Source organism: Sardina pilchardus, chromosome 13, assembly GCF_963854185.1.
Source record: "Sardina pilchardus chromosome 13, fSarPil1.1, whole genome shotgun sequence".
NCBI lineage: Eukaryota > Metazoa > Chordata > Actinopteri > Clupeiformes > Clupeidae > Sardina > Sardina pilchardus.
Window position 1 is genome coordinate 32,993,715 of NC_085006.1, and position 72,089 is coordinate 33,065,803.

At 43.6% G+C, this 72,089-nt stretch overlaps 1 long non-coding RNA gene across 1 annotated transcript; it reads left to right on the forward strand.

The window, feature by feature from the left end:
• Positions 1-31,779: 31,779 nt before the first annotated feature.
• Positions 31,780-39,456, forward strand: LOC134100209 (uncharacterized). The gene is made up of 3 exons (XR_009941231.1): positions 31,780-31,921; positions 36,695-36,792; positions 39,176-39,456. It is a non-coding gene; the product is annotated as an uncharacterized LOC134100209 (long non-coding RNA).
• The last annotated feature ends 32,633 nt before the right edge of the window (positions 39,457-72,089 follow it).

Sequence of the window (72,089 nt, forward strand, 5' to 3'; positions counted from 1 at the left end):
TGAAGCATATTCTAGTTAGCTACGCACATGTTAACAGAATGAACGGAAGTTGAAAACAGTATCGGAACGATACATATTTCCGGAATAAGAAATAAGGTAGATTGACTGACATGTTATGTTATGATATATTGACTTATACACATTTTATGTTGTGATGGTATGACTGACATGTTTTGTTGTGATGGTATTGACTGATACGCATGTTATGTTGCGATGGTGTTGATGAAATGTTATGTTGTGATGGTATTGACTGACCCATGTTAGAATAGAACATATACTTTTTTGATCCTGTGAGGGAAATTCGTTTCTCTGCATTTAACCCAATTTAACCGAATTAGTGAACATACAGCACACACACAGTGAGGTGAATCACACACTAACACAGAGCAGTGAGCTGCCTGCCCAACCAGAGGCGCTTGGGGAGCAGTGAGGGGTTAGCTGCCTTGCTCAAGGGCACTTCAGCCGTGGTGGACTGGTCGGGGATCGAAACCCTCCAGTTCCAAGCCCGAAGCCCTAACCAGTACACCACGGCTGCCCCATGTTATGTTGTGATGGTGTTACTGACACGTGTTATGTTGTGATGGTGTTGACTGACACGTGTTATGTTGTGATGGTGTTGACTAACACGTGTTATGTTGTGATGGTGTTACTGATTGTGACTGTTGCATTTTGTCCACAGTAACTGCACTCTAATGACCAGAGACTCCGCCCAGCACTTCTCTGCTATCGCCTCAACAGGAACAACATCAGGGTTCTCCTTGAGGAACTGTTCTGGTACAGGTAAGAACAGGGTTCTCCCTGAGGAAATGTGCTGGTACAGGTAAGAACAGGGTTCTCCTTGAGGAACTGTTATGGTACAGGTAAGAACAGGGTTCTCTCTGAGGAACTGTTATGGTACAGGTAAGAACAGGGTTCTCCCTGAGGAACTGTTCTGGTACAGGTAAGAACAGGGTTCTCCCTGAGGAAATGTGCTGGTACAGGTGAGAACAGCTTGCTGTAAAATGAAATTGACCCAAAGGCACCATAGTTTTATTCGCCTGGACAAAACACATCAGTACAAATACAGTGAAACCTCTGAAGCTCCCCCGTTTCAATGCTGATCCTCGTGCATTCCGCTCCAGTGGTGTGCAAGGACACAGCATCATAATTTATATACGTCATGTGTGCTGCGTTCCGCTCCAGCGGTGTGCACAGCGTCATATAGAATAGAATATATACTTTTTTGATCCCGTGAGGGACATTCCTTTCTCTGCATTTAACCCAATTTAACCGAATTAGTGAACACACACAGCACACAGTGAGGTGAATCACACATTAACCCGGAGCCTGCCCAACCAGCGGCGCTCGGGGAGCAGTGAGGGGTTAGGTGCCTTGCTCAAGGGCACTTCAGCCGTGGACTAGTCGGAGATCGAACCGGCAACCCTCCGGTCACAAGCCCGAAACCCTAACCAGTAGGCCACGGCTGCCCCTCGTATATAAGTATATACGTCTATACGTCTATACGTCTATACGCCATGTGTGCTGCGACAAGTGGTGCACCGCCAGTGTGTGTGGCTTTGCCTGTGTGTGTGATTGACCGCTTACATGTGTGTGTGTGTGTGTGTGTGTGTGTGTGTGTGTGTGTGTGTGTGTGTGTCTGTTTGTGTGTCTGTTTGTGTGTGTGTGTGTGTGTGTGTGTGTGTGTGTGTGTAGTCATTTCCCCCAGTAGGACCTACACCCTGGTGCAGGAGTCTGTTTGCTGGGAGGAAGCTCAGCGTCGCTGCAGTCTGATCCACTCTGACCTCGCCGTCATCCAGTCCAGAGAGCAGCTGCAGAACGCCCTACAGGCACTGGGGGGCGCCACAGAGAGCCCATGGATCGGACTTCACCGAGAGGACCCACACAACGCCTGGAGATGGGTCAACATGTTTTATAACTGGATTCATGAAGGACATGGTGAAGAATCCGGGTGTGTCTTCTACTATTCGGGAGAGTGGTTCACAACAACAAAATGCGCTTACACAACTTCCTCCATGTGCCAGCATGGTGAGTGAGGCGCTGCCACTTCTGCTGTTTGTGTTGTGTGGACACAGTAGAGATCTAGTGAAGGTGTGACATTAAGTACATACATGAGTGTGTGTGTGTGTACAGTATGTGTGTGTGTGTGTGTGTGTGTACAGTATGTGAGTGTGTGTGAGTGTGTACAGTATGTGTGTGTGTACAGTATGTGAGTGTGTGTGTGGACAGTATGTGAGTGAGTACAGTATGTGTGTGTGTGTGAGTGTGTACAGTATGTGTGTGTGTACAGTATGTGAGTGTGTACAGTATGTAAGTATGAACATGTTAGAGAATTTCACAATATAAAACTGTAGACTGTCAAATTATGCGAAAACGTGAAGTTCAACATTTTAACACAGAAGTTTGTTCATTGTGGATTTTCTCAAACTAACATTGCGCGCAAAGCGACTGATTTCGCCTTGCAGTGTCACATATGGTCCTCACGTGTCCATAAAAAAATTACTAAACTTATTTTATTAGCACACCACGCACGGAACTAGTCGCTCCACAGATCTACTGTAAGTCTAGATGCTGCACAGATCTACTGTAAGTCCAGTTGCTGCACAGATCTACTGTAAGTCCAGTTGCTGCACAGATCTACTGTAAGTCCAGTTGCTGCACAGATCTACTGTAAGTCTAGATGCTGCACAGATCTACTGTAAGTCTAGATGCTGCACAGATCTACTGTAAGTCTAGATGCTGCACAGATCTACTGTAAGTCCAGTTGCTCCACAGATCTACTGTAAGTCTAGTTGCTGCACAGATCTACTGTAAGTCTAGATGCTGCACAGATCTACTGTAAGTCCAGTTGCTCCACAGATTTGCTGTAAGTCTAGTTGCTGCACAGATCTACTGTAAGTCCAGTTGCTCCACAGATCTACTGTAAGTCTAGTTGCTGCACAGATCTACTGTAAGTCTAGTTGCTGCACAGATCTACTGTAAGTCTAGATGCTGCACAGATCTACTGTAAGTCTAGATGCTGCACAGATCTACTGTAAGTCCAGTTGCTCCACAGATCTACTGTAAGTCCAGTTGCTGCACAGATCTACTGTAAGTCCAGTTGCTCCACAGATCTAAGTCCATGTTCATTTGGGAGAGTACAGCCTGATAGCTCACGCTAACTTGAGAGGTTGAGAAATGGGCTATAGCCCATAGGCCTATACTTAGCATTTTGAATGGCTGCTTTAGAGTATGTTGTTAAGGAAGGATTTAAGTTACAATGAACAGGAGTACTGGAAAAAACATGGAGAGTGTCAGCTGGGTTTGAACTACACAAAACTCGTAATTCCGTGGAAACATGCAATGTTGAAAGATGTTTGTGTACGTTTGAATTAGGCAGGATCACATTTGTTTCTTTAATTTTTTCCTAGTTTGATATGAACAGGCAGGTCACGCAGGGTACAATACCATCTCCTGGATGCCCCTGTGCTAAAATGTTGGTATAGTGCAGCAGATTAGTGAAAAAATCGTTCACTTTGGTATAGAAGCATGAAATTTGGCACAGATACTCTCTAAGGGCCATTATTCTGGAAAAGGGCGCTGGCCACTCAAAAATTCAATATGGCGGCCATTTTTCAAGATGGCCGCTATTTCTGTCAAATGCTCATTATGTTGATCGTTCAAACTGTGATGAAGGCATAACATTTTGTGAAAATAGTCTCTTAAGAATGTTTTTTGGAGAATGGTGCATGTCTAAAAAAAAAAATCAAGATGGCCACCACCATTTTTCAAGATGGCCGCCATTTCTCTTAAATCCGCCATTGCTATTCAGTGGTTATTATAAATCATTCATCAGTGATCCAAGCATAACATTTGATGAAAATACTCTCTAAAGGACATGATAATGGATGGGAAAAGATGCTTGTCCCAAATTCAAGATGGCTGCCATTTTTAAAGATGGCCACCGTTCCTGTACAATATTAATTATTTCAATTTTTCATATGGTGATGCAAGCATAAAATTAGGCAGAAATACTCATCAAAGAAAACTTTTTGGGGGAAAAGGTATGTGCCACTCAAGAATTCAGGATGGCAACCATTTTCAAGATGGCCACCATTTCTGTCAAATAGCCATAATGTCTGCTTTGTCTGCCTCCTCTCCTTTGACCTATCCGGCTTAGTTAAACTTGCCAGGGATATAAAATTCATGCCGGCATAGCTCTCAGGTTCATTAGAGTACACAAGCCTCTCCACCATGACAAGGTGCAGTCCACAGAGAGGAGGGACCACTGTTAGAAAAAGGAAATGTCTTTAGACCTTTTTTGAAACAGTCAGTGGATTGTGATGCCCTGAAGGTGTCAGGGAGAGCATTCCACAGATGTCGGGCAGGAGCACAGAAGGCCCAATCTCCCATGGTCCTGAGTCTGGTTCTGGGTATGAGGAGGTGTGAGTTAGTGGAGCGGAGGGAGTGTGTTGTGTTTTGTGGGTTGATTTTTGGGACGAGATTTGGATGTACTCTCTCTACTTTTGGATGTAAGTCTCTGCAGACTCTTGCTAGGGATCCTAATGAGAAGTATGTTACAGTAGTCCAGTCTGGAGGAGACAAAGGCATGAGACAGCTTTTCGGCATCTGAGAGAGAATGGGGTGGAGTTTGGAAATGTTACGGAGGTGGTAGAAGGTCTTGCAGAGGTGATTTATATGGGCTTCAAAGGTGAGCTGGGAGTCCATTTTTACACCAAGAGTTGTGACTGTTGATGAGAGGGGGATGTTTGAGCCAGAAAAGGTGATGCTGGTTATGGATGATGATTTGGTTTGCTAAGGGGTGGCAACCAGGATGGCTGTTTAGTTGGAGGAAGGTGTGCTCCATCCATACCTTTATCTCCTCCAGACAGGAGATGAGTTGTTTTGATGGGGATGACTGTGAGGATGGGGTTGCAGCTGTGGCATTTACATAGAGCTGTGTCTCATCAGCATAGCAGCAGAATGATTTTTTTTGCTGACTGATGATTTGGCCAAGGGTGAAATAGAGGATGAAGAGATTGGGGCCAAGGGCTGAACCCTGGGGGACGCCACAGGTGACTGTGTGTGGATTTGATCTGGACTGACCCAGGGACCCAGTATTCTGTCCGGTTTGTGAGGTATGTTTGGAACCAACTGAGAGCAGTGTCATTGAGTCCAGTCGTACGGTGGAGCCAGTTTAAAACGATGTCATGGTCAAAAGTATCAAATGCAACAGAAAGGTCCAGGAGGATGAGAAGGAAGGGAGAGCCACCATCAGATGAGATGAGGAGGTCATTTTTGATTCTAATGAGGGCAGTCTGTGCTGTGGGCAGAGCAGAAACCAGACTGAAGTTAAAAGAGTTGGTGGTCTTGAAGGTGGGTGGCAACTGCTTTCTCAAGCACTTTCGATATGAAGGGAAGATTGGAGGTGGGCCAGTACTTGGACAGGTCTTCTGGATCAAGAGTGGGTTTGTTGAGCAATGGTGATTATGGCATATTTTTAAGGCAGGAGGAACATGACCAGTTTGGAGGGAATGATTTATAATAGCGGTGGTCAGGTGGGTAAGGACAGTGATATGGGTTTTCACCAGGGAGGTTGGGAGAGGGTCCAGGGGACAGGTGGAGGATTTCATCTTCCTGATGATGTTCTGCACCTCTTCAGATGAAACCTCAGGAAAACAGTTTAGGGGTTGGGAGATGTAGGAGGAACAGATAGGGTGGGAGGACCCAGAAAGGGCAGAGTGAATATGTGCAATTTTTTTAAAAATCCATGAATTTATTTTACTGCTCTTCTGTAGTGGCAGTAAGCGTGTGTGTGTGTGTGGGAGGGGGGGGGGGGTGGTTTCAGAAGGTGATTGACAGTGGAGTAAAGCTGCTTGGAATTTCCTGGACTGTTTCTGATGCCATCGGAGTAAAACTGTGATCATACATCTTCGAGGGACTATGAATATTTGAGTTGTTGCTCCCGGTAGTTTGTGGACAGTGCGGCCAGGGGCTTTGAAATGCCGCTTCAAGGACCCGTCCTGCTGCCTTCATTTTACAAAGCTCATTTGTGAACCATGGAGCTGGGCAGGTGAAGGTGACTATTCTGATTTTAACAGGGGCATGGAGGTCCAGGAGGCTGCTCAGATGGCTGATGTTGAATGTCTGCTGCCAAGAGTTCTGGGTTTATGTTTGTTAGGTTTCTGAAACATATATTCTGCTTAGGCTTGGAGAGGCTGGATGGGGATTGCAGATCCATAGAAATGACCTTTCAGATCATACACCTGCAGGTTGGTGAGAGTTTGTAATGACCAGGTCCAAGGTGTGTTCCCTGGTGTGTGTGTGGGGACATCAACAAATTGTTTAAAATTAAATTTTTAACCCCATGTTGAGTTCCACGGCACTGAAGTCACCAGTGTGCCCTGGTTGTGTAATGACGTTCACTTTATTAACCAAAACCTTCCTTTACACATTAAACTGAACTCTGACAGAAAAGGTGGCCATCTTGAAAATGGCATTTTTGAGTGGCATACACTTTTTTCCATGAGAATGTTCATTGAAGAAGGTTTGTACCAATCTTGATGATAGCATCATCCTATCATAAATTGATGTAAGGATTTTTAAGAGAAATGGCGGCCATCTTGAAAAATAGTCGCGGCCATCTTGATTTTTTTGAGGGACAAGCACCGTTCTCCATAAAACATCATTTTTCACAAAATGTTATGTGTTCATCACAGTTTGAACGATCGACATAATGAGCATTTGACAGAAATAGCGGCCATTTTGAAAAAAATGGCCGCCATTTTTAATTTTTGAGTGGCCAGCGCCTTTTTTCCAAAAAGTGACCCTTAGAGAGTATCTGTGCCAAATTTCATGCTTCTATACCAAAGTGAACGATTCTCTTGAAATATGCAATTAATCTGCTCCACTAGTACTCTTTTTGTTTGATCATGGGCTGCCCGACTATCTTGGCTCCAAGATCTAGTTAGTCTGATGAAAAAACAGCTTCAATTATAGTAACACGCCACATGTTTTGGCAGAAGTGGTAACAGCGTTATTAAATAGGAAGAGTAATCAATTAGACAGGTAGACTGAAAAAAGTAACTCAGTTACTAACGCTGTTATTTATATCGCTGTTATTCCCATCACTGGTTGTTACCTCAGTGTTTTCAGAGCTTCGTGTGTTTCCATACTAGACCGCAACCCAGGGTGTTCTCAGAGCTTGGTGTGTTTCCATAGTAACCCAGGGTGTTTTCAGAACTTGGTGTGTTTCCATAGTAACCCAGGGTGTTTTCAGAGCTTGGTGTGTTTCCATAGTAACCCAGGGTGTTTTCAAACTAACCAGCATTGTTTCCACAATGACTTGAGGGGTTCAAACACAGCAGAGTGATGGGGGTGACAGGAGGAATTGTAACAAGAGTTTTGTGTCTTCATATGAAAACGCAATGGTGTGTGTTCTTGTCTCCAGTGTACAGTGACTCTGGGTTGAGTGTGAAGGTGTTCCAGGACATGGAGGAGAAGATGAGCTGGGCTGATGCTGAAGAGATGTGCAGGAAGACGGGGGGAGATCTGGCCAGCATCCTGAACCAGGAGGAGCAGACGGCCTTCACTGCAGTGGCAGAGGCAGCAGGGGCGGGGCTGGCAACAGACATCTGGATTGGCCTGAGGAGGAGTGACCACACACACCCGTGGGCGTGGTCTAGTGGGGACCTCCTCATGAGCTCAGCTGGAGACGCAACACAGAACTGCGCTGTGCTGCAGAAGCCGGGGAACTGGACACCTGAGACCTGCACACACACACACACCTTCCTCTGTCACCGGGGTGAGAACCACACACACACACACACACACAAATACAGTACACACACATACACTCACACATACAGTAGAAACACACACACTCTTCCTCTGCTACTGCGGTGAGAACTGCTTGTTGTCTCTCTCACTCACGCACGCACACACACAGTTCCTCTGCTCCCAGGGTAAGAACTACTGACACACACACACACAAAGAGAGAGAGACACACACACACATAAACATTCTTCCTCTGCTTCTGTGGTAAGAACTGCTCTCTATCTCTCTAACTCACTCACACACACACACACACACGGACCTACACGTCTACATAGCCACACAGCTCTACTCTGTAATGTGATGTCCACTCTCTCACTCACACACACACACACACACAAACACGGACCTACACGTCCACATCTATAGCCACACAGCTGTGCTCACTAATGTGATGTCCACTCTCTCACTCACACACACACACACACACACACACACACACACGGACCTACACGTCTACACAGCTGTGCTCTCTAATGTGATGTCCACTCTGTGGGAAATGTGGATGTGTGTATTAGAAATGCCAGTGATGCTGCTCTGTTCATGTGTTGGCATGCTGTGTCTCTTCATGTCAGGGCTCATCCATATCATCTCTCTGCTATGCATTACTTGTTCATCTGAACCTTACATAGACTAGTTAATCTGAATATAGCAGAGTCTACTCAATCTGAATTTTAGAGGAACTAATGTATCTGAACTTCACAGAGACTAGCCTACAGTATCTGCATGTTACAGAGGGGTCATTCCACCTCAATTCAACAGATTTTAGAGAAACTTTCTGCTTGACCATCTCAGATTTGCCTCAAACTTTTACCACCTAAAGAGTAACCATGTAAACTAACTTAGTTGAAATATTAGCTTAATATACTGTACCTAATACATCCAGAGAAAAAATATTTTAAACATGGTACCCCCCTTCTGATTTTTGGCACATTTGCGTCCTCTTCTAAATCTGCAGCAAAGTTCAGATGTCATTATCTCAAAAAGTGTTCAAGCTAAAGACTTTTAGATTTCCCACTGACATTTGTAAGCCGTATGTGTTGATACTGACTGTGTAACAATCTTGTGAAATCAGAAGAAAAATTGCGGATTGCGGACAGTTTATAAAACATTTTTGACAAATGACTATGTCTATGTACAGATGTGTTTAAGCTGTCTTTGAAAAAAGTAATTAAGAGGTGTCTTTATTGTATTTGGATGATATTGGTAGATTGCCGTTGGCATTTCATCAATATAAATCCTCTTGTCATAAAAGACTGTGAGGGGAATCGTTGTGTTAGGAACAGATGCAGGTGTGAGGTAGGCCCAACTCAATCCTTACGTTATAAAAGGCTGTGAGGGGAATCCTTACGTTAGGAACAAATGCAGGTGTGAGGTAGGCCCAACTCAATCCTTACGTTAGGAACAAATGCAGGTGTGAGGTAGGCCCAACTCAATCCTTACGTTATAAAAGGCTGTGAGGGGAATCGTTGTGTTAGGAACAGATGCAGGTGTGAGGTAGGCCCAACTCAATCCTTACGTTAGGAACAAATGCAGGTGTGAGGTAGGCCCAACTCAATCCTTACGTTAGGAACAAATGCAGGTGTGAGGTAGGCCCAACTCAATCCTTACGTTAGGAACAAATGCAGGTGTGAGGTAGGCCCAACTCAAACCTTACGTTAGGAACAAATGCAGGTGTGAGGTAGGCCCAACTCAAACCTTACGTTAGGAACAAATGCAGGTGTGAGGTAGGCCCAACTCAATCCTTACGTTAGGAACAAATGCAGGTGTGAGGTAGGCCCAACTCAATCCTTACGTTAGGAACAAATGCAGGTGTGAGGTAGGCCCAACTCAATCCTTACGTTAGGAACAAATGCAGGTGTGAGGTAAGCCCAACTCAATCCTCACGTTAGGAACAAATGCAGGTGTGAGGTAGGCCCAACTCAATCCTCACGTTAGGAACAAATGCAGGTGTGAGGTAGGCCCAACTCAATCCTTACGTTAGGAACAAATGCAGGTGTAAGGTAGGCCCAACTCAATCCTTACGTTAGGAACAAATGCAGGTGTGAGGTAGGCCCAACTCAATCCTTACGTTAGGAACAAATGCAGGTGTGAGGTAGGCCCAACTCAATCCTTACGTTATTGACCATCGCTGCTGCAGTTGCAAACAGCCAGTCGTTGGACTGATGTTGCCGTGTCGGTGTTTCAACGTTGTAAATCCTCTAATATGATATATTCTTGGCTTTGTCACATGACTGTGAATGCCATTATTCTATATATATTCTATATGCAAATGCTTGAGGGGCTGCCGTTGTTGTAACATTGTGTCAACGTTGAAATGCCTTCTCCAACAAGTGCTCAACCCAACATGTGTGTGTGTGTGTGTGTGTGCTATCTGGGTAACAGCTCAGTGGCCAGATGCAGACTTATGATCTCTTGACATTTCTAATCATCAGATTGCTTTGTTGTCCTTTTAGATGGGGATCCAGTCAATATCACAGAGATAACAACAATGACCCCCACATCAGCACTAGAACCTGTTTCTACCACCAGCACCTCACACACACACACACCTGTCACAACAATGACCCCCACATCAACACCAGAATCTGTCTCTACCACCAGCACCTCACACACACACACACCTGTCACAACAATGACCCCCACATCAACACCAGAATCTGTCTCTACCACCAGCACCTCACACACACACACACCTGTCACAACAATGACCCCCACATCAACACCAGAATCTGTCTCTACAACCAGCACCTCACACACACACACACCTGTCCCCCTCTCTCACACTCCCTACACGTCTGTGAGTTCCTCCATAGTCACTTGCAATGGAACATCCTGCCGTCTAGGTGAGTGTTGGATGCGCACAAACACCACAAAACCTGGATAATATTTAACAATTAAATTCAATTCAGTTTATTTGCCAGACACATGTCCAAATTTACACAAGACAGACATTACAAATACATATTATAGAATTATTAAAATGTATACAGGCATTTTCTCCAGTGCGCTCTCAGTCTGGATGTGTACCTTGTGCTACTCATAAGTGGATTTGAAAGTGCCACCATGATATTGTTGGGCGACTCATCCAGGCGTAGTGAAAACTTATACATTAGGTTTCTTAAAAGTGCATGAAGTGTGCTTACTCCTACAGATACAAACATCTGGCTAGCACTCCCTCCTCTGGGAACCCTGAGTAGTATTCTTAAAGCATCATTATATGCAACTTGTAACTTTTGCATGCTGGCCTTTTTATAAGTGAACCAGAGGTGAGCAGTGAATAGTGGTGTGTAAGTAAGTAACTTTATTTGTCCCCCAATGGGGCAATTTGTTGTGCAGCAAGTACGGTACGGATCACATACAATCACACACACAAACAACAAACACACACAGTTTAAGAGGTTGCCTACATTGCAGCCATAGTTAAAAAACAATAAAAAATAAGATAAAATAAATAAATAAATAAATAAATAAAAGGCTCATCATATCCAAAAGTATGAGTGGGAGGGGGGGGGGGGGTTACCTATGTTTTTTTTTAGTTAAGAAGTATGCCTTGAACAGAGCCACTTTAACTTGATTGGAGCAAGATGTAAATTTACGGGCTATAGTGTTTGCCTGTGCATATAGTTTACAGCGCTGCCTGTATATGTCATCATCATCACTCATATCCTCTGTAATCCAGTGTCCAAGGTATTTTATCTTTTTGCAAACCTCAAGAGGATTATTTGACAGTCTAAACACAGGAAATTTGAGGCTTTTATCCTGCTTAGTTCTACATATTAGAATAGCGCTTTTGCTGGAATTATATTTTATGTCAAATTGTAAACCATATTCAGAACATACCTTAAAGAGGAATAATGCAGGATTGGCGATTTCATCTCTGGTTTCGTTATTTCGTTTTCGCTCATTTTATGCTTGCATATTTCTCTGCAGAGCTTCCCCGACAGCTTTAGCGTGTATATTTGTACATATGTGACCATTCGTAGCGAAATCAGTCGTTTTGCGCACAACGTTATTTTGAGAAAATCAACAATAACAATGTTGAATTTCACGTTTTCGCCTCATTCGACTGTATACAGTCTACAGTTTCATATCGTGAACGCATTTCACGGAAAAACATACATTTTGACTGTTAAACCCGGTGAAGATTCAACACATTTGCTGTCATTCCCGTTGTCCATGCTGCTTAAAAAGGTGATTTCTCCTCTTCTGGCATATCGTGACAGGAGAACCATGTCAACTTTGGATGCTGTTATCTTAGCGATAGTTTGTGTAATACCCTCGATATACATATCGTTGGAAAGCTTAGTTTATGGCCGTTCACGTGAGCACAATAACTTAATTTAATTAATTTTACCGAAACGACTGGTTCCGCTTTACAGGGTCACATATATAGGCTATATATATATATAAATTGCAAGCGTGGTTCTTCTTGTTCCTTTCGCGTCTCTGACTTCCAGATGTAAACAGCAAACGATCGTTTATCAGAAAGTTGCAAGGTTGTAATAGCGGAGAGGGACACTAGGGTCGGGAGGAAATGTGACTGTTTTCGATAAAACTGGTCAGTCAAGCAAAACAACGATTTCTAAGCGATTTTATGACTATGAAAAAGTTGCATAGGGTCTCTTTAAGTAGCTGTTGCAGCCCCGCACTGCTTGGACTTAATGTCACAAGGTCATCTGCATACATCAGATGCTTGACTAGTACACCACCAATCATACAGCCTGTGTTACATCCATTTAATCTTCTAGACAGCTCATCCATGTAAAGATAAAATAAAACAGGGGACAGAATGCCACCCTGCCTAACCCCATTGGTCACACTAAAAGGGTCCGAAATACTACCCCCCCATTTGATGTGCATTTTCTGGTGAGCGTACCAATAGGCAAGTACCCTCACAATGTAGCCAGGCACTCCTCCTTGTCTTAACTTAATAAAAAGTTTTTTGTGATTCACACGGTCAAACGCTTTAGAAGCATCTATAAAACACATTAAAACAGTAGAATTTTTGGATTTATAACATATAATTTGGATTTATAACATATAATACTACCAATATAATTACAGCAAGTACAAATATATAATACATACTACGCGTGTGTGTGTGTGTGTGTGTGTGTGTGTGTGTGTGTGTGTGTGTGTGTGCGTGTGTGTGTGTGTGTGTGTGTGCTAACCCTCCCTGTAGGTGACCTGCAGTTTGTTGATGTTAATCTATCTTGGCTGGAGGCCCTGCAGTACTGTGGGCAGAGGAGCTCCAGGCTGGTCCACATCCTGAACAGTACCATCCAGACCCGGGTCACCCAGCTGCTGAGCTCCCTGCCGGCCGAGATGCTGCCCGTGCCCACGGCCTGGGTGGGGCTGGTCCACTGCTTCCTGCGCCCGCAGGAGACCTGGCAGTGGCTGGACCGTCCGGTGGAGTACGAGCGTTGGCATGACGACTATCCCCGCTGGTTTTTCTTCTTTCACTGTGGCCAGGTGGTGCAGGAGCCTGCAGGGGACTACAGGTGGTGGGACGCCTGCTGCATGGAGCAACGCCCCTTCATCTGTCAGGTGAGCAGTAAGACACGCCCCTTTACCTGTCAGGTGAGCAGTAAGACACGCCCCTTTACCTTTCAGATGAGCTCTAAGACACGCCCCTTCATCTGTCAGGTGAGCAGTAAGACACGCCCCTTTACCTGCCAGGTGAGCAGTAAGACACGCCCCTTTACCTGCCAGGTGAGCTGTAAGACACACCCCTTCATCTGTCAGGTGAGCAGTAAGACACGCCCCTTCATCTGTCAGGTGAGCAGTAAGACACGCCCCTTTACCTGCCAGGTGAGCTGTAAGACACACCCCTTCATCTGTCAGGTGAGCAGTAAGACACGCCCCTTTACCGGTCAGGTGAGCAGTAAGACACCCCCATTTACCTGTCAGGTGAGCTGTAAGACACGCCCCTTCATATGTCGAGTGAGCAGTAAGACACGCCCCTTTACCTGTCCGGTGAGCAGTAAGACACGCCCCTTCATCTGTCAGGTGAGCAGTAAGACACGCCCCTTTACCTGTCAGGTGAGCTGTAAGACACGCCCCTTCATATGTCGGGTGAGCAGTAAGATACGCCCCTTTACCTGTCCGGTGAGCAGTAAGACACGCCCCTTCATCTGTCAGGTGAGCAGTAAGACACGCCCCTTTACCTGTCAGGTGAGCTGTAAGACACGCCCCTTCATATGTCGGGTGAGCAGTAAGATACGCCCCTTTACCTGTCAGGTGAGCAGTAAGACACTCCCCTTCATCTGTCATGTGAGGTGTAATTTAATCGTGTTTGTTGTGTTGTTGGTTCAGGACGAGACTAGTGACCCCACCACTCCAGCAGAGGGGGCTAGAGACTCAGAGGGCTGCTACCATCGCCTGCTGTGACCCCACCACTCCAGCAGAGGGGGCTAGAGTCTCAGAGGATGCTGCTACCATCGCCTGCTGTGACCCCACCACTCCAGCAGAGGGGGCTAGAGACTCAGAGGGCTGCTACCATCGCCTGCTGTGACCCCATCACTCCAGCAGAGGGGGCTAGAGTCTCAGAGGGCTGCTACCATCGCCTGCTGTGACCCCATCACTCCAGCAGAGGGGGCTAGAGTCTCAGAGGGCTGCTTTGGCCTCACCAGCTTGCAGCAGAAATGCACACATCACCAGCCTGCCAATCTAATTATTTTATAGCCTCAATCTCAATATCTAATAGTCTAAATCTCAACATTTTATAGCCTTAATCTCAATATCTAATAGTCTGAATATTAATATTGTATAGCCTTAATCTCAATATGTGATGGTCTTAATCTCAACATTGTATAGCCTTAATCTCAATATCTGATTTCTGTCTTAATTTCAACATCTTAAAGGAGAATTCCGGTGTGAAATTGACCTTAACTGTACTGAAACATGTTGAGGAGTACTTACGTTTGTTAAAGAGTCACCTTCGCTCACCCCCGTGCATTCCAAACTCCGCCGTTTTCAGCCGAGCTGAGTCAAAATTGTTTTTAATGTGTTTTTACTCTGCTAAGGACATGCAACAAATATTCAAAACATTTTTAAAAATATGAGTTTTTCAGGAAGTTACAAACATGTCCACTACAGTGGACTACATGCACCTCGGACCTCAAACATAAAAGTGAAAACCTAATGTAAAAATTAAACAAGTTTTTGAGTTTTTTGCAAATTAACCTCATTTCATGCTCATCAATCATCAGTTCATCAATCCTATCAACCTTTTGCATCCTGACTCTCTGCATCTCCTTCATCATCCTCATCGTCCATGCCTCTATTGTGTGTGTGTGTGTGTGTGTGTGTGTGTGTGTGTGTGTGTGTGTGTGTGTGTGTGTGTGTGTGGTCATATCCCATCATGCCTCTATTGTTCTCTGGCAGCCACTCATCATCATTTTCATCACTATACTGATCATCACTGGAGTCAGAGGGGTCTTACCTATTATTTGCTGCACTTGTGGTCTAAAAATATGATAAGATGATATTTTATAGAAACACAAACTACAACTAATATGCATACAAATCCACAATTATGCTTAAATTATGATTAATATGCATACAATATGCATACAATGTATAGACTAACATAATTATACCCAAAATGCACTGAATTGCAACCAAAATAGTCATTATAAGAGAAGAATCAACCACATGACCTGTGTTAGAAATATAGTCAGTAATGCATGATGTCCACTTTATTGGACACATGGTTAATCGCAATTTCCAGCTTATTTGAAATATTTTTTTAAAAAAAATATAGAGTAATATTGCTCCTTAGATATTCCTGCATATCATCATATTTGTTTTACCTCTTGGGTTCTCCTGTTATAGGAGGATTGACAGGATATTCCAGAAGTAGTCAACAGGTGTGGCTGTCTGTCAGCCATCTTTGATTTAGAGGAGGTTCACTTGTAGTTGCAACAACTAACCACTGAATACACCTCAATGGTCGGGGGCAGCAGAGAGCACTCTAATGGCTGATATGCAATTCCACGATAGAAACTATTGCATTTTAGCCTGGCTAGCGCCTACCACTTCTCAAATGAGACGTGGTCTGGCAACCAGACGTTCATTTTCTCGTATTTGAAAAAATGCCCAGATCCGGGTGCCACGGATGTCTATCAAATGCGTCTCTGCATACAGTAGCTCATCATGAGGCGAGTTCGTGATGGCGCAAAACTGTGCAGCACTGCGCAGCACAAGATGCACGTGGTTACAAATCTGTCCACGATGGTCTAGATGGGTGTGTTTACGACTCGGCAGTCGGTATCACATGGCCTCAACTTATCGCGGGAGCAAGGCGTGGCAAGGCGGCTGCTCAGCAGCGGAGCAGCAGCTCTCTAGGTACTGCGGAGCGCAGCGGAGCCTAGACCCTGCCTTCATGACGTCAGGTCTTTGCCCTAATTGGCTTTTACATCCCTGACGTATGTGCAGGTGTTTAGATGCCTCTTCATATCCACGAGTGGCGAGTAGCGAGTGGACCGTCTCTCCATAAATGGGCTCTGTCCATATTAATGCTAATCACCAGCTTACTACAGTAGCAGACATTAGCAGAGGAGCCCAATGTTAGCTCCATATAAATGCTAATCTTGTGTGAGCATTAATCAGTCCTTTGTAATATTAAATAATCATTCAATATAATCAAATATTTTATTGCCACCAGTAAATGTAGTCTATGGTGAAGAGTAGCTTGTCATTTCAGGAAAGAATCATCATTTGATGGACAAAAAGACGGTAACTCAAAATAGTTGGTTCCCATTCATCCAGGGGAAGCTCTTTTATGCAAGCATAAAACGAGCGTAAATGAAAAGCGAAACCGAAACCGGAGATGAAATCGCCAATCCTATATAGTTTCTCTTTAAATGATCAAATTGCTTAATATTTCAGGATTGCAATACGTCTATTTAATAGTTGGGTTTTAACTGTACGTCTGCAGTGTAAATGCCTGGTATGTTTGAGTGTGTGTGGTGTGTTTGTATACAGTATATGTGGTGTGTGTGTGTTTGAGAGAAAGTGTGTATACTGTATGTGACTTGTGTGTATATGGTGTGACAGAGAGACCCCCCACACACTCACACATGCACACTCCCCTCTATTACACTTGCACACACATACACTATATCCACACGGTTTCTCATTGCATGTACTGTACTTGAAAACAAGATTTGAAGAAATAAATCATTATGGCTACATTGACAAATTCTTAGCCATGAGCTGTATATCCTCCGATTTTAATATTTACACATATCGAGGCGATTCAAGTACAGCTCAGTTTTAAGAAACTTAAAGCCCAGAGCTGAAGATCATTTAGAAATGTGCTACCATTTCAAAAACCGCATGTGTACTTGCGTGCATGCATGGAAACTTCCTGGACAGTTGTTTTGGAAACTGAGAGCCGTGTGTTTGTGTTTACGTGTGTGTGTGTGTGTGTGTGTGTGTGTGTGTGTGTGTGTGTGTTGTGAGTGTGTACGTGCATAGACTCTTCCTGGACAGTTTTTTTTGGAAACTGAGCCGGTCCTCTCTGCTCCATCTTTGAATCCTCATTTGAATCCCTTGAGGGCACAACAGAATGACAAGCATGAAAAACAAAAAAGTGAAACCAAATGATTATGGCACGCTTGTACACACGTACACACACACACACACACACACACACACACCAGGACGTGCCTTCATTTTAGACTCCATCTTGACTTGGTCTTTTTATTTTTTTATTTTAAGATCCAGCACTCACCAGCCATTCAGAGGCCACATTTGTAGTGTGTTGGTAAGAAAGACATTTATACTGTGCTGCACAGTGTAGTGAAATTATACCTTGATATAGATGTCAGGCCATACAGCCGAGCCCCAATATGGTGCCTACAGATGCAACTTAGAATATATGGATCTCGTTATGCATGTTCATGTTGATTCAGAGATAGACATAGACTACCGTGGGCTACTGTGCGTCAATATAACAGCATTTTATCAGGTGGTGAATTAGCCTAATGACTAACGTCAGTTTAACATGTCAGAACTTTTGATCGGCGTTTCAAGTGCATGCCGCGAGTAAATGAACATGACTGACTGAATCCTTTATATTTCTTGGCTAAGTGCGAAGAGATTGACACTTGAACTGTGGCGTAACTGGTTGAAGCATCTTAATCATACGTCAGCGACCGGGGTTCAAAACTTACTCTACGCACCTCCGGAACCCATTAAGACAAGGGGCATTATTTTATTAAAAAGTTTTGCAATTTTTTTATGATTGCGATGTCTGCTGAAAAGAAAAGTTAATATGTGAATTCGTGGTTCAGCGCACGCACACACACACACACACACACACACACACACACACACACACACACACACACACACACACACACACACACACACACACACATTTTTACATTTACATAATAGGGCTCGGGCACACGCCTTGCATTCTAGGAATGTCGCCGCCATTTGGTAGCGCACTGAACGTAATATCCATTCATTCAGATGCACAAGACAAGAAGCAGAAATATAGTAGCGATTTATTCTTTTCCTCTTGCGATCGTGGGTTGCACTGTTACACCCCACTACACAGCAACATACTACCAAGAAGGCAAAAACTAAGTAACAGGAACACACTAAAAGGCGGGAGTAAATCCATAGTAATCCATAGTAAACTAAGGAGTGAAGCTGCCAATGTGGCTGTGCCCGCGAAGTTTTGATGTCATGATCCCGAGCCCTGTCGGGTGTCTGTCGAGAGAGAGGGGGGAGGGAGGCAATCGTCCTCAATGCCTAGGCTATAATGTCTAGTGAACTGGTTAGACAGGTGTGGGGGAGGGGGAATGATCGCACAAGACAATTGCTCTTCATGAAATGGGTAGTCTCACAGACGTTTGTCGATGTTTAAACGTAGCCTACTACATCACTTGCGAAATCGGACGTGGCACATAGAATTATTAGGCTACTGGATTTAATATAGCATAGACTTTGTTCATCCTATATTAGCCTATATTAAAATGTAATGTGCTGCGGGGAAGCATTGGGGAAGTCGTTGTCCTGTAACAATTTGCCTCTTATTATAATCAAGAGTAGGCTATGCAGCCACGCACATAATAGTCTAGGTTACGGGCGGATGCGAGCAACCCCATGCAAAAGAAGGCCTTAAGTTAACGGACTGAAGGCCTGTTTACATGTGAAACATGCATTAAATCTAAGAAACGAAAAACACAAATATCATGTATTGTGTCGTAAACAGTTAATGACTTCATGGCCACTATGCGCAACTGCATCGCGCAGTGAGCTGAAGGATAGGAGGACCGACACTTATTAACACAAAGCTTTGTAAAGCACTAACAACCACCCCTCAAAGTTCATTGTCCATAAGTCCAAACAATATAAAAATCCGACAATCCAAAACGATAACGAGATCTCCCAGAAACGAAAAACAAGTTTGTTGAGTAGCCTAGTCCTTCCAACAATCTCAGCTTTTGCGTTTGTTAGATAAAAGGCATTCTGCCCTGCTGTATTCCAATGAGAAAAAATCATCCACAAGGTAGGCTAAGGGTCACGGTAATGCAGCATGCAGGAATCTATATGAATGGGTTATATCGGCCAAAACGAATGAATGGGTTGGGAGAGTCGTCTGGCTGTGTCAGCAGACAGCAGTCGGTCTCGAGGGGTTAAATAGCGCACGTACTTGAATTTTAATCTGAAGAAGACCACACGAAAATAAAATCAAATCAAAAAAGAAGGATTTCAAGTGTGCGAACCTTTTTCCATTTTTGTATGATTTAGCCTACTCTTGTTCTGCACCTTGACCGGGGATGTGCACAAACTTTTTTACTACACTTGAATTTTAAACCAACTCTTCTCTAGCCTATATCCTATAGCCATACTTTAATAATCAGATGTTATGCTCATTTTTGTAGGCTACACCTCACCGGCAAGCACGCACGCAAATGCTGCTTTTGCACATCTACAATATTGGCCAGGCTATATAGAATAGGTTTTTAGGACTGTATTTTGCCTTCGTGCAACTTTAGTTGTGCTCAATCTAAATTATTGTCAGTAAGGATAGGTAATATTACCAAATGGCGAACCTCGAAAATTATTTAGGATATAGAGCCGTGTCCATTACGCATGCAGTTATTTTTTAGGCTATTGTTTTATTTTAGTGTTTTTGTCTACCATGGCAAACATAGTTGAAACGTTCGCTCTAAACTTATGTATTTCCAATCGGCTTTCACAAAACCGATGAGGTCCAGATCTCAGTGGCCTCATAGCTGCTTACAGCCATGCATAGTAAGCCTAATGATAGCCTAATAGTTATGACATTAATAGCCTATTAATGACCTCATGTCGCAATGGCACGTTGTTTGAAAAAAAAAAAGTTAAATAGGCCTAGGCCTACCGCCGAGTGGGGATATGTCGGAATGAACAGCGGATACCAGCTGGGTTGTAAAACATTACTGTATTCGTTGATCTTATCGATGCAGTCCTTGCGGCCACTTCTCCCCATCGAAGGAAACTTTCTGTTAAGTGTTGACAACACAAAGGCCTTCACGTTGTGTGGCAGTGCTTGCTTGCCCTTCGATCCATCCCAGTTGGTGGTTTTGCACCTGTCCCTGAGTTATAGTCTATATGAGTAAGCGCTTATGCTCTAACCGCATAATAAAAGAAGCACCTGCATTCCACAGCAGTGCTTATGGCAAGGCTATTAACACCTGTCACTGAGCTATGGACAAGCAGTTATGCTCGAAAATTATCATAATAACAGACACACCTAATTGTATGGCTCTATGTTTAAACACATCAAATTAGCAAGCATTTCCTCCCGATAGCAGCAACGTTTGCTTTCTTTTTCTGTCGGTCCGCGGTTGCTTGGTCAATTGCGCAGCAAATTATCAGATCACCGGACCTAATTTCACTCCATGTCTCGCGGACCAGCAGCAGTCTCCACGTTTCGCGGCCCATAGTTTGAGAAACGCTGCATTAAAGTGTCATTTGGTTGTAGGCTATATGTTTAGCGATTTCTTTGTGTGTTTTTCATTGTATTGTGTGTGCATTGAGTAGTTCCTTAAAATACGGAACAAAGGGCGTCTGTTCAATACGGAAGAAGACTACTATTAGGCTACCTAGGCTATATATTTCTTGTAACGAAACGCGAAGAAAAAATACGAGGACTGACCGTCTCGTTTCTCCGCGTTTCCCCCAATACCATGGCGACAAAGAGAAATAAATATGATTTGACATTTAAGCTGATTGCTGACAAATTTGCCACACAATTCGGGAGAAGCAGCGGACAGGAGCGCCACCACAACCAAGCACTTCTAGCCCAAATTAACATGGCAACATTGCCTATGACTAAAGTGTCTAAGTAGGCTAGTCCTACTAATATTACATTTGATTGGTAACATGTTTGTAGCGCGCCAGTTTACCCATCCCCTACATCAAAACAGCTTAGAATCAATCAAAGAATCAGCTGTGTCGGCGTTAGGCTGTAGGCGATTTTCTATAACCACTTTCATTCATTTCAACAATGGTTCATTGAAACGTCGTTTGAATAATTTCGCCAGTCATCACCTTCATTGTAATGATTAAATGAGATTAAGGAGTCGACTATTGACGGATATGCGGTCTTCATAATTTTGAAATGCGTGATGAAACTTTCTGCCACCTGGTGGTTGTTTGGGTACATTGCCTACATTGCCAAAAAATCGGCTTGACGGCCTGCGGGATCTCTTCGGGAGTCCCGCGGGAGAAGGTGCATTCTCAACCCGTACCCACTGTATGTTCAACATTTCATAGTAAGTCATGTTATGTCATATAGACTCAAACATTAGTCTGTTCTGGTCAAACTTGGTCTCATTCTGCTGTGGTCTTGGTCTTGATACCCTCTGATCTACTGTAGGTAATGACGTGGTCTCAGTTGAGATGGTTTTGACTACACACTACACACAAATGAGGTTTTTGAATGTGTTTGTGTGTGTGTGTGTGTGTGTGTGTGTGTGTGTCACTTCCTGTCCTAGATGGTAAGTTGCAGGTGATGTGCAGGTGAATGCCAAAGTTGTTTGACACCCATTGTGATTGTTATTGTTAATGTAATACAGTAGGTGTAGATTCAATCAATTAAATAATAATAATAATAAACATTTATCTCCAAGGGTCAATTCCTCATGCAGGCATAGTGACATAAGACAGAAGACAACATATAAGACAAAAAAGAAAGACCAAGACAGACAGGAGTGTGTGTAAGTGTGGGACATACAGGAGTGGTGTGGGACATACAGGAGTGTGTGTAAGTGTGGGACATACAGGAGTGTGTGTAAGTGTGGGACATACAGGAGTGTGTGTAAGTGTGGGACAGACAGGAGTGTGTGTAAGTGTGGGACATACAGGAGTGTGTGTAAGTGTGGGACAGACAGGAGTGTGTGTAAGTGTGGGACATACAGGAGTGTGTGTAAGTGTGGGACATACAGGAGTGTGTGTAAGTGTGGGACAGACAGGAGTGTGTGTAAGTGTTGGGGATGAGTCCCAGGAGAGGGAGGAGGGGGGGGGCTAATGGACGTGTAGAAATGGTGAGAATACTGACGCTTTTGACCTTTTCTTAACGTTTCTTTCTCACTTGTAGGAGCTAGTCAAATTGAGCTTTGAGTTGATTTTATGCTTCTTTCTTGTGAAAAGCAGTGTGGGGGTGTGGCGTGTGGTGTGTGGTGGTGTGGTGTGGCGTGTGGGGGTGTGGTGGTGTGGTGTGGCGTGTGGGTGTGTGGAGCCATAATGTGGCAAGGCATTTGCTACCACATCAGAGACTGCTTAAAAATGTGTGTGCAGGAAATGTATTACATGCAAATAACAGGTCTATGAAATTCTAAAGAAGACGATGTTTGTGTGTGTGTCTGTGTGTGTGAGAGAGAGAGAGCAAGAGAGAGCAAGAGAGAGAGAGAGAGAGAGAGATAAATATCTGTAGTCAAAGAGCTCTGGCATCATACTGCACCTGCACACAACAGAGAGAACTCGGAGAAGAGGACTCATACTGTACAGACGGACCGGAGAGAAGACACACACACACACGCACGCACACACACACACACGCACGCACACGCAGGCCACAGACGTCCAGCAGCCATGGGCAGGTGAGTGTTTAGTTTCTTCTGCTGGGATTTAGGAGTCTCTCTTTAACACACACACACACACACACACTTACACAAACTTATAGTAGACATGGCCGGTGTTCTTCTAGTCTGCTTTGTCTATTTGTCTATTGTCTATCTACAGTATTTTTCTCTCTCTCTCTAACACACACACACACACACACACACACACACACAGCTGGTATGTATTCAATCATCTGAGTTTCTCCAGTGTACTTGTGGCTCAGTCAGAAATTGTACTGTATACTTATACTAACACTTTATAAAAGCTACACACAATTCATCATTTATTAAGCATTTGTAAACTATTAGCCTTTTCATCATTTGTAGTCACACACTGATGTTGGATTCTATTAGGTTGGGGTCAGGACTCTGTGCAGGCCAGTCAAGTTCATCCACACCAAACTCTATCATAGTTATCTTAACCAAGAGATTATGGACAATTCCATGCCTCCAACTTTGTGGGAACAGTTTGGGTATGGTCCCTTCCCATTCCAACGTGACTGTGCACCAGTGCGCAAAGCAATGTCCATAAAAACAGGATGACAGAGTTTGATGTGGATGAACTTGACTGGCATGCACAGAGTCCTGACCTCAACCCAATAGAACACTTTTGGGATGAATTAGAGCAGAAACTGTGAGCCAGTGTCTTCATCCGACATAAGAGTGTAACCTCACAAATGTACTTATGAAAGAACCTTGTTATGTCATGTAGACTCAAACATTAGTCTGTTCTGGTCTTGTTACAGTATGTCATGTAGACTCAAACATTAGTCTGTTCTGGTCTTGTTATGTCATGTAGACTCAAACATTAGTCTGTTCTGGTCTTGCTATGTCATGTAGACTCAAACATTAGTCTGTTCTGGTCTTGTTATGTCATGTAGACTCAAACATTAGTCTGTTCTGGTCTTGTTATGTCATGTAGACTCAAACGTTAGTCTGTTCTGGTCTTGTTATGTCATGTAGACTCAAACATTAGTCTGTTCTGGTCTTGTTATGTCATGTAGACTCAAACATTAGTCTGTTCTGGTCTTGTTATGTCATGTAGACTCAAACATTAGTCTGTTCTGGTCTTGTTACAGTATGTCATGTAGACTCAAACATTAGTCTGTTCTGGTCTTGTTATGTCATGTAGACTCAAACATTAGTCTGTTCTGGTCTTGTTACAGTATGTCATGTAGACTCAAACATTAGTCTGTTCTGGTCTTGTTATGTCATGTAGACTCAAACATTAGTCTGTTCTGGTCTTGTTATGTCATGTAGACTCAAACATTAGTCTGTTCTGGTCTTGTTATGTCATGTAGACTCAAACATTAGTCTGTTCTGGTCTTGTTATGTCATGTAGACTCAAACATGAGTCTGTTCTGGTCTTGTTATGTCATGTAGACTCAAACATGAGTCTGTTCTGGTCTTGTTATGTCATGTAGACTCAAACATAAGTCTGTTCTGGTCTTGGTCTCGTCCTGCTTTGGTCTGGGACTTGACTTGGTCTCGTCCGCTTTAATTTGGTCTTGGTCTGTCTCGATACCCTCTGGTAATGACGTGGTCTTGGTTTAGGTGATCTTATCTACATACTGAGGGCCAGATGTACGTAGATTTGCGAACATACTGTAGCGTTAACTGTGCCATAGCCAACACACAGAAAGTGCACGCCGTGATACTTCAGCGTATGTCTTGTTTACCAATCCTGAAATTCATTTGGTAATCTGTGCCTTTCTCCTAACGCAATTAACGAAGATTAACAACTGAATCACACTTCAATCAGAAACACAGTTGAATGAAGTTAACTGATGATAACATTAAAAGGAATCAAACGTTTAGCGATCATGAAATAATACAATGCATAATGTCAACAAACAGGAAAATAATGAAGAGCAATAGTTCTACTCAAACTAGGCTTACTTGTGCACTTAGGCTATAGATTGATCAAATCTAGCAAGTAGGAAAGTTTAAGTGGATGGTGTGAAAGTCAAAGTAAGATGTTCGAAAGGCCAACGAAAGTTAAAGGGACATTCCACCATTTGGGGAATTAAGCTAATTTTCCACCTCCCCTCAAGCAAAAGAATTGATAGCGAGATACTAATGGTCTAAACCGATTCAATGATCTATGCTAGGCTGGAGGTAGAAGTTGCATCGCCAGACTCACAGAACAGCTGGATGAACGGGGAAAAGGTCAATATCAATCATTTTGCTCGAGGAGAGGTGGAGAATGAGCTTAATTCCCCAAATGGTGGAATAGCTCTTTATGGTTACTTTTGTTACAAAGACGCAAAACTGATGGTCTAGCGATTCTGTTGTCTTGGAAAGATTCTCTTATAGATGCATTTAACAGCAAACTGCATTCATGCATATGCATGAGACGGAAAAGCGCAATTTGACATTCTCAGCTCCTGTGATAGGCAGTCTTCGTCTTCACCTCATTGCAGCCTGTTTGTAACTCGCCATCTTTTTATGCACACGTTGTGAAACAAATACGCCTGAAGTGGGCGCAAAAGCATTAGTACATCTGCCCCTGAATGTTTAGAGGTGTTTGAATGTCTGTGTTTGTCTCTCTCTCTCTCTCTCTCTCTTTCTCATGTAGGAAGCAGGAATGCAAATGCAAATAATATGGTATAATGCTAATGATGTATGATACAATACTGTGTTAGGACTGTGTGTGTGTGAGAGAGAGAGAGAGAGGGAGGGAGGGAGAGAAAGAGAGAGATATCAAAAAAGATAGAGAGAGTTAAAAATCTGTCGCCAAAAGATTCTGGCATCACACTGGAACTGTACAGGTCACACACTTGCAGCAGTCATGGACAGGTGAGTGTTTGGTGTTCTTACACACACTTACAGCAGACATGGACAGGTGAGTGTTTGGTGTTCTATACACACACTTACAGCAGACATGGACAGGTGAGTGTTTAGTGTTCTTACACACACTTACAGCAGTCATGGACAGGTGAGTGTTTAGTGTTCTTACACACACTTACAGCAGTCATGGACAGGTGAGTGTTTAGTGTTCTTACACACACTTACAGCAGTCATGGAAAGGTGAGTGTTTGGTGTTCTTACACACACTTACAGCAGTCATGGACAGGTGAGTGTTTGGTGTTCTTACACACACTTGCAGCAGTCATGGACAGGTGAGTGTTTGGTGTTCTTACACACACTTACAGCAGTCATGGACAGGTGAGTGTTTGGTGTTCTTACACACACTTACAGCAGTCATGGACAGGTGAGTGTTTGGTGTTCTTGCACACACTTACAGCAGTCATGGACAGGTGTGTTTGATGACAGGTGAAAAATAATGGTGGAAAAATAATGCTATCTTATGAGAGAAGGGGAAAAGGGAAATGCACCATCTGAAAAATACTGTTCGATAATCAATTGTCACCAATACAGTCAGTTGCCTGAGATCCATTAGCCATTATATTAGCCTTTGCTAGGTGTTAGGTGTTGCATTAACTGTTATTTTATCTACCAGTATTTATTCATTTCCAGCGAGATGTGATGTATTATAACTTCATGCACTGTCTCACATTGCTGCTACTGTTTTTGATGCTGAGAAACATTTCTTCCTGATTTGTTAATATTTGTGTTCTGGAATGTCAGAACACATGCACAGTACTGTAGTGGTGTACCCTCATGTTCTCTCCAGAACCCTCATGTGTTCTGCATTTAAACGCACATGTTCTCTCCACAGAACCCAGAGCATCACTCTGTTGCTTGTGCTCCTGCTGGGTGAGAGAACAGTCCACTGCCAGGCTGGTAATTCAGGTACGATGACAAAGTCCATGACCACATGAGACTAGATTAGATTAATTTAGACTAGACTAGATTAATTTAGATTAGATTAGATTCAACTTTATTATTTACCAGTATTAGCTGATCAACAAAAACTAGACTGGGCAAAATAGGTCTACTGTGATATACAATTCTATTGGTTTGGCAGGTTATCATATGGATATGGATATATATACTGTATATCAAGCCCTTAAGTGCCATGCAATAGAAATTCATGTTTGTGATTGAAATGGGGACATATTCACTTTCACTTAGTTTATTAGCGCCTCTTATGATTATCGTTTGTATTTTCTTGAATTTCCCCTTGGGGATCAATAAAGTATCTATCTATCTATCTATCTATCTATCTACAGTATATAGTGTTGTTTTGTCTTGATTAGGCCATTGATTAAATTATGCATTTAAAATGCCATGGCTATTGTTATTATATGATTGATTGAATGCCTTTATTGTTTATTTACTATTCTCCCACATTCATTGTTTTTTGATCAGGTTTGCTTGAATTGATATTGTTTATTGTAAAATTGCTATTCTCCCTACTTAGTTTGACCAGTTTTTTTTAATGTGTTCACATTAAATTAATTATAGTATTGTTTAATTTGTATGTCGCTTTGGGCAAAGGCATCTGCCAAACAGCATAGCCATAACCGGTAACACTTTATAATAACTACACACAATTCGTCATCTATTAAGCATTTGTTAACTATTAGTTAATGGTTTGTTCATCATTAGTAATTAATTGTTCATGCATAATTTATCATCACTTAAGCATTTGTTCACAAAGTTATGATTGGTTTGTTCATAGTGAATAAGCCTATTTCCAAAATATGTATACATTGTTGCTAATACTTAATATAACATGCAATAACATTTTGTTAATGAAATACTATTCATTATTTAACAGTTGTTACATATGCACTAATGATTAGTAAGGATGTGAATACATGTTTTATAAACCACTTCCTAATACTATAATTCATGATTAACTCAGGAGTTACAAGTGGTTAGTTAATGATTTTTGTGAGCTCATCTAAAGTGAGGACTTTTTATGCCTTGCTACACATTTGCAAATAAGTTGTAAATACTACATTCACATTCATTCATTAAGCTGACAATTTTATCCAGAGCGACATACACAATAATGTCAATTAAATTAAACACAACCGCAGAAGCTAGGATTCGAACCTTCAACTGAACAGGCAACAGAATGATAGCCCTGCTCCTTAACCACTACACTACCTCTGCTGCTATTCTGTCACAGATGGGATCTAGTTTTAGTTGTTTTCAGAGGACTACTTTCCTGTTAAGCGTATGACTACATTTCATGTAGCACTAAGCAGCGCATTGATACAATAGTTAGAGAGTTAAAGCATACAAGTAAATAATTGACTGACGTATACTGAAGTGAAGTTAACCAAGTAAAAACATTGTCACTTTACTCTGGTGTTTATTGATTGTTTGTTGTGAAGTGAAGAGCATAACATCCGCTCAGTTAAAAACACATAAAACTATGCAAGAGTGTCTTCTACTACACACTGTTAAGCATGTTATTAAATGCTGTGTTCTTAATTTTGAAGCATAACTCCTTAATTAACTCTCATCTATAAATCATGCCTATAAACACAATAATAAATGTTTGTTCATAGCAAACACGCGCATCTGTTTTATATTTCTGAATTAATAGCTACATTAGCCATGGGCAGGCGTAGTGTATAAGGCATTGGGCTAGCATGCTGTAAGCCTAGGAATTTTGGGGGTTCAATCCCCAGGTGCCACCATTGTGGCCTTGCTCTTTAACCCTCATGTTGTCCTAAAATCTTACGACGTTCGTTGTCCTTGGGGTCAATTTGACCCCAGCTACAAAAAACTCTCAAAAATTATTAAAATTATTTTTTTTACCCAATTTTTTTTTGTGGTAGGTACTTAACAAGAGTGTAATAACCACTATCAAAAGCCCTACAAAACAATCCCACCCCCCCACACCCCTTTATGAACCCTGGAACCCTGACTGGCAATATGGCCAATCCAGTGTCAACAGCCCAAAGGCTGACTTTTTGGACTTTTTCAGACCTGCCAAAATAACTTATATGTAATATGTACTTGTATATGAAATAATGATAATTGCTACATGTTCTCATACTATTACAATAATAATATCCATAATTTGTCAAATATTCATTTTCATCATGTTTCATAAAAATGGGGTCAAATTGACCCCAATACCACCAACGTAACTATTTTTTTTACAGGACATTGGAAACATATTTTTGTGCAAATTTCATGTTTACTCTGTTGTACCCTTCAAATAAGGAAAAGTCATGAAACTTGAAGCAAAACAAAAAAAGTGAACCATATATTTTATGATGTTAAACACTGCTTGGGGTCAAATTGACCCCAAGGACAACATAAGGGTTAATTTCATTGATAGTGTAAGTCTCTTTGGATGAAAGTGTCTTAATAAATGCAACTGTAACCTTTATAACTCATTTGTAAATATGTAGCAAGGCATATACAGTCCTCACTTTAGATGAGCTCACAAAAATCATTAACTAACCACTTGTAACTCCTGAGATAATCATGAATTACAGTATGAGAATTAACATAGGAGTAATACTTTACAAATGATGATCAAAGCATTTACTAATAGTTTGTAACTGGTTCATAATAGGGAGATGATTTCATTATATGGGCCCAGCTGTGTTGTACACAAGAGTTCCATATTGCAGAGTCAGGCTGTTATAGGGGCACGTTAGGGAAGCAGTTATAGGGGCACGTTAGGGAGGCTGTTATATGGGCACGTTAGGGAAGCAGTTATAGGGGCACGTTAGGGAGGCTGTTATATGGGCACGTTAGGGAAGCAGTTATAGGGGCACGTTAGGGAGGCTGTTATATGGGCACGTTAGGGAAGCAGTTATATGGGCACGTTAGGGAAGCAGTTATAGGGGCACGTTAGGGAGGCTGTTATATGGGCACGCTAGGGAAGCTGTTGAATGGGAACCTTAAGTATGGCACAGCTGCCCAGCAGTTCTGTTGGCTAGTCAAATCGCCTCCATTACATTATTGGCAAAAAGTTATTACGTAATATGTTCAGAAATGTAATTACGTTATTGCCCATTTATTACATTATGTTCTTTAATTACTTTCATTTTTAAAATCTTATTGGCCATTTTTACGTTATTGGAAACCAGTGCTAGTTTTTGTAATAACCCTCACTGCTGCATTTTGTACCACCTGGCTTGATAGTCTTTTTGATAAGGCCTGTAAAAGCCCATTGCAGTAGTCGACCCTACTACTGGCCCCTACATCTCTCAGTTCTCTGAACACTGCTGTAAATAGTCTCTCTGAATGCTGATAAACATGATGGCTGTTCCAGCTGGTCATGTGATACCTCTCCTGGCTGACCATGTGACATCTGTTGTTGACGATATATATTGTTGTTGCTGTTGTGTGTCTGCAGGTGGCGCTGTTGATGTGCGTGTGGTGAACGGAGGGCACTGCTCAGGCAGAGTGGAGGTGTTCCATGATGGACAGTGGGGCACCGTGTGTGATGATAACTGGGACATGAAGGATGCTAAGGTCGTGTGCAGACAGCTGGGCTGTGGAGAACCTGTGGAGGCGGTCACCAAACCTTGGTACTACTTCAATCCTTACTTCGGACGTGGGTCAGGGCGAATCTGGATGGATGATGTTGAATGCAAAGGAAAAGAAAAGACACTACAGAGCTGCCCATTTAGAGGGTTTGGGGAACATAGCTGTTGGCATCATGAAGATGCTGGAGTCATCTGTTCAGGTACATCACACACAGCTACCACTTACTACAACAATACAACACTGGTAACATAGAACTCAACATTGCAACGTAAATACATGTATGGCTTATCACCTCCACTAAGGAGGTTATGTTTTCATTGGGGTTTGTTTGTTTGTTTGTTCGTCTGTTTGTTCGCAAGATAACTGAAAAAGTTATCGATGGATTTCGATTACATTTTCAGGAAAGGTCTGAAATGACTCAGTAAATAAACAATTACATTTAAGGAGTGATCCGGATCACATTCTGGATCCAGGAGGTGCTTGGCGGAGGTCTGCTCTCTTGGAGTGCTAGTTTAAGTGAAGCTGCAAATTGCCTGCTCCATCTCACGGCCAATGTGTCGGCTTTCAGTGTGAAAAGGGCATGTGTTATTTCAGAAAGACTACATGACTTGCTAATAGGATCATTGGCATTTTACTGAAGAATCACTGAGGAGAACTGCAGCCATATTATTGCTGCTTCACCCACCCTTCACAGCTCGTATCTTCCTTCCTGTCCCTTGTCTTGTCTATGTATGAATAGAGTCTGATGGATCATCACCACCCCTTGCCACTGTGCACCGGAGGTGTCCTCTGTACATCACTCTCCCAGCAGGGGGCACTGTGACCCTCTCTTGCCTGTCAGACTGCCTGGGGGGCTGTAGGAACACCACGGGCTGCCAGGTGGCGTCAGGACGAGCCCAGCTGCACATAGAGTCTGTGCAAGAAGAGGATGGAGGCCCCTACTACTGCAGCACTGATGATGCCAAGACGCTCTTTAGTGTGAAGATTCCCTCAGGCCAGTCTTACACACACACACACACACACACAAAGACAGACACAAGTGGATACACACCCTCTCATACACACAAACCACAACTACTTTCTACTGATCAGTCTCTCATCTAGCTAAGAATCACCATCATAACCAGAATGTGTGTAAAATGCACATGTATGTAGACACATCTTCACCAGTGTCGCCAGATTAGGTTGAGTGATTTCCGATGCTCAAAAACTTCAGTTAAAAAAAAAACGCCCCAACAACAATTTTGAGAACCATTTAACTCAAAATTGTATTTGCCCGCCTAAAGCTTATTTTCCCCACCCAACAAAGTCAAAAGAAGTCCAATCTAGTAACACTGATCTGTCTGAGCCGGGAAAAGAGTCTGAGATGTGTTTCTGGCATGTGTTGGGTATGTACAGTGTATGGACAATATGCATCTGTGTGTGTGTGTGTGTGTACAGATGGTTGTGCTGGTGACCTCCAGAACGGGGTGGCATTTGTGGGTGAGATCCTCCAGACGTTGTCCACCTCCAGTGCCAGGCAATGCCAACTGGCCTGCACTCTCCATGCCAGCTGCCAGTTCTTCTCTTACCTGGAGCCGCAACCCACAGAGGACAAAACAAGGTAACCAATCTTAATAAATTAGGCCCACAACACCTCCAGAAGGCTCAACAGTGGTATCTGCGGTCACAAACTCCCAGCCACCCCCCCTCACACTCATGATGGATCTTCTACCAATAAATACCAACAAACCAAACCAGACAACATAGAATCACCAACAAATAGGCTTCACTAGCGAGTGTTTATGCCCCGTTGGTGCAGGCTCTAAGAAAAGCTAGGAGAAAAGAACCAAACCAGGAACAAATGCATTACATTAATACACAGGATTAGATGTTAAAATAACCTTGTGCCAAAATCCAAGGCAAAAACATATTAAGAAGCCCCTGTCCAAAATTAACTTAAAGAAGCAGGCTAACCACCAATCTGTCAACCAATGGTCACAAACACAAGACAAATGGCAACTCCCACAGCAGTATACGATATACAGCATGTCATTGGAGTTATCAAGTGGGCACCCTCATTCACCGATGTTTCGTTAAGTTAGGCCCACGACACTCATGAAGGCTTAACAGTGAAACCAGCGTCCTGGAGACACCCCCCTCCATGCTGCCACCATACTACCACATTGCAACAAACCAGCTAGCTTATCTTAGCTTGCGCCATACATGCTACCACCTCGTCACAAAATATCCAAATACTCTTTACTAACCTAGGCATGGTCTAGGTTGGTTAGGTTGGCTTATCCCTTTGAGTGTGGACTGAGTGTCTCAAACACAGAACAAATAAGCCAGCTAGCTTACCTTACCCCAGGAAGGAGAGCTTCTCCTCACCCACAACCATTCACTTGCTCGTTCTGCTGCAAAAGACATGCTACTAACCACTTGCCTTAGACTTCGTCCACGAATGCCCAACTCAGACAGCAAGCCAATAGCAGATCTGGCCACAAACCCTCGTGCACCAATTTCAATAGGCCTTAATCTCACACTCCAACCTCGCTAGGCTGCCTCCTCTGCTATTTCAGTGTATTTTGCTCTCTTTAACTCATTGGCTCCATTTACCAAAGAGCCGGTTTTACACCTGGCCTTCGTGGAACGAGGTTGACCCCCCTGACGTACAAAGTTAATTTGCTTAAAGGTATACTATGCAACGTTTTTCAGTTAATCAATTTGTTCCATACTGTTATATATGATTAAATGAGTCATTACCGGTCGAACAGTGTATTTTTTGGCCGCTCTAGTGGTCTGTAGCGGTAGAACCACACTTGCAACTTCAGGAGACACCAGGCACGCACCCATGCTCTACTCCAGGAAGTGTCATGTAAAGTTTCATGAAAAGGCACGGCAGACTGACCGATTGAGAAGTTCTGTCAAATATACACGCTAAAGCTGTAGGGGAAGCTCTGCAGAGAAATATGAAAGCATAAAACGAGCGAAAATGTAAAGTGAAAGCAAAACCGGCGATGAAATCGCTAATCCTGCATAGTATACCTTTAACATCTTTACTTGCTACTAATTAATTAACTTCTCTCCGCTTATCCTCAATTTCTGCTGCTAAGCATTTCAGTACTTGGTTGTGACGCCATGTATAGCGCCCCTGGGTGAGACTTACCTTGCACCCTGATAGGATATGGTGGAGGCTGCCCACACACGAACAAAGTGTACATTTATCATCCTCACCAAACCATTGACTTAAGTTCTTGGGAGATGGGAGCACATCATATGTAGCACCTAGCATAAATCTAATCCTGCCAGCTTCCATGCCCCATAGATCTTTCCATCTAATCTGCTTTTTTTCCACCTCTTCCCAGTTTACCCACTACCCTTGTCTTGCCTGCGATACTGCCTTGGTACATATAACAGTCTCCTCCTGCCTATGCATTTCCTCCACTACCGTTTTCCTCCTTTCTCTTGCAGAAGCCTTGCTCCACAAAGGTTTACTTATGTCTAAACCTAGACCCCCCCGCCCATGCTGCACATGACCCATTATGTCTCTATGCCTCAATGCTGATTGAGCTTGCTTAGCTGCCTGCTCTGGGTTCCACTTCCTCCCTGCCTTAACTGTAGGTGCAACTTTCCTCACCACTGGGTCCTTAGACTGAGAAAGAGTCATTTCCAATCTAGCCTTAGCACACTTAAATTCTTCTGTCAGACTAGATATTGGCAACTCTACAATGCCCTTCCCGTACAAGGCAACACTGCTTAAGCAGCGAGGCACTCCGAGCCATTTTCTGACAAAGGAGTTCATCATTTTTTCTAACCTTTCAACCTTTGACAGATGAACTTCATAGACTGTCAATGGCCACATTAGCCGGGGCAATAAACCAAACTGCAGACACCACAACTTAAGCTTACCTGGCAGTCCTGACTTGTCAATTTTTGTAATACCTTGCCTAGTGTCCTGTCTTAATTCTTCAACCTGTACCATATCATTAAGGCTTGCATCATACCACCTTCCCAAACTCTTCACTGGCTTATCCATAACTCTGTGGGCATCACCTCCTTATCTATAACAAACTTCTTATCTACTACCTTCCCTTTGACAATTGAGAGACTCCTAGACTTACTAGGCTTCACCTTCATTCTAGCCCACTGCAGATTGCTATTTAGCTTATCCAATAACCTGTTGGTGCATGGGACGGTAGACGTCATAGTTGTCATGTCGTCCATGAAAGCCCTAACTGGGGGAGGCGTAGCCCTCCCTGCAATCGCTCCCCACCCACTACCCATTTTGATGCCCTACTAATGACCTCCATTGCCATTGTAAAAGCAAGTGGGGAAATGGTACATCCCGCCATAATTCCTATCTCAAGCTGCTGCCACCCTGTAGTGTACTCAGATGTAGTAAAACATAGTTGAATATCCAGACAGTATGCTTTCACTAGGCTTTTAATGCTACCTGGGATTCTAAAGTAGTCAAAGGCCTCCCACAACAGACTATGCGGTACTGATCCAAAAGCATTAGCCAAATCCAAGAACACAACATGCAGGTCTCTCTCTCTCACGCTTCGCTAACTGAATGTGGTGCCAAATCATGCTGGTATGCTCTAAGCACCCCTAGAAGCCAGGGATTCCAGCCTTTTGCACCGAGGTATCAATTAGCTTATTCCTTTCAAGATAACTTGTCAGCCTACGTGCCACAACACTAAAGAAAACCTTCCCTTCAACATTCAGTAAGCTAATTGGTCTAAATTGATTAATCTCCACTGCATCCTTTTCTTTGGGAATAAATATTCCCCCAGCCCTACACCAAGCCTTAGGAATACACTGCTTTTTCCAAACTACTTTCATTAATTGCCATAGAAATCTCAAAACACCTGGTGCACTCTTATACAGCCGGTAGGGCACTCCATTAGGTCCCGGGGCTGAAGAGGCCCTTGCATGCTTAATCACTTCTTGCACCTCCTTCCACCTTGGTGGACTGTCATCACACTGGCTACTTAAATCACCAATAGGTGGGATATCAGCGGGAAGCACCATCTCTCTGAACCTCTCCCTGTCTTTGTACACCCCCTCTAAGTACTCCTGAAGTTTCTGCTTAGGTTCCAAAAGGCTACCACTTTCCTGCATTACAAATAATGACTTAACAAATTTAAATGGGTCTTTATAGAATGCTAGTCGAGCTCGTGATTTCTTTTTCCTGTTCTTCCTAATATTTTCTGCTCTTCTTAGCACTGCCAACCGCCCCCTCACATCTGCCTGTAGACAGTCAATACTTTCCTTCTCAACAACTGTAGCTTTTCTCCACTGCTTCTTGAGCTGCCTCCTCTCCAAATGAGTTTATCTATCTCTATCTGGCACCTAGATTTGACTACCTCCTGTTGCCGTTTTGCCCTTTTCTCAATAATCCCAAATCTTTCCTTACCATAGCTGTAGATAATGTCTCCCATTTTCTCTAATTTACTTTCAGCTGTCCCCTTAAGCTGCCCCAGGATGCTGACAAGATCACTATTAACATCTTCCCATAGTCTACCATCTGCTGCACCTGGCCACCTAACCCCAAGTCTATGACCATTAATCTTCTCCCTCCTTGGCTGCCTGGTCTCTCTTTCTGCCTCAGTGCTCAAACCTTCCTCAACAACAGGGGTGCTGATGTCCTGCGAACTGTGGGTTACTTTCTGTCACTGAACTTCAACCGACTGACTTGATACACTTCTTAAGAAGTAACTATCAATGCGGGGACCCTGTGTTCCCTCTACCAAGCACTTATTTTTCCCTTGATGGATTTTCAGGCCCTGTAGACTTGTAACCTTTCAGTCTCCTGGGAATCCTTCATGGAAATTTGGCTCACACACACAAAAAAATGTGTGATGGCGTTGACTGACACATGTTATGTTGTGATGGTATTGACTGACACATGGTATGTTGTGATGGTTTTGACTGACACATGTTATTTTGTATTTACCTCCGCCAAGGAGGTATATGTTTCGGGACCGGCGTTTGTTTGTTTGTCTGTCTGTTTGTTTGTCTGTCTGTCTGTTTGTTAGCAAGATAACTCAAAAAGTCATGGATGGATTTCGATGAGATTTTCAGGGAAGGTCAGACATGACCCAAGGAAGAAACGATTACATTTTGGGAGTGATCCGTAATTCCGTCGGGATTCCAGAGCCGTTTGTGTTTTGCTTAGGGGTGTAATGGCATGGTATGGCCACGTGGTGGCGATCTGAATAGTTTAGGTATGTATGACAACCTAGGAAGAACAATGCAGGCGGAGGTAGCTGTGCTCTCGGAGTGCTTTTCTAGTGTTGTGATGGTATTGATTGACACATGTTATGTTGTGATGGTATTGACTGACACATGTTATGTTGTGATGGTGTTGACAGTTGCCTTTTTTCCACAGTAGCTGCACTCTAATGACCAGAGACTCCACCCAGCACTTTTCTGTTAATGCCTCTCTACAAACATCAGGGTTCTCCTTAAGGAACTTTTCTGGTACAGGTAAGAACATGGTTCTCCCTGAGGAACTGTTCTGGTACAGGTAAGAACAGTTTGTTGTAAATTGACCCAAAGGCACCATAGTTTTATTAGTCTGGACAAAAGCACATCAGTACAAATACAATGAATCCTCTGTAGCTCTTGGGTCTGTGAATGATTCATTCATTTGTTTTTCCATTTAAAACAATAAAGAAACAATAAAGAAACCAAATCTATATCTGCTTCTAAAACCAAAATGAAAAACACAGATTTTTCACAGTCATTTTTTTTTTCATTTTCCGAATGAAAATGGACAAATCATATACCAAGACGAGCTCTCACATTCCTTCAAAGGTTTTGTTAACTTACAAGTGGCATGACCTGGAAGTCACCATGTTCCTCAAATAGAAAGCATAGCCTACAATATAAATTCACCTTTATTTTTGGGAGTCAGTTACTGTTTACCGATCCAGTGTTGTTAAATGACTCCACACGTAGACTACAGGTATGCAATAGACTTGATCTATTGTGCTGTACTGTTACATCTGTGTTAACATGCCTATGGTCTAGATCTACAGTATAGTGTTATATAAGGACATAATATAAGTGTAAAACATAAGAGACAGAGCTGAGCTAGACTAGGCACTATCACACACACACCAGACTTGATGGCTATTAATGAACAACAAACAATACGAGGGCTGAGAACCAAAGGGGCGTAAGTGACATTTCACCAACTTCACAGGAGAGCCAAAACAAATTGAACTGCTTCTATATGTTCACAGTTAAAGACCTTTGGTTTTTGTTCAATAACGTTATATTTATAAATATTTTACTTCTATAATTTTGTCAGTTAAAAAGAGCTCATCAAGAGCTTTCAGGTGATGCCAAAATGTCACTTACGCCCCTTTGGTTCTCAGCCCTTTAATATTTAGTCGGCTCATAAAGAGAAACTATGCAGGATTGGCGATTTCATCTCCGGTTTCGGTTTTCGTTTTCGCTCGTTTTATGCTTGCATATTTCTCTGCAGAGCTTCCCCTACAGCTTTAGCGTGTATATTTATACATATATAGGCTATATATATATTTATAAATTGCAAGCGTGGTTCTTCTGGTTCCTTACACGTTTCAGACTTCCAGATGTAAACAAGGAGCGATCGCCTCCTGGACAAGTTGCAAGGTTGCAATAGCGGATAGGGACACTGGGGGCGGGAGGAAATATTACTGTTTTCGATAAAACTGGTCAGTCAAGCAAAACAATGATTTCTAAGTGATTTTATGACTATGAAAAAGTTGCATAGGGTCTCTTTAATCTGTCTTTTATGGGTAAACCCAACAGTGAAATTCATGAGACTGGCTCTTTTAATCTGACAAGTGTAGAAACAAGAAGTCTACAGTTACAGATAAGTACAGTATGTGTGTGTGTGTGTGCCAAAAGTATTCACTCACCTGTCTTGACTCACAAATGAACTTTAGTCACATCCTATCCTTAATCCATAGGGTTTATGACGACGTCGGTCCACCCTTTATGGGATTATTATTTGAATGTTTAACACTCTGCAAAGCGCCATGAGACATGTGTAATGTTTTGGCGCTCCATAAGTGAAATTAAATTGAAATTGTAATTATTTATGGGATGTATTGACCATTCTTTCAGAAGCACATTTGTGAGGTCACACACTGATGTTGGACGATGAGACTGGCTCTCAGTATCCACTCTAATTCATCCCAAAGGTGTTCTATTGGGTTGAGGTCAAGACTCTGTCATCCATGCTTTTAACTCTGTCATCCTTTATGGACCTTGCTTTGTGCACTGGTGCACAGTCATGTTGGAACAGGAAGAAGTCATCCCCTAGCTGGGCTTGGTCAGAGCGGTAGATATGGCTCTGGGCTTGGTTCCTTAGGTCCAGTGAAAGGAACTCTGAATACTTCAGCATTAACCAAGAGATTTTGGACAATTCCGTGCTCCCAACTTTGTGGGAAGTTTGGGGATGGCCACTTCCTGTTCCAACATGACTGTGCACCAGTGCACAAAGCAAGGTCCATAAAGGCAAGGATGACAGAGTTTGGTATGGATGAACTTCACTGGCCTGCATAAAGTCCTGACCTCAACCCAATAGAACACCATTGGGATGAATTAGTGGATACTGAGTGCCAATCGCCTTGTCCAACATCAGTGTGTGACCTCACAAATGCGCTTCTGAAAGAATGGTAAAAAAAAAACAGAAACACACTCCTAAACCTTGTGGAAAGTCTTCTCAGAAGAGCAGCAAAGGGTGGACTGGAATGTGACCGAAGTTCATATGTGAGGTCAGTGAGGTGAGTGAATACATTTGGCAATATAGTGTATATATATGTGTGCATATGTGTATGTGTGTGTGTGTGTGTGTGTGTGTGTGTGTGTGTAGTCATCTCTCCCAATAGGACCTACACCCTGGTGCAGGAGTCTGTTAGCTGGGAGGAAGCTCAGCGTCACTGCAGTCTGATCCACTCTGACCTCGCCGTCATCCAGTCCAGAGAGCAGCTGCAGAACGCCCTACAGGCACTGGGGGGCGCCACAGAAAGCCCATGGATCGGACTTCACCGAGAGGACCCACACAACGCCTGGAGATGGGTCGACATGTTTTATAACTGGATTAGTGAAGCACATGGTGAAACATATGGGTGTGTCTTCTACTATTCAGGAAAGTGGCACACAACAAAAACAGAATGTGATAAAAAACATTCCTCCATGTGCCAGTATGGTGAGTGAGACGCTGCCACTTTTGCTGTTTGTGTTGTGTGGAGACAGCAGAGAGTGGAGCAGTATGGGAGTGTGTGTGTGTGTGTACAGTATCTGAGTGTGGGTGTGTGTGTGTGTGTGTGTGTGTGTGTGTGTGTGTGTGTGTTTGTACAGTATGTGTATGTGTACAGTTACAGAATATGAGTGTGTACAGTATGTGAGTGTGTACAGTGTGTGAGTGTGAGGCTACATCCACATGAATTCATATTCAGCTCCATATCAACAACACAAATCACACATGATTTTGTATTCAGCTGCAGATGTGTGTCCATACCGTACCCCAACACATACTGTATCACATGACCCATTCACACAGATCACATGACCCATTCACACAGATCACGTGACCCATTCACACAAATCACTTGGCCATTCATGCTCGACAGTGGCATTCTAAAACACTGAATTTAAATGCACAACAGCTGCTGCCAAAGACATCATACTAGACCATGTCAGTGTTGTCAGAGCAGAGGGTGTTTTTTTTTTTTTTTTTTTTTTTTAAGATTATTTTTTGGGCTTTTTATGCCTTTATTTGGACAGGACAGTAGAGAGAATGACAGGAAGTGAGTGGGAGAGAGTCGGGGTGGGATCTGGAAAGGACCACGGGGCGGGAATCGAACCCGGGTCGCCAGCGTACGGTGCAGGTGCCCCAGCCAGTTGCGCCACTGCCGGGGCCAGAGCAGAGGGTGTTTTAAACTAACCAACATTGTGTCCAGCATGACTTGAGGGGCTCAAACAGAGCAGAGTGATGGGGATGACAGGAGGAATTGGGACGAGAGTGTCGTGTTGTGCAGTGCAGTGTTGTGTCTTTATATTGTGATGGTCTGCGGGCCTTGTCTGCGCTTGCCCTGTCGTGTGCTTTGTGTTTCCTGTAGGGAATACACAATAGTGTGAGCATGCAAGCATGCCTCTTAGTGCATGAGTGTGTGTGTGTGTCTGTGTGTGTGAGTAATTGCTAGTGTGAGTGTTAGTGTGTGTGTGTGTGTGTAAGTGAGTGATGTGGTGAAAGTGTTAAGGTGTGTGTTCTTGTCTCCAGTGTACAGTGACTCTGGGTTGAGTGTGAAGGTGTTCCAGTACATGGAGGAGAAGATGGACTGGGACGATGCTGAAGAGACGTGCAGGGAGACAGGGGGAGATCTGGCCAGCATCCTGAACCAGGAGGAGCAGACGGCCTTCACTGCAGTGGCAGAGGCTGCGGGGGCGGGGCAAGGAAGAAGCATCTGGATTGGCCTGAGGAGGAGTGACCGCACACACCCGTGGGTGTGGTCTAATGTGGACCTCCTCATGAGCTCAGCTGGAGACGCGACACAGAACTCAAATGGAAATGGTCAGAAAAAATGCGCTGTGCTGCAGAAGAATGCTGTACATGGGAACTGGAAACCTGAGAAATGTACAGACAGACACACACACTTCCTCTGCTCCCGGGGTGAGCATATGTTCTTTCTCTCTCACTCTATCTCTCTCATTCACACACACACTGCAAACATGCACATACACACACACACACACACACACACACACACACACACACACACACACACACAGTCTCACACAGAATGGATGAATTGAGTATTGTGCTGTGTTCTCTGATGTTAAAATAGTATATATTCAACTTTATATTTATGGGCAAAAGGGAAAGAACAGTGAGAACAGAAAAGACCGCTACACCAGGGGAACCCTAGACAACGGCCCTTTCCGAAACGTGCCCCTAAGCCCTAGTCCTACACACTTCCACTTTGTTTGCGCGTTCACACGAGTGTCCGCCACATTGAGTACCATCCGAAACGAATTTTGAGTCGAGTGAAGTGCCTAGGGAGAGGGGCTACCACGCCTCCAGGAGCAAGTCAGCATGGATGCTGTCTTGAATCGCAGGTGCAATCATTTTTCAAGTGTTCGTGCAGCTCGTGTATCTCCCTGCCAGTTGTTTTTTGGTCCGTATGACAGCATTTACAGACAAAAGCGTGATTTAAGCTACATTGTAACAACTCATGTTTAATTTGATACACTTTTAAATTTGATGTTAAATAAAGCATAAAATGCAACTCCTCACTCATAGTAATGAAAGGAGAGAAGAGGGATGTATATCCTAATACACAGGGGTGTCCAGAACATCTTAACTGGCGAATTATTGCCTTCATAATTTCTATGAAAACTAATATGACGTCAATTTCCTTCTCCCTTCAAGCGCATCCGAAATGTAGTGCTGTTTTAACCCCTAACCCTTCAATGCGAGTGTTCTCCGCACCCACGAGTGGACTTGAAAAGGTGGTTCACTCGCTAACCGAGTCGAAGTGAGTAGGGACTCCGTTTCGGAAAGGGCCAATGTGTCTGCCACCATGTTGTCTGTCCCCTTGATGTGGTGGGTCTCTAGAAAATAGGACTGCGGGATAAGAGACTACTTTATTAATCTCTGGTTATGACAATGTAAAGAATTAAGAAATGTGAGTGGATTATGGTCTGTGAGAACCATCACAGGAGTACTCCCACCAGCATATACATCAAAGTCAGAATCAGTGCCAAAGTCTCCTTCTCTACAATAGAATAATTACATTGATAAGACCACCAAAAGCAACCAGAAGCTGGTGATTCCTCTCCATCACCATGGATACACTCCCGAGACCGATGCTCTGACTTGGCACAGACACTTACGATACAGACTTGACAAGGACTGAAGTAGAGACAGGGTTTAAATACACAGAACTTAACACGACTAACAAGACACAGGTGAAAGGAACAATGCAATAATCAGGGAACAAGGCTCAGGTGAGGGATCGGGTCAAGGAACAAAAGCACAACAAGGGTAGACAAGGGCTGTGTCTGAAACATCAGTACGCACGCTGGGCAGTGTGCATTTTCCGGAAGTTACGTCAGAATTGACTGTCCGAAAGTCAAGCACTCTCACTAGTTGGGTACTTCGTTTGGCGTGATTTCCAAGCGTGCATCGATGCATCTTTTTTGCCCTCAGATATCCCATAATCCATTGCGCAGCGCAGGTCAAGCTCCACATGTCATGCAAATCGTCAACACACCCCCCTCCCCGAGTCAGGTGACGCCAACTAGTTAGTGCTGTCCAAATGTAGGTAGGGAGGCATACTGAGGAGCAAGCTAACTAAGACGCTAGTGGAAAGAAGGTACTATCCAGCGTGCACGACTTCTGGACACAGCCATCGACATGACAACAGGAAACAGGAACACAACAGGAAGTGACATGAGAAGGACTGACATGGCAAACCAGGGGGTCAGGATTTGACTGATTAGCTTCGCCGATTAGCAAGGCACTTCCTTGTCGCCATTTTCCAGAAATACATCATGGGTGCGTTTCATGCAGCGTTTATACGTCCTCCCTCGCTCCTCGATGCCTCGATCCTCACTGATCTACATAAAGAATGATGGGGGGGAAACAATGGGATAGTCTATCCAGTGTTAGTTATAGATCAGTGGGAACGCCCCTCGAGGATCGAGCATCGAGGATCGAGGAGGCATAATGAGAGGCACCCAATGTCTGGTGCTGTTTTCCCTGCGTTTTCCTCATGCTGATTGGTGGCTGTTCCACTCTCAGCTCATGCACGACCTTAGTGTGGGCACGAGCTCTCCTTCTGTACCTTACGTCAATCCGTAACCTGGTACTTAATTGGCTAAGTAAAACGGCACCGGAAACAAGCCCCTTGAAACGCCATGTTGAAGCCTGTTCAATCCTGTTCAATCGTTCAATTTTGGCAATTTTCACTAGCTTAGCATTCCCATTGAAATGAATGGGGGCGGGACTTGTTCACTTTCTCCAGTACTTATAATACCTCCATGTGGCAAACACAAGAAATACAATCAATACAGGAAACAATAAATACATGGCCAGGACCTAAAGATCCTGGGCTGGATCCTGACAATAGCTAGAGATTGCCATGGTGCTTTTTTCAGTAGGCCTATTAGCCTGTTTGATGCTCATTGAGCTAAAATTGTCAAATGATGATTTTTTATTCCTGTTTTAGCATGGTATCAAATTAGTGGTGGGCAGTTATCGGCGTTAACGTGCTGCGATAACGGGCAACTCAAAAATATCGGCGTTAATCTATTCTCAAAGTTGGGCTGGGAGCTGGGTCTATAGCCTAGGCTACGCTTTGTTCACTTTTACCTTGATATTTTAGCGCATATTAAAATTCTTACAGTTTATTCAAAGTCACTCTTGCATGAGTTGACTGATAATCTCAATAGCAATGTTTTCCAACTCCAAAACTCGAAAGGAGAAAAAGTGTTAGCCCACATAGAAACTTACAGTAAACACACGTGGGGAAACTGAACAGTCCAACCAGTAAACTATGATAAAACTAGCCAACTATGCTAGCCTACTTTGTTTACATTTTGAGGCTTCAAGCAGACAGCTGAATTAAAGAGGCGGAGTTGTAATATGAATAGTAGGCTACAATCTGCATAAAGTGTGCTGTCATGAATATCAGAAATGTCAGCATGTAGAGTAGGCCTATATATAAAGAATATATTCTTTTATTGTGTTTCAAGCTTTTTCTATGGCTTTTTGTTGTTAAAAAATCATTATATGGAAGGACAGCGATAAAAAGGTGACCTTTTAGCGTTAAAGGTGATGCAATGAAAAATGTGGGTGCACCTAAATTTTGTGCTGGTGCACCTAAAATTGATCTAGATTAATTTCAAGATTACAGTGAGATTAATCTAGATTAAAAAAAATAATCTATGCCCACCTCTATATCAAATACAGTACTGTACATGTGCTCCCCACTGTACTTAACTACATCACTGGGACAGAGGTCGAGCTTAAATAACGCAATATAATCCAACAATTGCTTCAAACATACTGCGCCTCTTCAAACAAAAGAGACTTCTCACTCTATCAGTACTACACCTGAGCAGAACCTAAGGGAATCCCCACTATGAAGTGACGTAACAAATATTCACACCACACCATTCTGACCCGCAGCACAAGTTACAAGCTATTTAGCAGAATATATGGGTATTAAGTTCAACGAGCCCCCATTTGTCATGACCCAGCTCGAAGGCCATGGCAAAGATGAAGGATGCAGCGTTTAAAGCCAAAATAATAAGTAATTTATTGTAATAAAGATAACATCAACTTTGTTGTCCTTTTAGATGGGGATCCAGTCAACATCATGGAGATAACAACAATGACCCCCACATCAACACCAGAATCTGTCTCTACCACCAGCTCCTCACACACACACACACCTGTCACAACAATGACCCCCACATCAACACCAGAATCTGTCTCTACCACCAGCACCTCACACACACACACACCTGTCACAACAATGACCCCCACATCAACACCTGAATCTGTCTCTACAACCAGCACCTCACACACACACACACCTGTCACAACAATGACCCCCACATCAACACCTGAATCTGTCTCTACAACCAGCACCTCACACACACACACACCTGTCACAACAATGACCCCCACATCAACACCAGAATCTGTCTCTACAACCAGCACCTCACACACACACACACCTGTCACAACAATGACCCCCACATCAACACCAGAATCTGTCTCTACCACCACCAGCACCTCACACACACACACACCTGTCCCCCTCTCTCACACTCCCTACACACCTGTGAGTTCCTCCATAGCACCTGTCACTTGCAATGGAACATCCTGCCGTCTAGGTGAGTCTTGGATGCACACACACACACACACACACACACACACCACAAACCCTCACTGGACAATACTTATAACATATAATAACAATAATGATAACTAGAAATGCAATTCCAAGGAATTACCAGTGCATGAAAATGCCAAAAATCAAATGTAAAATATAGTTTGTAGTAAACACAAACAATACCAAAAAAAGAGAGAGATGGGGTAAAACAGAGCGAATGAGGATTTACATGTTGTGTAATTTACAGTATGTTGTTATAAGTTATGTATTTTTAGAGTTGCTATGGAGGTTGCTAAGTAGCAATTGAATTATACACAGATATTGATGGATGTTGATAAATAGTTTAATGGATGTTGATGCATATAATACTACCAATAGAATTACAGCAAGTACAAATATATAATACATGCTACGTGTGTGTGTATGTGTGTGTGTGTGTGTGTGTGCATGTGTGCTAACCCTCCCTGTAGGTGATCTGCAGTTTGTTAATGTTAATCTATCTTGGCTGGAGGCCCTGCAGTACTGTAGGCAGAGGAGCTCCAGGCTGGTCCACATCCTGAACAGTACCATCCAGACCCGGGTCACCCAGCTGCTGAGCTCCCTGCCGGCCGAGATCGGCCCCGTGCCCACGGCCTGGGTGGGGCTGGAGCGCTGCATGATCAACCCCAGTGCACCATGGGAGTGGGTTGAGACCGGGGTGGTGGAGTATGAGCGTTGGCATGACGAGTACCCGCGGAACGGCTGCAACTACCACTGTGGCCAGGTGGTGCAGGAGCCTGCAGGGGAGTACACGTGGTGGGACGCCTGCTGCATGGAGCAACGCCCCTTCATCTGTCAGGTGAGCAGTAAGACACACCCCTTCATCTGTCAGGTGAGCAGTAAGACACGCCCCTTCATCTGTCAGGTGAGCAGTAAGACACGCCCCTTCATCTGTCAGGTGAGCTGTAAGACACGCCCCTTCATCTGTCAGGTGAGCAATAAGACACGCCCCTTCACCTGTCAGGTGAGCAGTAAGGCACACCCATTCATCTGTCAGGTGAGCTGTAAGACACGCCCCTTCATCTGTCAGGTGAGCAATAAGACACGCCCCTTCATCTGTCAGGTGAGCTGTAAGACACGCCCATTCATCTGTCAGGTGAGCTGTAAGACACGCCCATTCATCTGTCAGGTGAGCTGTAAGACACGCCCCTTCATCTGTCAGGTGAGCTGTAAGGCAGGTGAGCAGTGAGGCATTAGGCGCGTTCAAGTTGGCTGCGCAGCACAAAAACTGCGCAGCACAAGATGCACGTGGTTAAAAATCTGTCCACGATGGTCTAGATGGGCGTGTTTTCGACTCGGCAGTCGGTATCACATGGCCTCAACTTATCGCGGGAGCAAGGCGTGGCCAGGCGGCTGCTCCGCAAAAGAGCAGCCGGTCTGGAGGTACTGCGGAGCGCAGCGGAGCCTAGACCCTGCCTTCATGACGTCAGGTCTTTGCCCTAATTGGCTTTTACATCCCTGACGTGTGTGCAGGTGTTCAGAAGCCTCCCCATATCCACAAGAGTCCGTGCGGGTCCGTGCCTCGTGATTCGTCACATGGTCAAGTCTAGCCAAGTCTAAACTACGGGAAGTAGCGAGTGTACAACTTCATAGCAGCGTTTGCATCCCCGCCCCTGCTGCCACCGGCAGCTCTCGTTGCTGCAAAAGGTCATTTGGAGTTGAACTTGAACACGGCTATTTACCAGTCAGGTGAGCAGTAAGGCACGCCCCTTTACCTGTCAGGTGAGCAGTAAGGCACGCCCCTTTACCTGTCAGGTGAGCAGTAAGGCACACCCCTTTACCTGTCAGGTGAGCAGTAAGGCACACCCCTTTACCTGTCAGGTGAGCAGTAAGACACGCCCCTTCATCTGTCAGGTGAAATATTTGGTGTATTATGTCGGTGTCATCTGATGTGGTTACCTTCCTCTATCTCTATTTCCATGGGTGTTGCCAAAACTCTATTTGTTTTGTAACACTGCTAAACACTGATCTCTCAGTACACATTCTCAATAGAACGTCAATAACATTGAAGTAATGAGGTTGCAAAAGGAAAGCATAAAAACATTCAAACAAATCTACAACACTAGCGGTTTTCCTGCGTACCGGGGAGAAAGTGTAACATTCACAGCACGCAGAATTCTTCTACTTTTTTGAAACTGGGATTTCCACCTCTGGTTTCCTTCTCCAGTGCCCCGCCCTGATATCCAGAGTCTCCTCCCCCTATTACAATGCCCCGCCCTGGTATCCAGAGTCTCCTCCCCCTATTACAATGTCCCGCCCTGATGCACAGAATCTCTTCCCCCTACTACAATGCCCCGCCCTGATATCAGAGTCTCCTCCCCCTACTACAATGCCCCGCCCTGATATCAGAGTCTCCTCCCCCTACTACAATGCCCGCCCTGATATCAGAGTCTCCTCCCCCCACTGCAATGCCCCACCCTGATATCCAGAGTCTCCTCCCATATATCTAGAGTCTCCTCCCCTACATGCCAAGTCCTGCCCATGGAACATGGCAACATTTTTTGGGATAACTGTTCTTGTGTCCTGAGCCTGTATATGAGGTGACTCAGTAGTTGGGACAGCTGTTTTTATATCCTGAGTATAAGGTGTATATAAGTATATTAGCATATAAGTCTAAGTATAAATCTAAGTATATCTGTATGAGGTGACTCAGTATTTGTTATTGTCTTCCACAGGACAAGTAATCAACTGGAGTGATGACACCGTGAGGACTGCTAGGCTAACACCTGCTATTAAGATATTCTATGCAAATAATTTCCATACACACAGACACACATGCACACACACACACAAACACACAAACACACAAACACACAAACACACAAACACGCACGCACGCACGCACGCATGAACACACACACGCACGCACACACACACACACACACACTGCTGCCTCGTCAGATGGATCCTGATGAGTTCATACTTTAACACATTTCTTTGATCATTTATTTTCCAGATGTTGTTAAATTACACACAATTAAAAAAAAACGGTACTTTTTAATCAATCCTCATACTGTAGATAGTGCCCGTAATGTTGTCAGATGTTGTGCTCTTGATTCTGTTACACTGTAGACTTTCAACTTTTAACATACAACTGAAGTGGACATGCAATGGGACTACATACAGTACATTTCTGTATAATCTTAACTGTAGAATAGCATCATAGAACAGAGTGGTCAATTGATAATAAACAACAACAATAACTTTTATGTATTAATGTGATCGTAGTAAAATGCAAAAAATAAATAAAAGGAAATAAAATGAGTTTCTCTACCAATCAAAAGACTGATGGTTGTTACCTCGTGTGTGTGTGTGTGTGTGTGTGTGTGTGAGAGAGAGAGAGACAGAGAGAGATCAAAATATTAGGGTCTATGGCACTCATAAATATTCAGCAGCATGGACTATGTCATGCTCATCAGTTCAACAGAGTTCACCTACAAAAAGCTAACGGCCATACAAGAAGATCTGATATCTTGCCTTGATCTCCTATGGGAAAACAGCCTGGTCATACCAAACCCTCGTACTAATATCGTACTAATACTAATTCTAATATCGTACTAATACTAATACTAATATCGTACAGAGGGTCTGGACCTACTCCATTCAGAATCAATTTCAGGCATGAACTCTGTTGAAGTTTGAAACGATTGGGCCTGATTTTACCCAATCGCTAACGTTTGGTCGTGACCCGCCTCCCCCCATCCCCCCGTTCGCTGATTGGTCCAGATAGAATGCATCCTGAGAAATCGAATTCAATGGGATCAGACCCAGACGTAATGGTGAAGGGAAATGAAAATTGAGCGGAAGCTTACGGAGGGCTATGCCAGGCTAATGTGAAAATAACATGAAGAATTAAATTACAGTTTCTCTTAGTCGTTTTGGTGCATGTCTCCAATCATGTCAGTATAGTCAAACTGTTTTGTCTTGTTGTCAATATTACTACTCTGTAAGTATTTTCTCATAAACAATGTCAAAGGCAGCACTGTTTTCTATTTTAAAAATACAAAGTACACATTATTGTGTGTAGAGGGGATTGTTTGCAAGATCGTGGATGTTTTTTTTTCTGTTGACAGACATTGTGACAGTATGAAGAGAATAAAGACTTAAAGCATTGTGTGAATGATAAATGACCAGTATACAGTAAAACACCACTTGGTCAGAGCTGAGACTTAAAGCATTGTGTGAATGATAAATGACCAGTATACAGTAAAACACCACATGGTCAGAGCTGTGCACCACTAGACATCTTTCTATAGCCTACATCCTGACGTTGCTGTCTGTCAGGTCACATATATGTATATATTTATGTATGCTAGACAGTCTATGACAACTACATTACGTGCAGCAGAACAAAACCAACCGCAAAACCGTGCCATGCTATGGCATGCTTGCACGTACACACACTCACACTTACGTATACACACACATACAGCACACACACACACACACACACACACACACACACACACACACACACACACATATACACACACACACACACACACACACACACACATATACACACACACACACACACACACACACACACACATATACACACACACACACACACACACACACATATACACACACACACACACACACACACACACACACACACACACACACACACACACACACACACATATACACACACACACACATACACACACACACACACACACACACACACACACATATACACACACACACACACACACACACACACACACACACACACACACACACACACATATACACACACACACACACACACACACACACACACACACACACACACACACACACACACACACACACACACATATACACACTCACACACTACAAACACAAAACACAGACACTAGTGGTGTAGAGCTTAAGGCCCTTTGGTCTAAAACCTGGAGGACTTTTCATCTTTGTTTAAAGTTCAGGCAGTAAAATGAGCACAGCATTTTGTAAAATGATCTATAACTAAAACTGGACTATCCCATTGTTGCCGCCCCATCATTCTTTATCTAGATCAGTGAGGACGAGGATCGAGGAAGGAAGGGAGGGTGTTAAAACGACCAAATGAGAGGCACCCCATAGTAGTGCTGTGTTGTACTTCAATAAGTAATACAAGGACCCAAGACCAAGACCACGTTTAAAGTGGTTGCGAGCTTGGTAAAGATATGATAGCTTTCTGCGGGTTGCCATGGCGCTGAAAACGCTGCGTTCACAAATGTGCATAAATAAATAATTCAATAAATAATGAATAAAGGACTTTGGGTGAAAATGTGTGTGTTCCCACACCTGGGGGCATTGGCATTGTTTAGCACTGCTCTTTCCTTTGGTTTAAAACCACCATTTCCATGTGGGACAAACCTCTTGTTTGGCCCTTCATTTAATTAATTTAGCTCTTTCATAGGCTGAGTAAACCCAGCCTGATATGCCGGTGATTGGGATTTTGCCCTGCAGCTCAGGCTGGAAACGTGCACATCTATCTCTCCTGTTTCCTGTCCACATTTGCTAGGTCCAATCACAAACTAGCTTATCCAAAAAAAAGGCGCTCCCAGATCGTTGGTATGATTGGTTGAAGGACTATCCACAAGCGTACATTCATCAGTCATTTGAACTATGCCGTTGATCACACCTCTTGTGCAGTAGAAATAAAGTGCAGACTCCCCAGACTAATGTTCAGTCTTAAAAGATCGAGCTTAGTATGGTGATAGCCAGACTACTGTTCAACTGCACTTGTGACTGAATCACGTTGTTTTGGTGATAGCCAGACTACTGTTCAACTGCACTTGTGACTGAATCACGTTGTTTTGGTGATAGCCAGACTACTGTTCAACTGCACTTGTGACTGAATCACGTTGTTATGGGGGGTTGCCATGGCGCTGATAACGCTGCATTCACAAATATACGTAAATCGGCCCCACCGTCCCTTCTAGTCCATCAAGCATCTGTGTCATAAATTTTTTGAAAATGTGTTGCACATTTTTTATAAAGGTTTAATGTAATGAAATATTTAGTTTAACCATAAATATGTGCTATGAGAATATGATGGCCTTCATTTCTTCTGTGTCCCTAAAGCCTCCGTCTGTGGAAAGTTCCAGAGAGTGAGAGGACTGTTTGTTGTAGGGTCATTCACATCACACCGAATACTAAATAGTTGAATGGTCAATGGTGGGGGAGGCATCTTGTGATTTTCCATGAGTGTGTGTGTGTGTGTGTGTGTGTGTGTGTGTGTGTGTGTGTGTGTGTGTGTGTGTGTGTGTGTGTGTGTGTGTGCGTGTGTGTGCATACAGTAGGCTCCTCCTGGTTAGTTGTTCTGTAGACTACAGTGTGTGCTGTGCAGCTTCATATTTGAATCCTCATTTGAATCCCTTGACGGCAGCACAGGAACATGACGAGCGTGAGCTGAACAGAATCCACCATAAAACCAAATTATTACAACTTTACTGATATGCTTGCACGCAGGGTTGCGTCACCTGTGTGTTCACTGTATGCTGTGTGTGTTTAATTCACAGATGGGATAAATGCAGAGACCAAATTCCTGGTATGCACAAGTATACCTGATAATGATAATTAATTACATATTAATTATAAAATAGGGCTCTGACTACCCGCCCCCATCTGAAAAATCCCACCCACTAGGTTGGGTGCCTCCTGTAGAGGATTCTCCATGGTAGAGGATATCCCAGTGGCTGTAATTCGGCCGTAGGTACAAGGCTGAAGGCCATATAGCATAGCCTAGCCTACACTGGCTAATAACTTCCAGGCCATCCGCTAATACGCAGCCAATTTCACAAATGCTTTTAAACTTTGGAATAAGCTACATCACTTCTACTGGGCTTATACACCGACCCACATAAAGTTTTACCCATGATCATTGAACATTGTTAGGCCATGTAACAACATCATAGGCCTACATACATGCAGGTGTCTGAATTGATTCTGCTATGGTTGTTGTATTTAGCAGACATTTGGGCTAAACTCCAATAGCTCGACTATGAGACTACTTTACTACGGAAATTCAAACAGAATCGGCAATGACATTTGTCACTCATTCTTTGTTATTCCTGCATTACAAATTGCATTTCATCACTGGCAGCCAAGTTTCCATAGCAGCACACAGTGATGTCTTCTTTAGAATATAGATTGTCTCATTGTAGAGACGTGTGCAGGGGTACAGCTCTCCCTAAAACAGGTTGGCTTCAGCCTGCACCTCCTCTATTCAAATCAGAACAGTGGCTTGTGTCTGCACCTCCTCTACTCAAATCAGAACAGTGGCCTCAGCCTGCACCTCCTCTACTCAAATCAGAACAGTGGCTTGTGTCGGCACCTCCTCTACTCAAATCAAAACAGTGGCTTGTGTCTGCACCTCCTCTACTCAAATCAGAACAGTGGCTTGTGTCTGCACCTCCTCTACTCAAATCACATCAGTGGCTTGTGTCTGCACCTCCTCTACTCAAATCACATCAGTGGCTTGTGTCTGCACCTCCTCTACTCAAATCAGAACAGTGGCTTGTGTCTGCACCTCCTCTACTCAAATCAGAACAGTGGCTTGTGTCTGCACCTCCTCTACTCAAATCAGAACAGTGGCTTGTGTCTGCACCTCCTCTATTCAAATCAAACATCTTACACACATCAGTGGCTTGTATGAGGACTGTTCATGCAGACAACAACTACACTGGTGTAGCTACACAACTTTGTTCAAAATTGATGCATTGAAGTTGACTTTGCAAAATTAGTAAAAATTAAATAAAATAAATAACTGACTTGGTCTGGTTTTAGGTGATAGACACACACACTCATTTTGAATGTTTCGAGGTGTTTGTGAACATTACTGTGTGTGTGTGTGTGTGTGTGTGTGTGTGTGTGTGTGTGTGTGTGTGTGTGTGTGTGTGTGTGTGTGTGTGTTAGCATTGTTAGCATAGTTAGCATTTTTGCAAGCCCACTCTTGCAGGTCCTCAGACATGGACATTTCTAGTTATGTCTATTGTCAAATTCTTTGCAAATAATTTTTATTGCTGTATATCCTCTTATTTATATTAATATAAAGATAGAGGCGATTTAGGTACAGCTCAGTTTTAAGAAACCTAAAGCCCAAAGTTGTAGACCATTTGGAAATGTGCTACAATTAAAAAAAAAAAAAAGAAAAAAAACATATGTGCATGCATAGACTCTTCCTGGACAGTTGCTTTGGAAACTGAGCCGGTCCTCTCTGCTCCGTATTTGAATCCTCATTTAAATCCCTTGATGGCAGCACAACAGAATGACGAGCATGGAAAAAAATCATGAAACCAAATTACTATGGCTTCCACACACACACACACACACACACATACACACACTCACACACACTCACATACACCCCCCCCCCCCCACACACACACACACACCTAGATGCTAATGTTGTAATTGAATTTCCCCTTGGGGATCAATAAAGTATCTACTGTACCTATCACCAGCCATTCATTTGTAGTGTGTTGGTAAGAAACACATCTGTACTGAGCTGTACATAAGTATCTCATGTTGTCACGTAAACTCAAATATTAGTCTGTTCTGGTCAGACTTGGTCTCATTCTGCTATGGTCTTGGTCTTGATACCCTCTGGTCCAGGTAATGACGTGGTCTTGGTCTTGATACCCTCTGGTCCAGGTAATGACGTGGTCTTGGTCTTGATACCCTCTGGTCCAGGTAATGACGTGGTCTTGGTCTTGATACCCTCTGGTCCAGGTAATGACGTGGTCTTGGTTGAGATGGTCTTGACCACATACTACATGTCTAGAGGTTTTTGGATATGTGTGTGTGTCTCTCTCTCTTTCTCTCTCTCTCTCTCTGTGTGTGTGTGTGTGTGTGTGTGTGTGTGTGTGTGTGTGTGTGTGTGTGTGTGTGTGAGTGAGTGTGTGCGTTTATGCAAGTGTGAGTGTCTATTTGTGCGAGTGCAGGAAGTAGACATTTATAACATGCAAATGGTATGACTTTATGATTCTGAAGAAGACTGTGAGTATGAGAGAGAGAACAACAGTTATAATATCTGTAGCCAAAGAGTCCTGGCACAGCCCTGAACAGCACAGGGTGTGGTAGTGTAGTGGTTAAGGAGCTGGGCTAGTGTGCAGTAGCCTGTAGGGTGGTGGCAGTGTAGTGGTTAAGGAGCTGGGCTAGTGTGCAGTAGCCTGTAGGGTGGTGGCAGTGTAGTGGTTAAGGAGCTGGGCTAGTGTGCAGTAGCCTGTAGGGTGGTGGTAGTTAGTGGTTAAGGAGCTGGGCTAGTGTGCAGTAGCCTGTAGGGTGGTGGTAGTGTAGTGGTTAAGGAGCTGGGCTAGTGTGCAGTAGCCTGTAGGGTGGTGGTAGTGTAGTGGTTAAGGAGCTGGGCTAGTGTACAGTAGCCTGTAGGGTGGTGGTAGTGTAGTGGTTAAGGAGCTGGGCTAGTGTGCAGTAGCCTGTAGGGTGGTGGTAGTTAGTGGTTAAGGAGCTGGGCTAGTGTGCAGTAGCCTGTAGGGTGGTGGTAGTGTAGTGGTTAAGGAGCTGGGCTAGTGTACAGTAGCCTGTAGGGTGGTGGTAGTGTAGTGGTTAAGGAGCTGGGCTAGTGTGCAGTAGCCTGTAGGGTGGTGGTAGTTAGTGGTTAAGGAGCTGGGCTAGTGTGCAGTAGCCTGTAGGGTGGTGGTAGTGTAGTGGTTAAGGAGCTGGGCTAGTGTGCAGTAGCCTGTAGGGTGGTGGTAGTGTAGTGGTTAAGGAGCTGGGCTAGTGTGCAGTAGCCTGTAGAGAGGTGGTAGTGTAGTGGTTAAGGAGCTGGGCTAGTGTGCAGTAGCCTGTAGGGTGGTGGTAGTGTCGTGGTTAAGGAGCTGGGCTAGTGTGCAGTAGCCTGTAGGGTGGTGGTAGTGTAGTGGTTAAGGAGCTGGACTAGTGTGCAGTCTTGGCCTCCATTGGTGCTCCAAAGGACTTGCAGCAGACATGGACAGGTGAGTGTTTGGTGTTCTACACACACTTACAGCAGACATGGACAGGTGAGTGTTTGGTGTTCTTACACACACTTACAGCAGACATGGACAGGTGAGTGTTTGGTGTTCTATACACACACTTATAGCAGACATGGACAGGTGAGTGTTTGGTGTTCTTACACACACTTACAGCAGTGCTTGCTGGTATGTGAGAAGTGTGTAAAAGTGTATGTGTGTGTTGTGTGTACGAGTGTTGATTGATCTGTTTTAGCCGAAACTGACCTGTTGATTGATCCTAAAAGTTGTCAGAGCACATTTGCATTTAGCTACCCAAACTGACTGACATTAAGTCACTTATATTACAAGCATTAGAGAGCTCTTGTTATGCACGACCTGCACTGTAGCATATTAGTGTGTGTCCAAGTACGACCCACACTGTAGCATATTAGTGTGTGTCCAAGTACGACCTGCACTGTAGCATATTAGCTTTGCCTAAGATACAGAAACCTTGGTGAGTCTTCCGGAGTCTTCCCTCCTTCCTCTCCCTACACCTATAATAAATAGTGAAGAGCCCATCACCAAGCCACCGCAACAACGCAAATTCAGTATAAAAAGTACAGTAAATTAAAGTAAATCAAGTAAAGTGCTGAAGGCAACTAATACATGTGAATATAAAGAATAAAGTGTCGACGAGAAACGGCCCGACACAGCGCCCAGCGTAGTCCACGGGAATGCGAGAGAAGGGGAGGCGGCTTAGAAGGCCCCGCCCCTGGAATCAGCACACGCAACAGCTAACCTGCGGAGACACACAAAACAGCACAGGCAAAACAGCACCTCCTGCAGGCGTGACAGCATAACAACAGCAGACTTAGGGAGGACAGACAGATGGCTGAGCACACTCAGGCAGGACACAAGCAGACCAAGACTGGACCGACGCAGACATGACAGACTCAGACTTAGGGGCAGTGAAAGAGACAGTAACGAGGACAGCTACTGAGATGGTGAGTGGGACTGTAACAGGGATGGTGAGTGGGACTGTAACGAGGACAGATCTGAGATGGTGAGCGGGTCTGTAACAGGGACAGATCTGAGATGGTGAGCGGGACTGTAACGAGGACAGATCTGAGATGGTGACGGACAGTAATGGGTCAGCAGGCTTGGGCAAGACAGACAGATGGCTGAGCACACTCAGGCTGGGCACAAGCAGGCCAAGACTGGACCAACTCAGGGAGAGAGACACTAGGGACAGAACTGAGATGGTGAGTGGGACTGTAACGGTGACTGTAGGACTGACAGGACTGAGAACAGAGACGCAGACAGGGACAGAGACGGGCACAGACAACACAAGGGAGATGGGGGCAGTTGGCTGAGATCCACTGTTAGCGGTTGTTAGGCGTGTGCGTGAACTGTTATTTGATCAATCTATTCATTTCCAGCAAGATGCGGCGTCTTACATAGCCTCTTTACATAGCCTGGCACGCCCTCCCAGTGACGTAACACCTTCGGCGTTGCTGTCGCTGATCTGGTCAACTGCTAATCGGGAAGGATTTCTGAATTCCCGACATCTGCGGAACTGCCCCCTTTGGTCGAGAACCAATCAACTTTGAGCAGCTCCAACGGCTCTGGGTAGAGGCGTGTTCAAGGCAGAGGAAAGAGTGTTGTTATTGGTTTAAACTTGGCAAACCGCTTTCTGACATGGACCAGTAGCATATCGAGGCACTTAAAGGAGGCGGGTCAACCAGCGCTTGGAGAAACTAGGTGCGTTTGCGATGAGCTGCGGCTGACTTAGGCTGGCTTCATACGTCAACGAGAGCTGCAGAGAGCTGCAGAGTCTTAGCAGGAGGGGCGACTAGCACACGCAGTTCATCCCGGACAGTCTGACTGAGCTTACGTACCTAAAGTTACTCTCGAGAGACCTCGCTGGAGACCTCGCGGTAGATATCGCGGGATTTTGTATTAAATACAGTAAAACTTTTATTCTTACTCATTAAAATGAGCATGGTGGCTGACGAAATAAATTGATATGATGTGTTTAAATAAACCACTGTTGTCATACAGTTAACAGGCCTGCATTGCAGCACATTCATTAAATATCAAGTGTTTTCCGTGTATAAGCATAAAATAGCAGAATATCCTCACGTTTTCAGTAGGCTAGCCTACCGCTGTTCCAGAAATCACAAATAAGAAGGTATCCGTTCGATTTCTGTTCATTTTAGCAGATTCTAACGTAAGGAGCAAAGATTCTAGAACAGAGCAAGATGGATCACAGGGATAAGCTCCAGCGTCATCCCAGACGTTGGTTTTAGTGCAGTTGAACTGATCCGTCTTGGTCCGCTCTAGTGTCTTGGGTAAGGAGGCAGAACGAGACACCTGTCATACTCGTCATGGGGAGATTCTTCCAAACGGCCCTATCACAACTTTGAACTGACGTCATTGGGGTGGGTTTTGGCCAGCGCAGTTGCTTACAAACCAACTGCGCTGAACTGCGCTGGCTGAGCTAAGACGCAGTCTCCCGAGATCTTGTAAGGACATGTGACATGATGTCACGGTGGTAACTCCCACCACGACTGCAAGAAGTCGGACATGATTTCTAACCAGTTTGCATTTCGTCTGTCCCAGTATGCACTCTGTTTAACCCAGCATGCATCACATCAAGTCAGATCTGTGCAGATTTCCGTCAAGTCAAACGCACCTACTGTGTTAGCACAGGCTCTTGGTCAGACTAAAGTCTCGCAGAGCCTTTCAAGTCGATGGCAATCAGGCTAGCGTCTTACAGCTCCAAGCACTCACATGTCTCACATTGTTGCTACTGTTTTTGATGCTGAGAAACATTCTGAATGGTTAATATTTGTATTCTGGAATGTCAGTAGGCCTACCCATGCTATAAGTGGTAGTGGAATGTCTTCAATGTCGGAAATGTGAGGTTGAAGGAAAGTTTTGAAAACGATTAATTCCAGAGAGATTTACTGACTGGTTTCATGATTTGTTTGTCTATTGCTTTGTACTGAGTGATGCTGTTGTTGTTATTGTTCTCTCTCCAGAACCCTCATGTGTTCTGCACTTAAACGCACATGTTCTCTCTCCAGAACCCTCATGTGTTCTGCATTTAAACGCTCATGTTCTCTCCACAGAACCCAGAGCATCACTCTGTTGCTTGTGCTCCTGCTGGGTGAGAGAACAGTCCACTGCCACGGTGATCATTCAGGTACGATGACAAAGTCCATGACCATATTTTAGCAAAAAACAAATGGACAAATAGGTATGCTGTGATCTACAAATACTGTATCTAGGTTTGGTTGCATACAGTATGTACATTTCAAGCCCTTGGATTTATAAAATTCAATCTGAAAATGTCAAAATGTAGTTATAGACACATTTGTATTCTGTCACAACTTGAAGTTGTGTGCATTTATGGACACTATATCTACTGACCACATTGGCGCCTCGTGAGGATGCCAGTGGTAACGACTCGTGAGGATGCCAGTGGTAACGACTTGTGAGGAGCTGGTTTCATCCAAACAAAAACTCTTAAGTGTTGCTGTTAGGGAAGAAGTTATAGGGGCACGTTAGGGAAGCTCTTATATGGGCACGTTAGGGAAGCTCTTATAGGGGCACGTTAGAGAAGCTGTTATATGGGCACGTTAGGGAAGCTGTTATATGGGCATGTTAGGGAAGAAGTTATATCCTCCTGAGACCCGGGGGAAAAAAAGTTTTAATTTTGAGATTTTTTTTAGATGATTTAAGTATTTTGGTCTATGGTAATGACTCGTGAGGAGCTGGTTTCATCCAAACAAAAACTCTTAAGTGTAGCTCAGGGCTGCCAAGTCTCACGCTTTGAGCGTGACAGTCACGCAATTTGACCCATTCTCACACCACACGCCATACTTGACATTTCTCACGCAAAATATTTCCCCATTCAGTGCGCTATATATATTTTTTCATGATGATAAACTTTGGTCATTGCCTTGCCGTAGTTCGAGCGCTGAATGATTGACAGACAGCAATAACCAATCCATCAGTCCTTTGTGTCTAAATCTCACCAACCACTGAAGGCATCACGCAATATAAACCAATCAGAAGCAACGTAAGGCGGGTCTTGGCGCCTCTAACTTGTCTTTCAAATATAACAGCGCCGACTGTTCTCCTTGCTAGTTTTTGTTCACTGTTGATTCACTGTTTCTCCTTGATTTTGCAAGTTAACGTTAAGGCTGCTAAGTCTATCATTGTCCTATACTTGTTGCAGAGCTGTAACATGTATTTGCCTCTTTCTTGATAAGTTCACACTTGAAAAATCGACTCTAATCGGAGTTGCCAAATGTCACGCTTTTGAGCGTGACAGTCAAAAACATTTTCTCACGCAAGCTCTCACGCTTGCCATTTTCTGAAACTTGCCAGCCCTGGTGTAGCTGTTAGGGAAGAAGTTGTATGGGCACGTTGGCAAGCAGTTCTATATTAGATTATATATATTAGATTAGATTAGATTCAACTTTATTATTCACTAGTATTAGCTGATCAACAAGAACTGGACTGGGAAAACAGGTTTGCTGTGTTATAACTTATACAAATTTCTAGGTTTGGCAGGTAATCATTTGCGTATGTACATTTCAAGCCCTTAGATTTAAACAATTCAATCTGAATTTAGTAAAAATGTAGTTATCAAACATTTGTATTCCGTCACAACTTGAAGTTGTGTGCATGTATGTGCATTTCTGCATTTCTGTCCACATCTGAAGACGCAGAGCAAACCACCTCGTGAGCAGGCCAGTGGTAATGGCTGAGAAGACTCATGAGGAGCTGGTTTCATCCAAACAAAAACTCTTTAGTGTTGCTTTAGGGAAGCTGTTATATGGGCATGTTAGGGAAGAAGTTAGGGCACGTTAGGGAGGCACTTATATGGGCATGTTAGGGAAGCAGTTAAGTCTGGCACAGCTGCTGCCAGCAGTTCTGTCTGCTAGGCAAATCGCCTCCTATGTGGCCGTCGGTCCTTGAGCAGGAAACAGCCCAAAGCCTGGGGCCCAAACAAACAAACAAACTCTACGCACATGCTCACTGAACATGCTCTGACTGGACACTGTGGATGCAGCAATGCCTCCACCTGCTGGTTAAGTAAGGTAATGGCAGGCAGAGGTGATCACATTATGTAAGCTGATAGGATGAATACTGTTTGAGTTTGGGATTTGAGAATGGGTTGACATTAACATGTTCAGATCTTTCACCTTTCTACCACTGATGCAAAAACTACCATTAAGCTGGTCAGATACGGTAATGGCAGCAGTTCAATGACCCATAAGCTGAAGTCAGATCAGTTTGTCTCAGAATGAATGAAAATTCTCAAAACTATTAGTTCAACTTCCACAACATTAAGTCATTTGTGCACATCATAGTAGAAATGTCTCCTTCCTCTGAACAAATTCTCATAACTATTAGAACTTGTTGAACTAGTTCTGTCACAAATTCTGTCACAATGCAAAGAGCGCATCCAGTAAAAATGTGAAATGTACGTTTTGATGTAATTGACCTCTCCATAACATAGCCTGGGAGAAGCAGACAAACCTGTTAGTGGATTTGAATTGGGTCTGCAGGCCAGTCTGGTCATAGTGGACAGATTGTTAACCATGTGCATCACGTGCTGTGCAGTTCTGCGCAGCGCTGCTCGATGCTGCGCCATCACAAACTCGCCTAATCTGTCCATGATGGTCTAGATGGGCGTGTTTACGACTCTGCAGTCGATATCACATGGCCTTAACTTATCGCTGTAGCAAGGCTTCTGCTGCGCAGCACAAGATGCACGTGGTTAAAAACCTGTTCTCTAAAAATCTCTAGACTACAGGAAGTAGAAAGTGTCCAACTTCATAGCAGCGTTTGTATCCCCGCCCCTGCTGTCACCAGCAGATCTCGCTGCTGCAAGAGGTCAGTTGGACGCGCAGTTGAACGCGCCTAATATCTGGCTGGTCATGTGACAGCTGTTGTTGTTGCTGTTGTGTGTCTGCAGGTGGCGCTGCTGAGGTGCGTGTGGTGAACGGAGGCGGGCCCTGCTCAGGCAGAGTGGAGGTGTTCCATGATGGACAGTGGGGCACCGTGTGTGATGATCACTGGGACATAAGGGATGCTGAGGTCGTGTGCAGACAGCTGGGCTGTGGATCACCTGTGTTGGCGGTCACCAATCATTGGTACCTTGTCTGGTCGCCTCACTTTGGAGCCGGGTCTGGACCAATCTGGATGGATGACGTTGAATGCAAAGGAAAAGAAAAGACACTACAGAGCTGCCAATTTAGAGGGTTTGGGGAACATAGCTGTAAGCATTCTGAAGATGCTGGAGTCATCTGTTCAGGTACATCACAAACAGCTACCACTTACTACAACAACAACACAACACCCATCACACACAGTTACTACTGACTACAACAACACAACACTCATCACACACAGTTACTACTGACTACAACAACACAACACTCATCACACACAGTACTACTGACTACAACAACACAACACTCATCACACACAGTTACTACTGACTACAACAACACAACACTCATCACACACAGTTACTACTGACTACAACAACACTCTCATCACACACAGTTACTACTGACTACAACAACACAACACTCATCACACACAGTTACTACTGACTACAACAACACAACACTCATCACACACAGCTACTACTGACTACAACAACACAACACTCATCACACACAGTTACTACTGACTACAACAACACAACACTCATCACACACAGTTACTACTGACTACAACAACACAACACTCATCACACACAGTTACTACTGACTACAACAACACACTCATCACACACAGTTACTACTGACTACAACAACACAACACTCATCACACACAGTTACTACTGACTACAACAACACTCATCACACACAGTACTACTGACTACTAAAACACACCACTCATCACACACAGTTACTACTGACTACAACACAACACTCATCACACACAGTTACTACAACACAACACTCATCACACACAGTTACTACTGACTACAACCAGTGGCGATTCTAGAGAGTTGTAACAAGGGTGGCCCTAGTGGAGCACTGGTTAACTCAAGGGTGGCATCTAGATAAACAGGAACAGGCTCAAGTTGTTAAATTAGCACACATGCATGAGTAAAACCATGCACCAAAGACCATACTCTCACACAGGGCTGCCAAGCTTTACGCTTTGAGCGTGACAGTCACACAATTTGACCCATTCTCACACCACACGCCATACTTGACATTTCTCACGCTTATATTTCCCCATTCAGTACACTATATATTTTAAGTGGAAGTGAGAAATGTTTATGGTTCTTAACCGGTTCTTAACTGGTCTGGTTTTGGAACCCATAATTTCACATGTTCATAAAGTTGTGACCAACTGTATATTTATTTTATAAGTGAATTTTCTCTTACTTCAAATATTGGGTTGCAGCCAACTTGTTTAACATGATATCTTAAAATTATGCATACTTTTATCAAATTAGCTCCCTAAAATTATATCTAACATGACCTGTCACATAAACATTGTCTATGTCCATGCCATGGCAATGACTGACATAGGCTACGAATAAAGTTAACGGGCCAATATTAGACCTGATCAGGTAGCATTTTAAATTGGCGATTTTTTATTTATTTTTAGACAAGCTCCGCGACCCATCACTCAGATCAGTACCACAACCCACTTTTGGGTTCCGACCCACCAGTTAAGAAACACTGCATAAGCTATGTAAACTTTCCACAATGTCAATATTATATTAGGGCAGTAGACTATTTATAATACAACATATACTCAGTGTTGGCTGAGTAGGTAGAATTGGCAGGTATAAAAATGTGCCTACATGATGTAATTCCACAGTCGTGGTTTTGTGTGTGTGTGATAAGATACTGTAAATGGGCACCGGCAGATGTGATAGGTAAATACTGTATATGTTTGCGTGTTAGTGCAAGCAGTAGCCTGTAGGCCTATTGTAAACTCACATGCTAAAAACAATAAGCCATGTAGCCTATAACTGCAAGCATATTTGCTAGATTGCTTATATTCCTGAACCCTGATATTTCAAACTAGACTGCTGCAAGTGCATCAAGAAATGTCTCGCCTTTGACTGTTAATGGCGAATCGTAGGATTTTGGGGTGGCACCTGGGGTGGCCAATTGAATCTCAAGGGTGGCCTGTGCCACCCGAAGCCACCCCTCTGGCTACGCCCCTGACTACAACAACACAACACTCATCACACACAGCTGACTACAACACAACATTCATCACACACAGTTCTACTGACTACTAAAACACAACACCCATCACACACAGCTACTACTGACTACAACAACACAACACTTGTCACACACTATTACAGTACCACCGACTATAGTACAACACAATATACTTAATCACACACAGTTACTGACTACAACATAACACTCATCACACATTTATTACTGACTACAACACTCATCACACTCAGTTACTATTGACTGTACATTAACCCTTAGAACTCTAAGCGTTTTTTGTGAATTTTTACATATTGGGGTTTAAATACATGTATGAGGGCTTCAGAGAGGTGCACTATTAAGTGTCTTATATCATTTTTCTCAGCAGAACCTTGGCAACATGATGGAATACAGCTTATGATATGATACGTTTGAACGCGCCGGCGCGTCCATTGAGTTCTAAGGGTTAACACTCATCACACACAGCTAGTGTAGTATAGTGAGGGCTATATGGAGCCAGTGTTAGCCACAGCTAGTGTAGTATAGTGAGGGCTATATGGAGCCAGTGTTAGCCACAGCTAGTGTAGTGCAGAGTGCTAGATAAAACAGAGTGGCGACATTCCCATAGACCTCCAGAGGAAAAAATGGCAGTGCTTTTTCCAGGCTATTTCCGCGTTATGGAACTTTTGGAACTATTAACAGCCAATCTCTTGGTCAGTAGTCAATGAGTTAATTGATTACACCCTTCAGCATACAGAAGTACATCCAACCCTCCTGCGATTCAGCCATTCAGCGCAGGTTTTTTGGAACTTTTGATCGTGTGGCGGGAACATCAAAGAGTGTTACAACTCTCGTTCTATGGCTGTGGTGTAGTGTAGTGAGGGCTATATGGAGGTGGGAGCGTACCTATGTACTTTGTATGGGACCGGGGAACATAGGACCCTTTTTTTGGTACATTTTAAAAAGGGTCCTATGTTCCCCACCTTTCCCAAAAAGGGTCCTATGTTCCCCAGTTGCAATACATACTGGGGAACATAGGACCCTTTTGGCGAAAACCGGAAAACATAGGACCTGGGGAACATAGGGATGACCCCATATGGAGCCAGTGTTAGCCACAGCTAGTGTAGTGTAGTGATGCAGAGCTGGCAACTTTTCAAAAAACCTTGGAGTGAGATTCTGTCGGGAGTGACCAAAATTTTGTCCTGCACTCAGCCTAGTGTTGTCGCGACACCAAAATTATTGTTTTGATACCGATACTAAGTCAAGAATGGCAAATTCGATACTTTTTCACCATTGTAGTGTACAGTATTTGGTGATTTAATCATCAGTTGCCTATATTGAATATTGTGTGATTATTCACACCAGTGGCCATCCAAGATTCTGCTTGACCCTCCACACACACACACACACACACACACACACACACACACACACACACACACAGTGAGAGAAAATTATAGTCATGTTTCTATAGGCCTACCATATATTTTGGAATTCATTTAAGTGTACATATTTGACAATGTTTAGAATTTTACAATCTGTATAATTACTAGTAGCAAAAATGTTTAGTCATTTGTGTACTGATTTCAAGACTATTACACTTAGTCATAGTAGGTCTAATTGAGTGCGCATTAGCGGTGTGCGTGATTGAGTGCCTTTCGCTTTAAGAAATACGTGAGGGTAGATGTAGCCTTCGTGAGTGAAAAAAAAGTTGCATAATAGCCTAGTGCATGACAAGGATATGTGGAAGCAATTCGTTTTGCTTTCTGTGTCATTAGATAAAATACATACACAATAACAAGTCGAAGAAAATCCTTCATGGGATCATATGAGAGATGAGTGTCTTGCAATGTTTCATTATTCATCCACACGTTCCAGCAAACAAACAGTGCAACAAAAGTGCAACAAGTTAGTCTAAAGTTAACATGTAGGGAATCAAATCCACATAAACTAATTTATTTGAAGATTTAAAGTTTAAGAGGGTGAGTTCTTAATTAACGATAGGCCTATATATGATTTGTGACATCGATTGTAGCAACATACCTAGTCTTTGACCAGATTGGCGATTTTCTCGAGAATAAAGGTTTCTCCCGCGGGTGTCTCCTCCTTCTATCGCAAACTTAAACGCTTCTTAGCGCCATCTAGGCTACCGTCGAGGAGTTTGAAAAGGAACGAACGAGTTTCAGGTCTCAGCCCAAGATCAGATTTTGTTTTGCGTGAGAAAATGGATGTATGGCGTGTGTGCGTGTGTAAACAGGCAAAATCGTGTGTCACACACCGAAAGCGAGAGAGTTGGCAGCTCTGGTGATGGCTATATGGAGCCAGTGTTAGCCACAGCTAGTGTAGTGTTTTGTTACTTCTTAAGCTGTTAAAGGAGCATTTCACCCATTTACATTAAGCTTTTTATTGTTAGAAACCCAGTCATATTTTTTAATGGTCGTGCATCATTCCATCATTTTCCCTTGAGATGGGAGAAAAAAGCCAAAAATGTACTTTTGGGTCATGTGGATAAAAGCCAACAACTCCCAGAATTCCCTAGCCTGACTCTCGCCAGACCCTTGTAGTTCCACCATGCTCCACCAGAGGCGTTTCCCTGAGCTCCACACAAGGGTCTGGACGCGAGGGCAATCCAAACCCCTGCCAGTGATCAAAAAATGAGCGAGGAGTCTTGTGCTGACATTGATTCTGCTATTTCAACCGTTTTGTCGAATCTATCGAGTATTCATTCTTTAAAAGATTAACAGAGAATAGTTTTGAAGACATTTATTGGTGGCAAGGATGTTTTTACTCTTCTTCCGACCGGGTTTGGCAAGAGCTTGAAGAAGCCTAGCACGTCATTCAAGATAACAGGCAAGTGGTTTATCAAATCACATGCGAGGATGTTTTACAAGGACCCGCCTTCATAAATACATCTCCTACCGAGAAATCCCAGATCCTTGTGTGAAGCAGACAGCGAACTACAGGATCTGGCGAAAGTCAGGTTAAGAATTCCCTGCCTTTCACTGCCTTACCAAACACCCACCAGGAAGTAGACAAGTACACAGAAGGACTCAATAATGTAACATTTTGGCATTAATAACGATTCTAAAATTGAAACGATCATTGTTTTATGTTGCAGTCAATCTTGTGGCCATATATCAATGTTGCTGGTCTTCAAAAGGAATTAGCGAAAAAATTGCGAAAAAAATAAAACGTTAATGTCCCGCCAATTGACAGCATATGCTAGAATACCCGACCTTTAACAAGTATTAGTATCGCTAATACTATTTGTGCAATTTAACTTGTGAATAACATTAGGATAACTGACCTTGTGAGAGCTAGTCTATTCTAGTTTGAGCCAGCCCAGGCAAAGGCTAATCGACAGCCAATGATCCTAATCGACGTCCAGGCTTGCTGCAGGCCTTGATGGAGGCCTTAATGTTCTGTGCTGTATTACAGCTCGTACTGGTCATCTCGTGCATCAAATTCACATACCAGATCTTCAGAATCCCCATTTGCCGTATCAGTTTCAATATCAGCATTCAATGAATTAGTATTTAATATTAAATCGTAGTTACTTATCAGCTTTCTCCACAGACCGGGAGCCTATAGCTTCCAATAAAAATGGCGACTATATATTTTAGTTTCTGCAAGTGAAGTCCCACCGCTAGCGCCCCCTCTTGGAAAAATGAGGAAAGTGTTTGTAGTTTCACCTACTCGACAAAGATATAGGACTTCCTGCTTTCAATGCTTTCAATGATGTAAAATGACGATTTTTACATCGTTGAAATCAGGAAGTCCAACATTAAAAACCGTATTTCTCCCGTCTCAAGGCAAACTGAGGGAATGATGCACGGCCATTCAAAAACATGACTGGTTTTCTAAAGATACAAAGCTTAATGCTAATCGGTGAAGTGTCCCTTTATTAGGCAGGACCAGGAACTCACTGTCACTTATGCCACAGCTCCCACCAGCTTAACTGTACCCGTAATTTCCCGACTATTAACCGCAGCTTATACGTTGATTTTGTAAAATTTCTTCAGCTATGAGGTTAATACAGGGGGGGCAGTTAATATGGTGTTAATATGGTTTTGTTTCTTTTAACTTGCATAAAACACTGTCCTGTGGCTTATACACAATGCGGCTTATATGCGGGAAATTACTGTAGTCACTTTCACACTGCACAGCAAGCCGGCAATATGCTGTCTTTTTTGTGGCTCAGCCCGAGCTTTCACATTGGAGGCGGCTTTATGCCAGGAATCCTCCTCCTCTGGGGGAACACTTATTACCGGCTCCACTGCTGTGTGAATGCAAGCAGTCAATAGGCGCGTTCAAGTTCAACTCCAAATGACCTCTTGCAGCAACGAGAGCTGCCGGTGACAGCAGGGGAGGGGATACAAACGCTGCTATGAAGTTGTACACTCTCTACTTCCCGTAGTCTAGACTTGACCATGTGACGAAACATGAGGCACGGATCCGCATGGACCCTTACGGATATGAAGAGGCATCTTAACACCTGCACATACGGTACAGACCAAACGTTTGGACACACCTTCTCATTCAATGAGTTTCCTTTCTTTTCATGACTATTGACATTGTAGACTCACACTGAAGGCATCAAACTATGAATTAACACATGTGGAAATATGTACTTAACAAAAAAGTGTAAAACAACTGAAAATATGCCTAATATTCTAGTTTCTTCAAAGTAGCCACCTTTTGCTCTGATTACTGCTTTGCACACACTCTGCATTCTCTTGATGAGCTTCAAGAGGTAGTCACCTGAAATGGTTTTCACTTCACATGTGTGCCCTGTCAGGTTTAATAAGTGTGATTTCTTGCCTTATAAATGGGGTTGGGAATCAGTTGTGTTGTGCAGAAGTCAGGGGTGATACACAGCTGATAGTCTTACTGAATAGACTGTTAGAATTTGTATTATGGCAAGAAAAAAGCAGCTAAGTAAAGAAAAACAAGTGGCCATCATTACTTTAAGAAATGAAGGCCAGTCAGTCCAAAAAATTGGGAAAACTTTGAAAGTGTCCCCAAGTGCAGTCGCAAAAACCATCAAGCGCTACAAAGAAACTGGCCGTCCCAGGAAAGGAAGACCAAGAGTCACCTCTGCTGCGGAGGATAAGTTCATCCGAGTCACCAGCCTCAGAAATCGCACGTTAACAGCAGCTCAGATTAGAGACCAGGTCAATGCCACACAGTTCTAGCAGCAGACACATCTCTAGAACAACTGTTAAGACGAGACTCAGGCCTTCATGGTAGAATAGCTGCTAGGAAACCACTGCTAAGGACAGGCAACAAGCAGAAGAGACTTGTTTGGGCTAAAGAACGCAAGGAATGGACATTAGACCAGTGGAAATCTGTGCTTTGGTCTGATGAGTCAAAATCTGAGACCTTTGGTTCCAACCACTGTGTGGACTGCAGAGTGAAGGCAAAAGGGCCAACAAGTGCTAAGCATCTCTGGGGACTCCTTCAAGACTGTTGGAAGACCATTTCTGGTGACCTCTTGACGCTCATCAAGAGAATGCCAAGAGTGTGCAAAGCAGTAATCAAAGCACACTTTGAAGAACCTAGAATATAAGACATATTTTCAGTTGTTTCACACTTTTATGTTAAGTATATAATTCCACATGTGTTAATTCATAGTTTTGATGCCTTCGGTATGAATCTGCAATTTTCATAGTCATAGTCATGAAAATAAAGAAAACTCTTTGAATGAGAAGGTGTGTCCAAACTTTTGGCCTGTACTGTACGTCAGGGATATAAAAGCCAATTAGGGCAAAGACCTGACGTCATGAAGGCAGGGTCTAGGCTCCGCTGTGCTCCGCAGTACCTAGAGGGCTGCTGCGCCGCTGCTGAGCAGCCGCCTGGCCACGCCTTGCTCCCGCGATAAGTTGAGGCCATGTGATACCGACTGCCGAGTCGAAAACACACCCATCTAGACCATCGTGGACAGATTTTTAACCACGTGCATCTTGTGCTGCGCAGTTTTTGTGCTGCGCAGCCATCTTGAACGCGCCTAATGTGCCGGCTTTTCTGTGAGATGGGAGGAGCTGTCGATGATGTGAGTTGTGCGGGAGATTTAAAATTAGTAAACAGCTGAGCACAGTTGTCAGATCACTGAACATCGGATACCCCCGTGCAGCAAAACTGCCTGTTTCCTGAAGACGAATCCCTCTTGGCATGTAAACAAGTGATGAAGCGTCTTCAACACCGCGCTAACCTAATGCAGGTTCATGCACACAGTATGAAGCTAATTCCAACAGTAAAAATATAGCTGATCGACCTGTATTCTGCAAACCACCACAACGCAAAAGCAAAGCTGTTAGTTGTCGCCAGTTAGTTGTTTTGCGCAACATTTCAGCTTTCAAAAAATGGGAGACTTTTTCACTGTATTCCGGTCATTGCTTTTAGCCTACCTTACCGAAAGCCTTTGCAGCCTATGCCAGTTATGTATCCATCTGCCTGCAGCCACTTCCAAAACTCCAAAGCTGCTGTCAGATGTTGCTATTCTTATGAAAGTTTCACGAGACTAAATATTATTCCGACGCCATATTGTACATCACTGTTCAACTTCACTCCCAGTGCTTACATGTTTACGCCTACACCATGACGGCAAGTTGCCGGCTCCACCTCACGGCCAATGTGTAGGCTTTCAGTGTGAAAAGGGCTTGTGTTATTTCAGAGAGACTAAATGACTTGCTAATAGGATCATTGGCATTTTACTGAAGAACCACTGAGGAGAACTGCAGCCAAAGTATTGCTGCTTCACCCACCTTTCACAGCTCGTATCTTCCTTCCTGTCTCCTGTCTTGTCTGTGCAGGTGTAGAGTCTGATGGGACATCACCTCCTCTTGCCACTGTGTACCAGAGGTGTCCTGTGATCATCAGTCTCCCAGTAGGGGGCACTGTGACCCTCTCTTGCCTGTCGGACTGCCTGGGGGGCTGTAGGAACACCACGGGCTGCCAGGTGGCGTCAGGACGAGCCCAGCTGCACATAGAGTCTGTGCAAGAAGAGGATGGAGGCTCCTACTACTGCAGCTCTGATGATGCCAAGAGGCTCTTTAGTCTACAGATTATCTCAGGCCAGTCCATAGTTATTTACCTCCGCCAAGGAGGTATATGTTTTCATCGGGGACCGGTCGGCATTTGTCTGTCTGTTTGTTAGCCAGATAACTCAAAAAGCGAGGCATGGATTTCGCTGGAATTTTCAGGAAAGGTCAGAAATGACCCAAGGGAGAAGCGATTAAATTTTGGGAGGGATACGTATCACCGTCGGGATTCCGGAGCTGTTTATGTGTTTCGCTTAGTGGTGTAATGGCATGGTATGGCCATGTGGTGGCGATCCGAATAGTTTAGGTTCAAATGTATGACAACCTAGGAAGAACAATACAGACGGAGGTCTGCGCTCTCTGAGTGCTTTTCTAGTTGTTATTATTACCTCCGCCAAGGAGGTTATGTTTTTATCGGGGAACGGCGTATGTCTGTTTGTTTGTCTGTCTGTCTGTCTGTTTGTTTGTTAGCAAGATAACTCAAACAGTAATGGATGGAATTCGATGACATTTTCAGGAAAGGTCAGACATCACCCAAGGAAGAAACGATTACATTTTGGGAGTGATCCGTAACACCGTCGGGATTCCAGAGCCGTTTATGTGTTTCGCTTAGTGGTGTAATGGCATGGTATGCCCACGTGGTGGCGATCCGAATAGTTTACAGTAGGTTCAAATAACCTAGGAAGAACAATACAGGCGGAGGTCTGCGCTCTCTGAGTGCTTTTCTAGTTATATAAATGATTGAATTACTTGTTTATTTACTATTCTCCTATTTAGTCATTGTTTATTTACATTCACTTTGCTTATATTGATACTGTTTATTGTTTATGTTGCTATTCACTTTAGTCAACACTTGTCTGATCAACAGTTACATTTTATTATTGTATTGTTTTTTTTTTTAATGTGTGTGTGTGTGTGTCTGTGTCTGTGCGTGTGTGTGTCTGTTTGTTTGTTGTGTACAGATGGTTGTGTTGATGACCTCCAGTATGGGGTGGTGTTTGTGGGTGAGATCCTCCAGACGTTGTCCACCTCCAGTGCCAGGCAATGCCAACTGGCCTGCACTCTCCATGCCACCTGCCAGCTCTTCTCTTACCTGGAGCTGCAACGCTCAGAGGACAAAACAAGGTACCAATCCTAATTGAATAAGGTCCAACAGTGGAAGGCTCAACAGTGGTATCTGCCTTCCCTGACTCATCCCCCTCCACACTCACGATGGGTTCTCTACCAATAAATACAGACATGGAATCAAACCAGACAACACAAAATCACCAACAAATAGGCTTCACTAGCGAGTGTTTATGCCCCGGTGGTGCAGGCTCTAAGAAAAGCTAGAAGCCCAAATGCCCAGAGAAAAGAACCAAACCAGGAACAAATGCATGAGAAATGTACTACAAGAATCATTGCCTACAGTACATGTTTATGTATCATGGTCATTTCCATTTAATTTTAAAACAACTAATAGATAATTAGATAAATAGGTACTTTATTCATCCCACAAGAGAAATTCAGGTGTATAGCAGCTTACAGTGTGTTAAAAAGGCTACTATCAGTAGTAATGAATTTAATGTACATCAGCAGGTCCATTATGCAGCCTTATAGCGGCTGGAACAAATGACCTCCTGAACCTCTCAGTCCTGCAGCGCACAGAGAGGA